At 41.2% G+C, this 72,089-nt stretch overlaps 13 non-coding genes across 13 annotated transcripts; all 13 read right to left on the reverse strand.

Annotated features, from left to right (window-relative positions):
• Positions 1-40,743: 40,743 nt before the first annotated feature.
• LOC149277893 (U4 spliceosomal RNA) lies at positions 40,744-40,881 on the reverse strand. The gene has a single exon (XR_016279018.1). It is a non-coding gene; the product is annotated as a U4 spliceosomal RNA (small nuclear RNA).
• A 175-nt stretch (positions 40,882-41,056) lies between these two features.
• Positions 41,057-41,198, reverse strand: LOC149277894 (U4 spliceosomal RNA). The gene has a single exon (XR_016279012.1). It is a non-coding gene; the product is annotated as a U4 spliceosomal RNA (small nuclear RNA).
• Positions 41,199-42,087: 889 nt separating this feature from the next.
• LOC149277895 (U4 spliceosomal RNA) lies at positions 42,088-42,229 on the reverse strand. The gene has a single exon (XR_016278977.1). It is a non-coding gene; the product is annotated as a U4 spliceosomal RNA (small nuclear RNA).
• An 897-nt stretch (positions 42,230-43,126) lies between these two features.
• On the reverse strand, positions 43,127-43,268 carry LOC149277896 (U4 spliceosomal RNA). Its single transcript, XR_016279013.1, has one exon. It is a non-coding gene; the product is annotated as a U4 spliceosomal RNA (small nuclear RNA).
• An 885-nt stretch (positions 43,269-44,153) lies between these two features.
• On the reverse strand, positions 44,154-44,295 carry LOC149277897 (U4 spliceosomal RNA). Its single transcript, XR_016279010.1, has one exon. It is a non-coding gene; the product is annotated as a U4 spliceosomal RNA (small nuclear RNA).
• Positions 44,296-45,193: 898 nt separating this feature from the next.
• Positions 45,194-45,334, reverse strand: LOC149277898 (U4 spliceosomal RNA). The gene has a single exon (XR_016279008.1). It is a non-coding gene; the product is annotated as a U4 spliceosomal RNA (small nuclear RNA).
• An 896-nt stretch (positions 45,335-46,230) lies between these two features.
• Positions 46,231-46,372, reverse strand: LOC149277899 (U4 spliceosomal RNA). Its single transcript, XR_016278993.1, has one exon. It is a non-coding gene; the product is annotated as a U4 spliceosomal RNA (small nuclear RNA).
• Positions 46,373-47,260: 888 nt separating this feature from the next.
• LOC149277900 (U4 spliceosomal RNA) lies at positions 47,261-47,402 on the reverse strand. The gene has a single exon (XR_016279014.1). It is a non-coding gene; the product is annotated as a U4 spliceosomal RNA (small nuclear RNA).
• An 885-nt stretch (positions 47,403-48,287) lies between these two features.
• Positions 48,288-48,429, reverse strand: LOC149277901 (U4 spliceosomal RNA). The gene has a single exon (XR_016279011.1). It is a non-coding gene; the product is annotated as a U4 spliceosomal RNA (small nuclear RNA).
• An 898-nt stretch (positions 48,430-49,327) lies between these two features.
• Positions 49,328-49,468, reverse strand: LOC149277902 (U4 spliceosomal RNA). Its single transcript, XR_016279009.1, has one exon. It is a non-coding gene; the product is annotated as a U4 spliceosomal RNA (small nuclear RNA).
• A 902-nt stretch (positions 49,469-50,370) lies between these two features.
• LOC149277903 (U4 spliceosomal RNA) lies at positions 50,371-50,512 on the reverse strand. The gene has a single exon (XR_016278994.1). It is a non-coding gene; the product is annotated as a U4 spliceosomal RNA (small nuclear RNA).
• Positions 50,513-51,256: 744 nt separating this feature from the next.
• LOC149277904 (U4 spliceosomal RNA) lies at positions 51,257-51,394 on the reverse strand. Its single transcript, XR_016279015.1, has one exon. It is a non-coding gene; the product is annotated as a U4 spliceosomal RNA (small nuclear RNA).
• A 489-nt stretch (positions 51,395-51,883) lies between these two features.
• LOC149277905 (U4 spliceosomal RNA) lies at positions 51,884-52,025 on the reverse strand. The gene has a single exon (XR_016278885.1). It is a non-coding gene; the product is annotated as a U4 spliceosomal RNA (small nuclear RNA).
• Between the last annotated feature and the right edge of the window lie 20,064 nt (positions 52,026-72,089).

Genomic DNA, 72,089 nt, shown 5'->3' on the forward strand with positions numbered 1-72,089 from the left:
GCATGGGATAGACATACGGCTCCTGAATCTAAGACGAGACCGACGACTGATTAAGGTTTGAGCAGAGTTGATGGGCCGAATGGGTCTGAACTGCCGGCAGATTTTATGTTTCTATATTCTATATAGATATTTTTGGGAGAACTAGCATCAAAATATTAATTTCTATTCCCTGATTTACCTAATAGCAGACTAACACGATATATGATTTTATTTGCAATCAGTTTAAAGACCAAAAGAACCCAAATGACTTTAGTAGGGGTTACATACACTGCCCCAAGCGTGTAACCACTGAATTCCGTCGGGCAATGGTCCACAAAGTAACCTCCAAATGTAGCTGGTGTCAGGGTCAGTCTATGACCCAGGGTCCCGGACTGCTACCAATAGAGCAAAAACTGCAAGACTCATCATAGGGTCAGGGCAGGCAACAGCAGAAACTTGGTCAATCAGGGGGGTTTTGATGCCAGTGCTTGTTTTCTAAAACTTCTTCCTAGCATCGGAACTTCTATAACAAGCTGTAGAAGTTCTACGGTAAAATGCCACCCAACTGAAAAATCCTTTTATTAGCTTCTAATCACAGCTGAGGTCCCGTCTTTGACGCTGCGCTTGACAGTTGTTCTATTTAAGAGCATCTAATAGTTAGATTTATATTTTTAGAATGAACTGAATCCCTTCCTAAAAGGAGATATAAATCAATACCAAGTTAAATCTCGCTTTGAGAAATCAGAGATGGGAAAAGATAGCAGCTCATCGCTCAAGATAAGCTATATTAACTCCAGATTTTTTACTTATTCTAAATGTTTTTTTAACATTCTACATTCAGATTCAAATTCTTCAGCCTTAAGTAAAAAAAATTGAGAAACGGGAGCAATGTTAAAGCAATTTTCAATTATCTCCTCCAGCATCACATCTTTATTGGGTCAGAATTCTTCTAGTTAGACTTTGCTATAAATCCAATACTTTTATAGACACTAAGAAAGTGTTTAGCCAAGGCGCGGGTATTATATTTATCTTAGCAACAAAGTAGCAACACCAATACTTTTGAAGGAATACTCCAGCGTACAAGGCATTGATAATAATGCGTGCTAAAGTACCTTCTTAGGGAAAAGCTGCAGCTCCAGAGCTGCAGTGGACATCCTCCTCGACGGTCCAATGATTCACACCACTGACCGGCTGCTTGAACTTATGTACAAAGAGCAATTCTAATTAGAATTAGAACAATCGGTACTTCAGAATCAATAAATGATGCCGAAAATTCAATAAATGCGGTGGTTTGTAACTAAACAGGCTCATGAAAATTGAAATCAAATCTATAGACACAAATAGGTTTAACTATTTGAGATAATTACTTTTATGACATCAGAAAAATAATCTTTTTTTTAGGGCCAATAGACATAGCTGCAATGTGTGGTTAATATATTGAGTGCACTTAAACGGATGGGCAAATGGCTTCTGAATCTAAGACGAGACCAAAGACCACTTGAGGTGTTAGCCTTTAAAGCAGATACAACCAGTAGGCAAGGTGGGCAGAAGGGTTCGTATAAATGATATTATATATACCAGATATGAACCACTGAGCCCATCTAGCTTGCCAGCTACTGTTGACTTAGCTCGAAAGGTTGGCTTGGAGGAAACTTGCTGGACTAAAGATGGTTTTCTACAGTTGGCTTCCTTGAGTAAGCTAGATGTGGTCCAGCAAGTTTCCTCTTGCCGAGTCCACAGTAGGGTGACCACATCAACCAGTTAGCAACAGGACAAATGTATGTGTTAGTTCTGTATGTCCAATATGGTCTACTATGAAGCCAACATGTCTCAGTAGCCAACGGGGCTACTCAAGGTTTCGGGTTTAGGTTTAGGATTGGTGATAAATAAAATGAGATCTAGTAAAACATATTTGTATTTATTGCCATTTTTTAAGCCAGTTGGAACCAACGCTATTCCCTTAGGAGATCACAACAAATTTGTTTGAAGGACGGGAATAGAAACCAGGAAGAATCCTGATTTCCTTGGCTCAGATCGAGTGTACAGAGTAATGGCTTTCAGATAAAACTATAAAAACCGTTTAATAACGTTCTAGCACAGCTGCAAAGTGCTACCATTAGACACACTCTTTCTGTATTTGAAAAGGGCATCTCTCCCTGTATATGATACACACAGCTGCAGCCGCCAAACCAATCCTTTTATTTTTTTTTTCTTTCAAGAAGTAATTTCCTTATTTTTTTTTTTAGAGAATATATTTTTAGATTTTGTTAGAACGCCACTTTCAGAAAACATTTACTTGCGAATTTTTATTTAAGGTACTGTATTTATAGAGCTCTTGCTGGATTGAGTACTCCTGCTGAAAGCATTATTTTTAAATTGGAGGGGTTAATAGACTCTTAGAATAGGCGCTAACTGGAAAAAAAAATAGAAAAAATAGAAATGTCATGTTAGCGAAGAGTTTGCGGAATAAAAAGATTGAGGAGAGGAGAAAAGCAAAAGAAGAGCGCATATGATTCAAACATTTAAATACAAGTAGGGTGTGAGCTTTGGGTTACATCAGGAAAAACAGGCAGACTAAAAGGGCCGAATGGTTTTTATCTGCCATTAAAGTACAGGGGGGGGGGCTATTTGGTTCAATGGAGGAGAAATGTAAGAAGAAGAGCTTACAGTCATAGTGAAGTAAATTGCTTTTATATTCAGTATTTCTTTTGGGGGCTTCTTGGGACAATGGAGAGTCCTCTTAACCGGCCTATCTCTTTATATTGTGACATCGGCAAATCATTTTGATGTTTTCAATTTATTTTCCCCATAGGAACATGGCAGCCCAGCTATCATTGAGTGAGTCCAGACATGGATCCAATGAGACTAATGAGGCACATGAAGGCTGGAATGGAGATTTGGGGTTGTTTGGACTGAATTGCCCCGGTCTTGACTTTGGTTCTTGACTGCCCTTGGGGGACAAGTCAACAGAGAAATTTTGATTGGCTAAAATTTAGACTCTCCCTAGTGAGGACTCATCGTAAATGTTGTTGATCCTTGGCTAAGCTAGTCTCAGCCTCAACCTGCCATGGCCAAAAAATGCCTTTTCGGCTCTCTAAAATTAAAAGAAGCGTCTCTTAAATAAATCCAAGGAACTCGTCAATAGAGCTTCTTGACACTGTTTGGCACCAAGGTGTTTACTCTTTAAAACTGGGTGGAAAAAATAGAATGTTTGAACTTTTGATCAAATGTCTTCAAGATTCCTTAAAATACGAAACCTTAGACATGGATGCCCTTTGTTATAAATTACTTATCGGATGCGGCCTTATCTGTCATTAGTTTCCTTGGAGCAAGAAGACAGTGGTGACATCTTATCGTTAAAAACGGAGTTACGCACCAAATTAGATAAAGGAGAAACGGCACCTGCGGTTCATTGTAAATTGTAATCACTGACAAAAATGGGCATCTGCTTAAAAGTATTTTTTAAATGAATCTTTATTGAGTTTTCAAATAAAAATAACGTTGTTACAAAGAATCGGTGCCATAACATAAAGCGAAAAAGAAAATAAGAGAAAACGAGAGCGAGAAAGACCAGAATCATCAGAATGCTATGGCTGAAAATAACCAATCGGGATGGTCACAATTTGGATAAACAGTTAACGCAATACAAAAGTAGTCAGTTGTGTGGTCCATGTATATCCCCCCTATTTAAAGTCATATAGAAGCCTGTAAAGAAACGGGTGTAAGTGTATACTGAACTTATCTCCATCCAGTTCACATAAGCACTTCTTAATGTGTTTTCAGCCATCTAGACCCCCAAAGACCACACTTTTTCACAAAGGTGCAAGGAATTTGATACCCTTATGAGTTATGTATCCAATACCAAGAATAAAGGAAATCATCCCAACGACCTTGAGGCTGGCAAAATACATCTAAATAACTTTACCAATGAGGAGGGATTTATTATTTTTATAACATGTTCCTTATGTCCTACTATACCTCCAGTATAAATTGAAAGTTCATTGAGTAATAAAACCCTGCTCTGAAAGTGCTGGAATCTCTTTCTTTTATACAGAACCTTCTAGAGCGATACACATTTATTTTCCCCTAAAATGCATAACTTTGCATTTGTCAACATGTCACTTGCTCCAGTTTGACCAAATCCTCCTCGCAGGGAAGTTACGTCTATTTTATTGTATTATCATACCTAACTATGTCATCTGCAAATACCGACAGACGGCTTTCAATACCCACTGCGAGATCATTAATAAATACATCAAGTCGGTTTTGGATCCTGGTGAAAAACATATTGTTAACATTCTTTGGTTTGGGTAATCTATGTATTGCGTCCAAAATTGTATCTGCTGCCTTGGTGTAATCCAAGCAAGTATTCCTGTAGGAAGGTTGGAGCAGACTTCCAAGTCAATTAACTTAGTCTTGACAACTGCCAACTCTCCTGACAACGTTGATATTGGCATATTTATCTGACAGGTCATAATGTGCACAAATGATGTCATCAAATTTATGTTCTATATTACCTCTATATCAGCTGTTATACTGTTGATGTCAGATCTTGTTTGATTGTGCTATGCATGTAATGATCTTTTCATTACTGTGACAGTTATAGATGCATTGGCGGTCACCTCTTTTATCTCCCTCAGCTGTGTCTGTTTCCCTGTCCCCAGAAGGCAGGAGTTCATCCTCCTCCATATCCATCTCCAGGATAACAGGTCGGTCTTTAACTCTGTGTTTTTTGGCTTCCTATTGGATCTCCTCTGATGTTGAGCCTCCCCATTCTACAGGGAAAAAAAAGCAGGTCCTCAACCTTCTTCTTCTGGGGCTGCACACTGGTGGACATGAAGACCCTTACTTCCCTCCCAGGTCAAAACCAAGAGAGGGACGGATTTTCTGAGCACCCCCAGAAGAAGTTTCCTACTTAAGTCTTCAAAAGGCACAGTCGCCCTCCCCCTCCAACCAAAAAAAGCAGACTCTTCAATGATCCAGTTTCACTGTGGCATTTTCATTTTTAACCTCATCAATGACTCAAAATAATTAAAACGAGCATAAAACATCTAAAAAACAGTGGTTGTGAACAGTGCGATTTAGTGCTGTATTCCGGCCCCAGTCCATGGTTGGTAATTTAGAATGTTGATGCTAATGGTCAGTTCATAGATATTTGTCCTTACTCGTAGCAGTGAGTTCTCACTAGACCTATCCATGAGGACCAAAAATGATTCATACAAAATTTCTCATTTTGTCTAACCATCTCGCAGGCCATCTCCGACCTCACTCTACTTTCCCCCATCTTTTTTCCAAAGACACTTGTGCATCCCTATACCATCGCATTTTTCACTGACTCAACCTACTTTCTGTCTCTCATCATGCTTTTTCTGCCTGTAACATCAACTTACAGGTTAGCAAATAAAATACTTGATTTTAACACATTCACAGCCAGACTTCTTTTTGTAACTTTCATTTTTCTTTATGTCGTAGGTTATCCTGGTTATTACAACACAAATTGTCAGACAGTCCTGGATGTGCATAACACTAGGTCAGCAAACACAATACAGCCGCAATGCAATAGGGACATCGCAATATTGTACAACTTGTACAGCTACAAGAAATTTGTCACAATAAAGTCAGTTAATTGACACAGTCAAGCGTGGTGTCACTGTCCATAATCCAGGATATTGCTTGCATTCGTGTGAACCACAATCAAATAGTTGACCCCATGGGGGGATGGGACAGTACATCTTGGAAAGATAACTAGTACTTTCATCTACCTGGGTTAGTGACAAACAGAAGAAAACCTAGGAAGTAAAACTGACAAAACAATAAACTCAGACTGATCCTCCTGACCCCTCCTGACCTTGTTTGTAGTGATGTCCCGCTAGTGAGAAAAGGTTGGAACCTGACTCATGGTGGAGTAATGGTGCAGTATCACCCACTGATACGGCCGGGGACTCTGGTCTCTGCATCTTCTCTAACCATGGACCCTAAACCTTTCCCCATATTGGAGACCATGTGGGATATTTTCTCCATTTCATATGTATGTATGACCTTGGAGGGTGAGGGAGATATCAAATGTTTCCAAGTGACATTTCGTGTTTAGCCACCATAAGTAAGTAACTCATAAGCCTTGAAGTCTTATTAAGGAATTACCTCTGGGAAAATGTGGAACAAGACTAGTTTAGGGTCCTTAAGAACTAGACTTGTGCATTCGTCTTCGGGCGAACATGAAAACGAACACGAAGAGTGCGTTTTCGTGTTCGTTCCGAAGACATGAAGAAGAGAAGACAGTGCAGGTAAAACGTAGGCGAAGACGAAGACTCACACACGAAGAATCTTCGCCTTCGTCTACTAATCTACCCGGTCCCTCCCCCATCTAATTTACCTTATCTTCACAGCATCGCGGGAGTTGACTGAAGTGGAAATCAGAAGGTTCGTCGTCAGGGGTTACAGGGCAGTGTGAGTGAGCCTATTGGTCACCTGCAGGGTCTTCCTCTGGCATCAAACAATTGGTTGATGCCAGAGGAAGACCCTGCAGGTGACCAATAGGCTCACTTGCACAGCCTTTTTAATTCCTGATTTCCGCTCCCGTTAACCCCTGCAATGCTGCGTTGGATAATGGGAGCAGAAATCTGTAGGGTAAAGGGCTGTGCAAGCGACCAATAGGCTCACTCGCACGGCCCCTTACCACTAGTTGCTAGGCAGAAAAAAAAGCAACCTGGGACCCTGCTGCACCAGTTAACTTAAAAGTCCGTGCCAGTGACCAACAAAGTCACTGGTACGGACATTTAACTGACACAGCAGGGACACCAGTGGTCTCCCCACTGTGTCAGTTAAATGTCAGTGCCAGCGACCAACAAAGTCGCCAGTACGGACATTTAACTTAGTATAAATAGCTTACTATAACTTCGGACAGAATGCTGCCCTCTGTTGGTTTTACATTAAGTAGCATATGCTTGAAATCCAAAGTTATTCTGCTACTCAACGTAAAACCAACAGAGGGCAGCATTCTGTCCGAAGATATATTAGCCATATGTGGCAATGTGTTCATTTTCATTTATTAATTATTTAAATAAAATATATTTCCATGATCCGCTGGTCTCCCCGCTGCAACAGTTAAATGTCCGCACTCGCGGACATTAATTTTGTCGAACTTCCAAACTCTTTTTTTCTATTTATTTTGGGGTTTTTTTGTATTAAACTGTTAGACGAAAGGATCATGGGAATAAATGCAAATGAGCACACGGCCCCATATGGCTTATATATCTTTGGACAGAATGCTGCCCTCTGTTGGTTTTACATTAAGTAGCATATGTTTGAAATCCAAAGTTATTCTGCTACTCGACGTAAAACCAACAGAGGGCAGCATTCTGTCCAAAGATATATTAGCCATAGTCTAACAGTTTAATACAAAAAAACCCCTAAATAAATAGAAAAAAAGAGTTTGGAAGTTCGACAAAATTAATGTCCGCGAGTGCGGACATTTAACTGTTGCAGCGGGGAGACCAGCGGATCATGGAAATATATTTTATTTAAATAATTAATAAATGAAAATGAACACATTGCCACATATGGCTAATATATCTTCGGACAGAATGCTGCCCTCTGTTGGTTTTACGTTGAGTAGCAGAATAACTTTGGATTTCAAACATATGCTACTTAATGTAAAACCAACAGAGGGCAGCATTCTGTCCAAAGATATATAAGCCATATGGGGCCGTGTGCTCATTTGCATTTATTCCCATGATCCTTTCGTCTAACAGTTTAATACAAAAAAACCCAAAATAAATAGAAAAAAAGAGTTTGTAAATTCGACAAAATTAATGTCCGTGAGTGCGGACATTTAACTGTTGCAGTGGGGAGACCAGCGGATCATGGAAATATATTTTATTTAAATAATTAATAAATGAAAATTAACACACTGCCACATATGGCTAATATATCATCGGACAGAATGCTGCCCTCTGTTGGTTTTACACTGAGTAGCAGAATATTCTGCCCGAGAATATATTAGCTATATATGGTACTGTGATCATTGGTCGACAGCAGGAGGCCCCCTGCTGGCGACCAATGGAGTTGCTGATACACACATTTAAAGTACTGGCGCCAGAGCTGCGTTAACCCCGTATTAACCCCTTAACCAGAAAAAACGAAGGAAAAACGAATATTCGCCCGAAGAGAAGACAGGAACGGGCGAATATTCGCGGAATACGAAGATTTTTTTTCCCCCGAAGACGAGCACGAAGACGAACACGAAGAGCCCCCTGGTGCCCAAGTCTATTAAGAACCCATATCTCCACTAGGTTGGACATTAGATGGAAGATAGCCTCCTAGAAATCCTGAGTCCCAGGACACGGCCTCCATATGTGAGACATTCTCCTCCGTTTCCATTTGTTTCGTTCAACACACAGCTATGTCTTCAGACAAATGCCCAAAATTGCCACAAATCGCTAAAATTACAATTCGTACGAATGCGAACGCAGAAGTCTAGCGTTTTATAACTATATGTTAGAGTCTTGCCTTAAAAGCAACCCTTACGACTTAACGTGCTTGTTCACGGAATAATTCATGGATACAGGATTATCCGGACAATTATTTTCCGTGTGCCAATCTACAGACCTATGGACAACATGTAGCCTTCTTTGCATATTTCTAAAAAGCTGAAAATAAAACTTGACGATACATGTTATTACAGCAGAATATATTTTAGATTAATTATATATTAAATGGAGGTTTCTAGCAGACCGATCCTGTGTTCATGGTGAAATGGGCACAGAGGACATTTGCCGTGAAGTGATTCATAGACATATGTGCCAATTAATCATTAAAGATGATTTTTGCTTTTCAAATCGTACGAAACATTTCTATAAACAGATTAAAATAAGTCATATATATATATATATACAATTGCACACCAACCTTAATTACTCTGCGCGGTGCCTGGTAACTGAAGCAGTAATGCATATAGATTCCAAAAATAGTTACCGGCACTCCAGACAAGCCCTGGATACTAAGAGGAAGGGCTGCATGACTGGGCCTATATTAACTATGAGCTTGCTGGCCAGTCTGGGGTCATCTAGGGGACATCCTATTGGGTCCCAAATTTTTATGGGTGGGGTTTTGTATGGCTATTTAGGGACCGTTTTCCTGCCACTTCTCAGGAAAACTTTTATCCTGAGAGATAAACCTGAGATTTTCCCGCCCTCCCTCCCTAAAAAAAAAAAAAAAAAAAAAAGTTTTGCCTGTTTATCTGTCTGTTATTTGTATGGCAGAATTCCTGAGATAGGTATGCTGAATTTTACAAATGGTTGTTATACCAACATTCATGTTTTATTTAACTTCTCCAGGGGTTCAGTCCCTGGGGGAATTTGAGGGGTAGGGTGTTCCGACCCAACTGTCTCCGTTTGGAATTTGGCGGGATATCCCTACAAAATGTTATTGGTTATTTACGTGTTATTGATGCATAACCTATCTCTTATTTTGAATGTATTTTCTTGCACTTGTCACAGCAATAAAGCGCTGTGGCCTTCACTTTTCCAACGACCTCATGTCTCCTGTGTTTTTATTTATGTTTTGCGGTATGTTAATATATAGCGCCCAAGTCATGGGACTTGGTTTCAATAAATCTCTCAAAGCTCTGTGTTACAAGTCAACGTTTCAGTCTTTTATTTTCAGACTTTCATCAGGACCTTACAGAGACATAGCGTGTCTAACATTTATACTATGTGTAATTAAAATCATTAGGAACAGAACTTACTGCACCTGAAGTGTTCACAATCACCAAGCTCGGCGTGTATCTCAACAATGTGCGCATGCGCGTGACACCATTTATACCTACCTGTTACTACCATGATTTGATATTATACAGGGTATATCTACCCCTATGAGAAGTAGCTACGTATTTCATTATATTCAATATTGTCAATTAATTTTATGTTTTGCCCCGAGGTTAAAACTTCACAGTACCTAAAATATATATATATGAGCCTAGTTTTTTGATAAGGCATCATATCACTAGACACTAATAATACACTCCCTATCGCCACAGATTTATATTAGACTAATTATGTAGTTAATCCTAGTAAACGTTGCCATGACGTCACGCGCATGCGCACATTGTTGAGATACACGCCAAGCTCGGTGATTGTGAACACTTCAGGTGCGGTAAATTCTGTTCCTAATGATTGTAATTACACATAGTATAAATGTTAGCCACGCTATGTCTCTGTTATGTCCTGATGAAAGTCTGAAAATGAAAGACTGAAACGTTGACTTGTAACACAAAGCTTTGAGAGATTTATTGAAACCAAGTCCCAGGAGTGCCGGTAACTATTTTTGGAATATATATATATATATATATATATATATATATATGAAACTTATGTTATGTGAATACCCCAGGAGCAGGAGGAGATGAAAATAAAGGCATGACTGTCCCTTTAAATCACTTTTAATAGAGACTTAAAACGGAACCATAAATTAATCCATTAATGAAGACTACCTACAGCTTGTCTGTTTGTTGGCTATTCATTACTGATTGTTTTAGAGATATTTGGTTAACCTTACCTTTTGTTTCTAGGAGTCCAAATTATTATGGATCGCTGCGGAATATGATGACGGAATAGATAAAATAATAAATAATAATAGTGTCTGAACGTGTCAAATTTACTAATTTCCTGTCCTGTTCTCACTCTCTTTTCTCCTTCCAGGAACCATTTTTGCTTGAAGCAGCCACTGAAACCAATGGGTCTCTGTTCATGTGCATTGGGGGAGACCTCGTTAGCCCCCCGTGGAACAAAACGCAATATGCAATCACCTTTATTGTAATGACAATAGTAAACAAAGCCAAATCGTGATCCAAAAGCATATAGCAAAAGACAAGCCGGGGTCAGGAACCAAGACGGGTACTCAGACAAGCCGGGGTCAGGAACCACGACGGGTACTCAGACAAGCCGGGGTCAGGAACTTGCAGCCAGAAACAACACAAGGGCCAGGAGGAAGTGAAGTTTAGCTGCTTAAATAGCCAAAAGGGGCTGGCTGTGGGCTGGACAATGGGCTGAGTCACAGGAGTGACAGGAGTGTAGCCATGGCAACCCAGCCAGGCTGTATTAGCCTCTAGCAATGCAGCAGAAAAGCAGCTAGACCATAACTGAAGATGTGTTCGGCCAAAGACCTAAGGGATGGGGAAAGACTCAAACCCCTACGGGGTGATCCTGAAGAACCCATCCATGGGCTCCATGGGTACTAAACAAAACTTAAAGGGACTACTCAACTCTCATACGTATCAAGGTGCAAATATGGAGTGTCCCTTCAAGCTGATCATCAACCTTAATATCATCTGGTCAACTTTTTTTGGCCTCCTAACTTTCCTCGTTTACAGGAACGCGCTCCCCCATCGCGGCGTACGAAGCATCTGATTATGATATAGTAGCATTAATCTCCCTACCCGCCAAACTGTAAAATTAATTAACATTTCGCTGGAAACGTAATTGTATTTCCTCTACTTTTTTTTCTCTCTCTCTATTCCTTGCTTATCTGCCCTTGTTTTTAATCTATTCAGAATTCAAATAACCGGGAGGGATTGATTTTTTTATATATATTTTATTTAGTATGTAGATGAAAATGTGTTTTCTGTTCCTGAAGGTCATGCAATTTGCTATCAGACATTTGGAATCACTTTCACATATTTCTGTTCAATTTCAGCTGTAATTATATTGGAAATTTTGCATAAAGATGTCAGACGTGATAGTTGTTACTTAGTTCGTTTACTTTGTTGACATTGAATATTAAAAGGTCTGAATAACTTTTTTGTAATTACGCGACGTTTACTTTCTTAGGATTGGTATAATTAGGTGCACATTCATTGTAGAAAGACGCATTTATCCGGCTCATCTACAATATATTTCTCAAGGTCAGCGACGGAGATACAAAGTATTTAAAAAGGACTGTCACGCCTCAATTTCGACTAAGTTTCGTTTAATAATGACTTTTTGTTTATGTTCCTGGCGGAGGTCCTACCGCGCAAGCATCTCAACACGGCGGTTCCGTATAACAGTGCTGTTCCAAAACGTTCATTGCACTCTCTGGCATGTTCAGCAAATAAACCCTCGGCAGATCTGTCATTCTAGTTTATTTGCAGAGGAGAGATGTTAGAACAAGAGGCCATAGTCTAAAGCTGGAAGGTCAGAGGTTGAGATGTAATGTAAGAACGCTTTATTTGACTGAGAGGGTGGTAGATAAGTGGGAGAGCCTCCCAGTAGAAGGGGTAGAGGGTAATACAGCGAGGGGATTTAAACACGCATGGGATAGACGAGACCAACGACTGATTAAGGTTTGCGTCTTTACAGCAGGAGAAACTAGAAGACTAGACGGGGGCCGACCTGCCACAAATTCTATGTTTCTTTGTAGCAGGCTGTAAACAAATACACTTATGAGAACCTCCTCTTTAGTAGTTATTAGACTTGTGCACATGGACCAAACTAAATTCAGACAAATTTTTTGTTTTGTTTTTGGTCCATTTTTTCCCGGACACTGATTTTCATTTCTTGCCCTTTTGGGTCGGAGGAAATCTGGAGGGCTTTTTCCATTCGGAAATGAAATTTGTTGCCACTTGTCCTCACTCAAGCTCTCTCGCGATCTCTCATGTTATCTCCTATTCTTTCATGTTCTCATTCTCTCACACTCTCTCTCTCGATGTCACCCTACGTTCTTCAGCTGACCTCTTCGATGTCCCTGTCTCCTTTTCTGCAGCTGAGGAATGGGGGAGAATCTGTCTCCGTGGCTCAGCCTTTTTTGTCGGAAGCGCTCAGAGAGGCCAGAATAATGAAGACAGATTTGCAGAGAAAGAGAGAAAAGAGCCAAGAGAAGAAGAAGCGGGAAAGGAGACAGGGACACGGAAGCAGTCAGCAGACAATGTAGAGAGAAATTGATAGAGAGTGAGAGAGTAAAAAAAAATCAAAATGCAAACCAAAATTTGGAGCTTTCTGCTTCATTTTCATTGGTTTTGGTGGGATCTATCCTCGTTTTGGGACGTTTGTATGAATTACCGAAATTGGCAAATTTTGTTAAAATTAAAATTTCTACTAACACAAATGCACAAGTGTAATAATTAGGCACTAAATTTAGATTGTCACAAATACAATAGGGATCCCACCCAAAACCAAAAACCAGCGGTCTGTTCAAATTTATTTCATAATAAATACTCAAAATGCTGAAGCACCCTCCATTTTTTTTTTTTATTAATGCGTGGTTGACTTCTTGTATGAGAAAATAATTTTAGCCTTTCATTTGGAAAAAAGTCATTAACTGGATGTGCATGCTTAGTTGAGTAAGTCATTACAGTCTCTTACTGAAGCAAAATGAGGTTGTTTGGGTAAGAAAAAAAATATTACATCGCAGCCTCATGGAACAGCTGCATTTTGTGATCAGGTTCTGAAAATAAATATGTTATTTTTGTAGATGGGACCTGTTTGTCGTTAAATTACAAAACAAAGGGTCACGTTGATTTAACCTATAAATAAATAATAAACAAGGAAAGGAAGATGTTGTGGAACGCCTATGGTGGCCAATACAGTTATCTCACTCTTTAGGTGTTAGGTTTAGTTTAACCTTTCCAAGTCCAAGATCTGAGGCGCAATTCCTGGGAACTCTACTTTCGAGGGGAACCAAGAAGAGCCAGCTCCCTAGCAGACCTTCTGGCTTGGGTAGGAAACTAATGGGTCGCATATCCCTCCGGGGAGCCTGTACTACAAAGATGAAGATTTGGTCAGAAGGTCCATTGTAGCCCTTACCTGAGACCTTTGGCACTGATCTTCTTCTTTACCTCATAGTAAAGCATTGCAGAGTAGAAATCAAATAATAAAAATAGATTTGCACATTTGATGAATATGCTGACATCAGTGAGATATGTTAAGAACAAATGGAGGATTACAATAAGTTAGGGGTGTCCAACATGCGGCCTCGAGGTGCGGCCCGCGTAAGATCGGCAGCCAGGGCAACCGATCTTACGCTGGCCGTATGTCAAGCCCTGCTACAACAAGAGCCCTGCTACTTACCAGTGGGAGGGTCTTTTGTACTGCAAAGAGGAAGCGGAACCCAGCAGAGTTCGCGTGACATCACATGACTCTGCTCCAGTCCTTCTTCCTCTGTGCAGTACCAGAGAACGCAGAGGGAGGCCGCGCCCCCTGCTGAAGTCTGTGAGCGGCATCGATGAGCTGCAGTGCAGGTAAGGGGGTGGGGAGGGTGTTTGAATGAGTATGCGTGATTGAGGGAATGAATCTGTGAATGAATGAGTATATGAATGAATGAATGAGTGTGTGTGATATCATGGATGTGTAAGTGCTGGAACCTAGGCATGATGGGACTGTGATTGCTGTTAGCAATCACACTCCTATCATGCCAAGTCAGCCAGTACATTCTGAAACCTAGCTAGCTGCCCCCCTTGTGTACTGATGCTGCCAGCAGTATGGGGTCTGCACATCACTTACAACCACCCTGTACCAGCATGTACTGGCTGACTTGGCATGATAGGACTATGATTGCTAACAGCAATCACAGCAAGCACAGTCCTATCATGCCTAGGTACCAGCATTTACTGGTTGACTGCCTGGGTATGATAGGCGTGTGATTGCTGTTATCAATCATATTGCAATTTTTTTTGTCCAATTGTGGTGTGTTACCTACTTTTATTAAAAATGTGAGTTTTTAGTATTATTTTTAAAGGTGGGGGTCATTTTCGGTTTTGGCTAAGTGAATGTTTTGGTCCAGAAGTTTCATTTTGGTGCATCCCTAGAATAAATAGAACTATTTCATTTTTAATTATCCTGAATTTGTAGTCACAACACTTTCTAGGCCCAGAAATCAGTGAGAGGAAAAGTAAAGGTTTTGTGTCATTTTACTTTATTTTAATCTGCATATTTTATTAAAGGCCATATTTTCTCACAGTGAAAAATGCGTGCGGCCCTCGCACGTATACAATTCTGATGAAGTGGCCCACTGCAGAAAAAACTTGGACACCTCTGCAATAAGTGTTAAGGACATACATATATAATTCAATTTCAAATCCTGCAAAGCAGCACCTCCTCACTTGTCACCAACGCCTTGGACACCTGTCTGTCTTCTGCTTTAATTTCTACCCGCCATGCTCCTAAGAGCTGCCCCATTATCCGTAATGCCCTCTCCCTGTCTCTAGTCCTTCAAAAAACTAAAGCCTGGTCCTCTGGCCTTAAGGCTGCATAGGCTCAATGAGACATTGGGTGTGATTTTAAAGCCCCCTGATATGGGGGGGCACCAGGTTTGCTCCATGTGTTTTTGTGGTGTGCAGGGCACACTCACTCAAATCACCAGTTTTTCTTACCTTTGGGGGGTCAGACATAGGACTCATTTCACTTTTGTTCATGTGTGATATTTGAAATGCCACAGCAGAGCCTGGTCCCTAAAGACTTTGCTTTTGGTGGCAGGGTGGTGGTTGAGCCTTTTGACCACTATTTCTCCTTTGAAGACTTCAGTGGGTCTCCTTTCTAGAAGATCCAGCCCTCCCTTGCCTTTGGTCTGGGAGAGGAGAAGGTGCTGCATATCCCCTTGGAGAAGTGAAGCCCCAAAAGAAGAAAATGGTAGACATAGTTTCCCTGTGACACTTCTTTAGTGTCTTCTTATATGGAAGCGTTCTAAAAGCCAGAGCTGGAGCTGACTGGTGGTAAGTATGTCACGTGATATGATGCACGTAGCTGGGTGGCAGGGAAAGGGGTAAATGCATATGGGGGGGATTCTGCAGAGGGACACATGACCCAGGAGCTATCATATGCATGAAGTGTCCATTTAATCTCCGTAACCTGATGCACAGCTCTTCAGGCTACCTGTGAGGAATAAATATTATAAATGTTGCTTTATTTGATTTTTTTTCCAGTTAATGTTTCATTATCAAAAAAAAAAATCCAATAAGATATTTTTAACTTGAAAATGTTTCTTTGCATATCTTTTTAGATAATTAATTCTGGTCATAGTCACTGGGAAGACTTATAATTAAGATTTCAACAATGGATAAAGATTTGAATTTAGTTTAAATCTGAGGTTGGTATTCAGTGTGCTCTTCTACTATTTCTATACCTCTTTTTCAAGATATTTTAACCAGAATCATATCTGATTTTTTTTTTTTTTTGTAAAATAAAAATTATTTTAAACATTGTATTTTTTTTCTATTTGGAATAGTTTCTTTTTTCTTCATTTAAAATAAAAAATCAAGATATTTTTAAAGAAGACGCTTGTCTACGCTGCAACCATTTTTCCATTAACCCTTTGGGTACTGGATTGATAAATGCCATAACAGCGTAATAGGTAGTTTGTGAAGGTGAAATTAAAAGTTTCTTACGGTGAAATGAAGGCGGAGTTTCCATTATCATGTCCGTCCCACACAAAATATTTGATACCCCTCCAAATTGTGTAGAGGGACTCCTTCTCCATGTATCTATTCTGGTTCAGTTATAAATGAATGTATCTCAAAATCTGTGAAATTTTCTTGCCTTGAAATTTACTTTCAGGAAAATGTCTTTCAAAAGGGGTGGGGCTATCTTCAGACACCCTTTAGTGGGTGGGGAGTAGGAGAGAAGTGGGTGGGGAGTGGGAGGGTAGTGGGAGGGTAGTGGGTGGGGAGTGGGAGGGTAGTGGGTGGGGATTAGGTAGGAAGAGAATGGTAGTCGATGTGACCAAATGCAACTTCGTCCTGCCAGGAGAATGAAGGAACTAACTCTGAGACCCGGGGAAGCAGAGCCTCAATTTGAGAGTTTCCAGGTATCCTCATGTACCATTATACTACGGAGCAAATAAAGACCAAGTGCCAATTCTACACAAACATAATAAAAAGATGGAGTCTTTCCTCAATACTATTTTATTGAGGCCAAGATAGAAAAATATATAACGTTGTATAAGCTTTCGAGACCACAGAGGTCTCTTCCTTAGATGTTTCCCTCAGAAAGATCATCGGCATAGAAGGCAAGTGATGGATTCTCTTCTAGTGTCAGAGTTTATGATGGAACCCTGCCAATATCTGCCCATCTGCCGTCAAACAAAAATAGAGAAATTCTCCACGCGGCCTGAGAAGGCTGAAGAATAATGATAACTTTAACATGAAGGAACAGTACTGTTTGTTCAAATTCAATCTTTTTCTGCCTTTTTTTTTTCGTTCGCCACGTTCATTGGTTAGTTAAATAAAGTTAATTCAATTCACCTTTGGAGAGAACTTAAACTTTTCATCGCACTTGAAAGTTCCGTTTCCATCGCTCTGCGTCAAGGTCAAACACCGAGCCTTCCGTCCTCAACAAACACCTTCAAATTGTCTCCTATTAATTCAAAACAGAAATGAGGACATCTTGACCAACTGATAAGTGATTTCAGATGATTGCTGTTGACACGTTGAGCTGCCGCTGATTAAAGTCAGCAAACGATGAACAATGGGAGAGATTAGAAACTCGTTGTCAAGTGGATCAAGCCCTTGTATTGATACGGTACGATCATTTGTAACGTGGCTAATGGATAATTCTTTGTATGAGAAGGCCGCGGAGCTGGAGGGAAGCCAGGACTCTCATTAGACTTCACATTACAGTCAATAAAATGAAACTCTGCTAGGACATTGCTTGGATTAACGGTTTTGGTAAGTGCCGTATTAAAATGAATGCAGCTGTTTGCGGCTTGCTGTCCTGAAGAAATGTTTACGCGGAGAACCCATTTGGCTTGGCCGGTCAGCTGTTAGTTTTTCAAATTCATTTTTAGCTGGAAGAAAGCCTAACGTGACAGCTTGTAGAAGTAGATTAGTTGAGATAATTGGAACCAATCCCGTAATCTTCAAAAGTAGAGGAGTAAAAAATGAGTTGGTAATGCGAAGATTTTCCCAGAAGACCTTATTACGCGTTAAGGCGATTAGAACTTTCACTTTCAAGGGGAAGACCCATCATACTTTTACACCCTTTCGTTCTTTTTCCTATGGTTGTTGAGAACATGTATGTGATATTTGTCGTAAAAAGCCACACAAGTACTCTATGGTACAAATGACCGGTGTACGCGCCGGTTACAGACAGGGTCCAAAACATATAAATTGAATGAATATTTTACAACGTGTGCAAGTACACACACTACATGAATATACTAGAAAGCTTTACAAAGCCCAGAAGCAGTAAGGGTTAATATCACCAATAATATAAATGTCAACGTCAAAGACGGCCGACGGTGTGTATAGCCGGCCATTTTCGATTAGGCTCCGCCCAGTGCAGGCAGTCAATGGACAGCACACATTGTGACCACATGGGGAGACTACACCGTACTCTTACATTCATCTTATTACGCTACCACCGGGTCACCATCTTTTTTTTTTTATTCTCATTATCACCTCTGTGGAAGCCCACGGGCGAAACGCGTCAGGTGTTTTGTTTCACAAGACCAGCCAAAGGCTTGATTTTATGTTGTTGCTTTCTAGTATAGTCATGTATTGTATGTTCTTGCACACATTGTAAAATATTCATTATACTTCATATGTTTTTTCTATCCTTGGGGGCAACAGGGAATGTGCCCACTGGAAGTGTCTGGCTTCACGGATGGTGCATCTGACTATGGCTCAGGCTACTTCTGCCCCTTTAGTGTCTGGAGTCCGGCTTGACTTTATTCAAAGACTAGACATCTACAACAATCAACGTTCCATCAACAATTATGGTAGGAGAGACATCTAGGATTGAGAGGATCAGATAAGAAGTGGTGTGGAGGTTAGTCCTTTTCTTGGAGACCACGATCTGCTCCCTACTCAGGATCAGGCGGTTCCTGGCAAACCACAAATCGTCCTTAACGCAACACAGTGCTCGAAGTCTGACGGGGAGAGGCGACACTTGATTTACTCCAGTGAAATCAATATGCCTAGTAGCTGTCAGGATTTGCCAAATTCTCAAGGATTTTATCCCAATCTCAGGGTCTACTCCATTTTAATTATGTCACAGCTGGAGTTCCTGCATGAATACAGGTGACATGATTCAGCAATATCATAACCTCTTGACAAGTCATGGATTCCATAACGACCGGTTTCACACATTAGTGAATGGCTACAATTGAATAGTTGTAATGGGTTTTAAAGAGCTAATATTTCAAGAAGATAGGCCAGTGACTTTAGGGAGTTCTCATGTATGTAAATTAATGAGTCATCCTAAATATCATCCTAAAGACATGACGGTGTTCCTTGCTCTCCACGATGGTGGGAATACATTCTATATTATTAGTCCTCTCATCCAACGCCAGGTTTCTTGAGAGTCCATGACACTCTCTCTTCTTCTCCTCTCTTCTCTCTCCTCTCTTCTCTCGCATAGCTTCTCTCTCCTTTCCTCTTTTCTCTATTTTCTCTCCTCTCTTCTCTCTCCTATCTTTTATCTCCCCTCTTTTCTCCTCTCTCTTTTCTCTCCTTTCCTCTCTTCTCTCTCCTTTCCTCTCTTCTCTCTTTTCTCTCCTCTCTTTTCTCTCCTATCTTCTCTCTCCTCTCTTCTCTCTCCTTTCCTCTCTTCTATCTCCTATCTTCTATCTCCCCTCTTCTCCCCTCTGTCTTCTCTCTCCTTTCCTCTCTTCTCTCTTTTCTCTTCTCTCTCCTATCTTCTCTCTCCTCTCTTCTATCTCCTCTCTTCTCTCTCCTCTCTCATCTCTCACTTTCACTTTTAAACTCAACTGCAACACAGCCAAGTTTCATGTAGGAAAATCCAAGATTTAGCCAATTTTACCCCCCAAAAAAATATAAAATATCTATATTTCTTAAGTCCATCTTATGAGTTTCTCCTGGATATTTACAAATGAAGAAGATACCTCTGTGGTCTTAAAAGTCTTAAATGTGACTCTCAACTTTATCCGCATTGAGATTTTGTATCAAATTATATATTTGTATAAAATGATTCTGCATTGAAGGATGAAACCTTTATTATAGGCGGTCTGTGTCTCGCTAACAGCTAAATAACTGCATTATACACGTATTATTGGCACATTATAGCGGGTAGCTGTATCATTAAATGCTTCAGACAAGAAATTAATTTTCAGAATGCTACATTTTAACATAAATATTGAATATAAGAGAATAAACGCAGATAAAGTTTGGTTTGCAAACCAATTACTGAAACAATGTAACAAAGGCAAATATCTTTTATATCGCCGTATGCAATACAGCGCTGCCTTGCGTATTGTCTTATAAGATAGTTAGCACTGATTAATGATACTCCAGTTTAATTCCACTCGCTAATGGATCAAACCATGATTTTCATTATTTTTAGTGAAGTCTTCAACCCATACAGCATGCATTCAATGCATTTTCTACCCATTTGGACGTAATGTAAGCAGGTTTTACTTTTCTGAGAAGATGATAGGTGGTACTGCCTCCCAGCAAAGGTGGGAGAAAATGCTCTTATTGATTTCATTATATTTAAATATAATATATATATATATATATATATAATATTTGTCATATCCTTATAAATATATATATATATATATATAAAATTATATATAAGTATATAATTATATATAAATACCGGTATATACATTATAACCCTGGCAAAAAAAATTACATTTATTTAGAATGAGTTATGTTAGCTGACTTTAACATTTTAATTAAATTTCATCACATTAAAAAATCTGATTGATTTGCACATGTATTCAGACACATTGAGATATATTTACGTGCACACAAAAAAAAACCAACAATATTTTTTTGCACAGAACTTAATTTTAGAACATTAATGACGTAATCACCATTTATCATTTCTTCAAACTGATAGAAGCGCTTTGGATGAGTAATTACTGGAATATGATGAAATTCTTGGAGGCTTTTTGTGAATATTCACCAAGAAACCTATGGGAATAATGCCACGATATGGAACAGAACTGCCGTGGTCATGTGAATTTAAAAGGGGAATTTGAAGGGGAATGGTTATTAATACTTATTTTAGTATCATTAGATATAATGATGTATATATACCATATTGGCTCGGATATAGGCCGCCCCCGTATATAGGCCGCACCCTAAAAGTTTGGTGCTTTTTTAAAGAAAAAGTTTTTTTCTTTAAAAAAGCACCAAAAAAACATGCTGCCACTCTGTCTCCCCCCCCGAGATATGCTGCCACTGTGCTCCCCCCCGAGATATGCTGCCACTGTCCTCCTCCCCCCTCGAGATATGCTGCCACTGTCCTCCCCCCCCCGAGATATGCTGCCACTCTGCCCCCCCCGACTTACCAGAGGAGACTCCCGGGTGTCTTGCGGGGCCGGCGGAGGACATCTACGCAATACGCGTATACAACTTCCGGTGCCGGCACTCAACCTCCGCAGCCGGTGACCATCCGCACGATGCGCTTAGACAACCTCCCGTGCCGGCACCCCCCCCCCCGTGGAAAGTGCTGGCAGGGGAGGCTGTCTAAGCGTATCGGGGAGTAGGATGCAGGTCCCCTGCACCGCTGCGGGGGATCTGTATCCTAACCCCGCTGCCTTCGGGCCCCGAATATAGGCCGCACCCCCACTTTAAAGTCTTAAAGTGAGGGGAAAAAGTGCGGCCTATATTCGAGCCAATACGGTAAATAAAATATAAATGATATCTATAAATATATAAGTATATATATTTAGTAAAAGCATGTGCTTTTGCTAAGCATGAGAGTGAACAAGAATGAGAGTGTGAATGAGAGCGAGCGAGAGTGTGAGTGAATGTGGGCCCACGTATTTCGGATTAAAATTCATGGGGAGGGGTCTCTTTTCGGGGCTTTGTGTGAATCGCCAAATTTGCCAGAATTCAGTAAATTTGCAATTTGTACAAAACCGAGTGCACAAGCCTACTATGTATTATCTAATAACCTACTGTCCTGGAGTTCTCTCTCTCTCTCTTCTCGTTTCCTCCAAACCTTACATCTCAGGCTTAGACTGCGGATCCAATGAGACAGAGCAGTTCCTTAGTACACCTGTTTAGCTTCTTATATTTAGGATGAATAGGGGTGGAAGAACATTAAGTGGTTCTGAATAAGAGTAACGAGCTTCTGCTCCATTACAAAATTACTTTTTTTTTTAATTTAATGGTAATTATGGGCCACAGGGTAGATGTTTACAACCAGGATAATTGTATAAAATGAGGCTGCCTTCACCATTTATTTTTATTGCATTTGCGATAATTTTATTAGCAATTGAACACGATCAAGAAAGAAGGGGATTGTGCAACATAGACTTCTGACATCAAATTACATAGGGAAATATTGCTTAAAAACAGAATAAAAATATCAGGAGATTGTCCGCTCCCCGATTGGACATCAATGCAAGCGCTGCCATATTGTTCTATGTTGAAATGAGGGCAAGTGCCTCCATTTTGGAGGACGTTCCCACCAGGTTATCTCCGCACAGATGCGGATGTAGATAGAAGATTGTAGAGAGAAGGGCGAAGATAAAAGATGGAGATGTGGAAGCGGAAGTGGTTGTCAGAAGTTGAAGTGGTCAGAAGAGAAGGTAGGCAAACATTTAGCACGAGAGAGAGAATGAACAAGAATGAGAGTGTGAATGAGCACTGGGCAACCAATTTTGTTCCCGAATCAAAAATTCCCCTGAATTTGTGGCCGAACCGAATGGGCATAATTCTTTGCCCGAAAACAAATAGGCCAAAAACGAACCAAAAAATGTGTACTGATCATTTTTGGGCCATTTGCACAAATCTAATAATTACCTGATGTTTTTATTTATTTATTATAAATGTGAAGTTGCTTTTCCGTGTTGTTCTTGTGTCACAAATTTTTTCGAGTGTGAGGTCTTGCTGTTAAATATTGCATTTCAGAGGGGGCACAGGCAAGCGGTAGTCGGAGCTCGAGTTAAACACTGGTTAGGTTTATTCCAATTAAGGAAAATCAATTACCTCTAGTAGTGAATCATTAAAATGCAATAAAGCCTGTCAGTGTCTGATGTGAGATATTCCATTAACAGAAAGACAAATGTGGTCTTTGTTTTATTCTCCTGAGAGCCACATTTATGCCAAAAAAATAAATCGGCATTAGTTAAGACCCTCATAACAGTATATTTTTCGTGGAGACTCTTACTTCTTAAAGGTATGATGTATTATTATTATTTAATTTAAGTGAGTTTGTTCCCTAAGAGAACTTCACATTATTCAGTGTAACATAAAGAAACTATATAATAATTCAGCATTTTTTAAGGTGAATCTGTCAATTTCCCAAATCCTACATTTTATTGTTGTATACGGTAAATAGACCCGTGGCATGGTGTTTACAGGTTAAAACAAGTAGTATATGTGCGTTAACCTCTTAATGATTATTGAAGTACTGTATACCGTATATACACTATATGCCAAAAAGTATGTGGACACCTGACCATGACATCTATACGAGATTGTTGGACCAACTTCCAAAACTATGGCCATTAATATGAATCTGCGACTCCCCTTTGCAGCTATAACAGCCTCTACTCTTCTGGGAAGGCTTCCACAAGATTTTGGAGAGTATCTGTGGGACGTTGTGCCCATTCAGCCAAAAGAACATCTGAAAGATCGAGTGCTGATGTTGGATGAGAAGGCCTGGCTCTTAATGTTTATTACAATTCATTCTAAAGCATGCATCCCACCACGACAAAGCCATCAACATGCTTCATGAGTAGGGATAAAGAGGGAAATCACAAGTCCCGGACTTTCCTCCTTATGCCCCTAGTTTCAAGGAGATGGGACTGAGCTGGGTCACATTAAGCTGCACTGTGTGACCCCACATGGAGTGGCGAGGCAACTCTAATGTGAGCTGCACTGAAGACAAGCTGAAGACAGGGTAAGTGTGTGTCTGGGTATGTGTGTGTTTGCCTTGGTTTATGTGTGTGGTTGTGTTGTTGTGTGTGTGTCTGGGTACGTTAGCATGTGTGTCTGGGTATAGGTGTCTGTCTGTCTGTGTAGGTTTGTGTCTGGTTATCATAGTGTGTCTGAGTATATGTGTGTGCCCGGATATGTTAGCCCATGTCTAACAAACACGTAAAAATACAATTTCTTCTTAAATTTGGGTTTCCATAGCCATTTGAGTCATGTTACAAAGCATATAATGTCATGAACTCAGCAAGCCTTGCAGTATGAGTGTCAGAGTACATTAGTGTGTGTGTCTGGGTTTGTGTGAATATATGTACATGTGTGTTAGCGTTGAGTGTCTAGTGTGTGTTTGTCTGGGTGTATAATAGTGTGTAACGGTCTGGTGAAGTAGGACCCCGGAGGGCAGAGCGTGCCAGGAGAGACAGGAACGGAGAAGCGGACAAGCCGAGTCAATAAGGAGATCAAGAAGAAGCCGAATCAGAACCAGAAGCGTGGTCAACAAGCCAGGTCGATGCCAGAAATCCAAAACCAAGAGCAGAATCAGCAAACAAGAGCAAGGTCAGCAAGCCGGAGTCAAAATGGGGGAAAAAGCACAAATCAGAGCACGAGCAAAACAGATGGGTTACACCAACCAAGAGTGACACAGAAGTTAATGTCCCGGGCTTAAATAGGGAGGGCCCTGCTCAAACGAGCTTACAATACGTCATACATCCTCAGAAGAAGGATTTTTAACTCCTATGAAAAAGGGAAGGAATGTACAGTAGAGGTCGACAGAAACTTTTGCCCATATCGTGAGCATTATATTCTTTTTGACATGGCTCAAATGGCTATGGAAACTCAATGGAATTGGAATTATCCATGACGGGGGTGAAAATATTAGACTTTTGCACAAGCTCCAGCAGATACTCATTCCCGTTCTTGTTAAATTCCAAGGGGAACAATTATCCTCTCGTGCCGTACCCATCACAGTTGCGATTTTAGGTGAACCCCTACAGTGTTAATTCCAGATATATGGGCTCCCTCGCTCGGTGTTGCTACACAGGGATAGTTTATCAAAAGCTTGTCACACTCTGTTAAATTCTGTCTCGTGAAGACTTGGATACAAACGATGTAGATGGCTCCGTAAATGCTTTTGTATAATTTAAAGCAGCTGGTGCTTGAATCGAGGAGAAGACATCATTTAACACCAATTAGAGTACCGTCCTGCCTCCGTCCGTTAAATATATAACTTCTCATTTCCTCGTTAACCAAATACCCCAAACACCCTGAAATATTTGAACGTTTTATAATCTTTTTTTTTGTTTGTGTAAAAAGACAAATACGATAACAAAAAACTCAAATTAAAAACGAAAATTGTGTTTTATGTGCAAAATAAAACCTTTTTAAAAAATGTCGAACATAGTTTACAAGAAGCCGTCAACTAAATTCATGTACTGAGTTTTTTTAATTCAAATATTACAACCGATGTTGATAATAAGCTTAATGTTCTTCCAAAGTAAGATAAAAGATATGTTGGTCGGCGAAGCGTGATAGACATAAAGATTCATTTTCGTTAAGATATCATTTGCATTTTTAGTATTACGGTATGTAAATTTATAGGGAGATTTACTTAGAAATGTATGATTAACATCTCACTCCAGATATGGATGATATATTTTGAAATGTGTCAGTGACTTACCAAGGATCAGTAAATTGAACAGACTGAGCATATGGTGGCTGTGTCATGGGGCTGAGTTAATAGTGTGAGTGTAAGCCTTTGGGGGTAGTAAGTTAGTAACCCTTTGGGTCCTAGAGGCATGACATGTGTATTGAAAAGTATTACGTAACCTCTCACAGAAAACAATTTGTTAATTTATTTTTTAAGGGGAACTAGCATTTTTTTTTTTTAAAATAACTTTATGTTTCAGGACAACATGAGATACACAGACCATCATCAGGATACAGGCATACGCTGTAGACTTGTGTATTTGGATTCAAACTAATTCTAATTTTTGATAAAATCTGTGATTTGTACGAATCCACGAAAACAAGGCCAAACCCCCCACAAATCAGAAGAAAATTAAGCAAAAAGCTCTGAATTTTCATTCGAAACATGTGGGACCAGATTCACTCATGCTGTCCCACACTCTAATGCTGTCTAAATGATTCCCTACCTTCTCTGCCGACCACTTCCACTTCTGCATCTTCTTCTGTCTTTTATCTTCTCCCTTCTCTTCTATATTCAAACAGCTGTCTTCAGTCTTCTATCTTTGTCCCCATGTCTGCAGACAGCAGAGGAACTTCTCCCAAAATTTCAGGGCTTCCAGTGACGTCCTCCCCTCGATCCTCCAATCCACTTCAGATCCTCCACTTCAACTTGATGGGCAAAATGACAGCGCTTTCGGGGCCGTCCTCTCCCCTGATTGGAGGATCAAGGAGAGGACATCACCAGAAGCACCACCATTTTGGCGGAAGTTCCCTCCAGGTTATGCCTGAGGAGATGCAGGCAAAGATGACACATTTAAGAGGTAAGAGAAGAAAGACGAGAAGGGAGAAGATAGAAGATGAAGAATAAGAAGAAGATGCAGAAGCGGAAGTGGTCGGCAGAAAAGATAGGGAAACATTTAGAGAGCGTGAGGGAAAGTGAATGAGAATGAGAGAGTGTATGTGGGCACCGGGCAAAAAAATGTAGTTCCTGAATTAAAAATGCCCCCGAATTGTCAGCCGAACCAAATGGCAAGGGAGTGTAATTTGTAAAAACGAACCGTAAAATGTGTCGGAATCGTTTTTGGCCTATTGGCACAGGTCTAGCATACAGCCATCCAGCTGGTGATGAGTTACATTTTCTGGATTCTACAGAAGGAAGACAATTATAGACATCCAAATGTGCAGTATAAGATTCCTTCAATAATTCGTCTTCCATTCACAAAGTATTTTGACAGTTTAAGATACACTCCATTTTCCCATGAAAATGATTCCCAAGAATATCAAAATATCAAAAGTTAAAAAGTTAATTAGGATAGTGCTATATGAATCAATAAATAATAGTACCGTTGAATTGCTAGGTTGGGCAGAACGCGGTAAAAATAGTTGCTAACTAGTTATCAGTCCCTGCCGTATTCTTCCGAAATTCATGGTGGATTTCTGTGATTAACAGATAGAGAATTATTTTACGTCTGTCTTTACGTCTTTGAAAATATCTCACTTGCTTAAAAAATGGACACATGGGGCGCCAGTGATAGGAAGTGGTGTCAAACATGGCGGTGGGACGTTAACTGTGCTTCTTCATTTATCAAATGAGACAGAATAATGTTTATTGAAGCCCTTATGATGAAGATAAATTCACGCAAACTGAAGCAGAAATGAAACTGAAAATGAGGGGAAGACGGCTAATGGTGGGGACCTGGTTAATCGTCTTTCTGACATGTTTGACCTTGAGAAAGATGCCTTTTTATCACAAATATTTATGGGACGTGTTGGGAAAGATTTACCAGTCTTTCCAAAAACCACGTTCCTCCATAAAGTCAGACGATCTTGAGTTATTGATGCATAACCCGGATACGATATTGTTTATAGAGGGAAATAAAATACAGACGCACAGAATGAGACTTGATGCATGGTTTTTGTGAACTTTTCTGGCATTATTGGCTTCCTAAAAAATACTATCTATATAGAGTCATGATATTCCGCAATAGAACGCAGAGAAAAAATATGGTCTTGTGGTCGGAAACCTGGTGATGATTTGATTTGGAGGATTTCACAGCTATGAACACGGCCCTAAATTGTATCTGCCTATAAAAACATTGAAGAAAAGTTTTTTCAATGCCGCCTGCTAATAAAGGAGGGGGGGATTAAGTTACTTAAAAAAAACCTTTCAAAAGGTGAGTTTATTACTTACCATTTAGGAACCATACAGTGGTGGTCCACAAAGCCATTGAGTCGAGTGAAAGGGCCACTGGAGCGTAAATCTATCAATCCACTAGACTTGGGCACCAGGGGGCTCTTCATGTTTGTCTTCGTGCTCGTCTTGGGGGGAAAAAAATCTTCGTATTCCGTGAATATTCGCCTGTTCCAGTCTTCTCTTCGGGCGAATATTCGTGGACATTCTTCGTGTTCGGTTTTTCTTCGTTTCCCCGGTTAAGGGGTTAATACGGGGATAACGCAGTTCTGGCGCCAGGAGTTTAAATGTCCGTATGAGCAACTCTATTGGTCGTCAGCAGGGGGCTCGTCTGCCATTGGTTGATGGCAGACGAGCCCCCTGCTGGCGACCAATAGGGTCGCTCATACAGACTGTTAACTCCTGGTGCCGTAACTTACCCGGCACATCCCACTGGCCTCCCTCCCTGTTCAACAATTAGTTAAATGTCCGTACGAGCGACTTTATTGGTCGCTCGTAAGGACATTTAACCCGGCACAGACTAACTAATTGAACAGGGAGGGAGACCAGTGGGATGTGCCGGGTAAGTTGCAGCATTGAGGTTTTAAAACCCCAATGCTGCAACTTACCCTGCAGATGCCACTGGTCTCCCTCCCTGTTCAATTAGTTAAATGTCCGTACGAGCGACCAATAAAGTCGCTCGTACGGACATTTAACTAATTGAACAGGGAGGGAGACCAGTTGGATGAGCCTATTGGTCACCTGCAGGGTCTTCCTCTGGCATCAACCAATTGGTTGATGCCAGAGGAGGTCCCTGTAGGCGACCAATAGGCTCATTCGCACTGCCCTATAACCCGTGACGGCGAACCTGCGGATTTCCGCGAAGACAAGGTAAGTTAGAAGGGGGGGGAGAATGGTAGACGAAGACGATCACGAAGATCTTCGTGGTGTGTGTCTTCGTCTTCGCCTACGTTTTACCGCCGCTGTCTTCTCTTCGGCATGTCTTCGGAACGAACACGAAAACGCACTCTTCGTGCTCGTTTTCATGTTCGCCCGAAGACGAATGCACAAGTCTACTATCCACTATATGGGCAAAAGTATTGCCCAATACACCAACAGGGACTTTGATGACATCGCATTTTAAATACATAGACATTGATATGAAGTTGGTCCCTCCTTTTCGGCTATACAAGTTTCTACTCTTCTGGGAAGGCTTTCCCCAAGATTTTCAAGTAAAATAACTGTTCCCACAAAGTTGGGAGCAGAACATTGTCCAAAATGCTGAGGTGGACATATCAAGACATTTTGGACAATGCTTCCAGTTTTGTGGGAATAGTTTGTGGAAGACCCTTTTCTATCCCAGCAAGCTCCATAAAGACAGGTTGGATGAGTTTGGGGCAGAAGAACTTGCCCGACCACACAGAGCCCCGACCTCAACCCCATCGAACACCTTCGGGATGAACTGGAACATCAGTGCCTGACCTTACATACGCTCTACTGCATGAATGCCCAAAAATTCCCACAGAAACTCCCCAAAATATATATATATATATATATATATATATATATACAGTGCATGATTTCCCATAAAAATCACATTGTTGATCCTTCCGCACTGATATGTAATATACCAGGATCCGGATAACGCATGGATCCGGCTCACTGTATGAGGGGAGTGTAATATGCAAAGATGGGGATCCATCACTATTTAAAACAAAGATGCATGGATTCATCTGTATTTATGTGAAATATGCACAAATCTGGAAGGATCCAGCTTTACATGTGTATGTGTTAAATATGCAAAGATATACTTATATATATATATATATATAATACATATACTTATGAGATAGAATCTTTGGATCTGGCAGATCGTTCTTTTATCCTTCTGCTTTTAATTATGTTTAATTTGTATGTATCCCATAGTGGCTCTTTTTAAATTATTATATTTTATGATTTTTATTGTGTTTTATTGTACCATCACATCTCGAACACCCTTCACCGGCATGATCTGACCTTCCTGCAGGCTTTGGATCGTGTTCTTCGGACTCTGGACTGCTTTGTGACATTTGATGAATCGCACCTTCGAGAAAGTAAGAGCGGTTATTACAGAACATAATCATTAGACCCAACACGAGTGTATAACGGGCACGGTGTGTTACAGGAAGCTGTCTTTTTCTTCCTGTAGGGACTATACCGTGCATTGAGGTCATAAGCCGGCAAAGCCGGCGACCAGCTGGCAGCGGATGATGGATGAAAACCAATGAACCATTTTACCGTGGAAAGGAATGAAAATGTTGGCTATTTATTGCGTTTCCTGTCCCTGCCAATATTATATGCTTAGGGATAAAGAGAGATAGCAATGATATCATATAAAACAGAGTGTTTTTCTTCGAAGGGGTTGACGGCAATAGTTTATAAATTTCAAATCGTTAAATGTATAGCAACCCATGCGTCATTGGTACCCCAACTGAGGGGTTATTTATCACCGGTAAGAGAAGAAACCATTGGGGTTAAATTTTTCTTAAGCCGTAGGAAGTTTTAATAAATAAATAAAGTAGTGCCAAAAGCTACAATGGCGACACAATGGCGACAGCTCCATTTTACTGGCTTCGGGTTGTGCGTAACTTATCAATATTTTACTTCATGGAAGGGGTTTAGGTTTTTAAATTGTCGCATGATATTGTAGTTACCCGTTGTTTGAGCCGGAATATGAAATAGTTACATTTTTGTATAGTGCGGAAAAAAAAAAAATCACGTAAAACCTAAATTTGTCATATTTCAATGACAACCAGGTTTTTTCTGACGTTATGCGCTCACTTAAGTTGTCCTCTTAGTGGTTTGAACGGTTAATTAGGTTTCCGAACTGGATGAGTTATTTCTGCTTTGTCACCAGGATGGAAGGAACAAAACAGACTTTTATTGTATAAATCAATGGCTACGCGTTTTAACGTGACTGAGGTAGAGCCTGGGTCGGCATCCCTTTTTCCCCACTCCAATAAGAGACCACACAATAAATCAAAGTTTAAACATTTATTAAAGTCAGCTATGGATACAATTGTCCACGGTGCTTTCACATCCCAGCTCCGCACCGTGACGCTCAACATATTCTTAAACAATGTTGTAAACACTTAACTTTGTTGTGCAAATGTATGCAAGTTTACATTAACATATCAACATATAATAAACCAGAACTGAGCAAACGCGTGTATTTACCAACCACTACCACTCATAACCCATTTAACTGGAACACCACCACAGGCTGGCATAGGCGTACCAATGATATCCCCGACGTGCTACAGGCGTCCCATGCACTGCAGCCCATATCCACCAAACAAAATCACCAGCCCCTGGAGTTTCATGCACTTAACCTGACACCATGCCAGCGACCAACCGCACCAACATGAACAGCACTATTAATAGGGAGGGAGGGTGGGACTCACCTTTTGGACACTACTCCCACCCCCCCTTGAATACTTCATTCAAGGAGGGCCCTGGTAGATCCGGCCCTCCTTAGGCTTTGACTTGGGAGGTAACAAATGGACCACATATCCCCCTTGGGGAGTGAGGCCCCAGGAAAGAAAGATCAGGGACCCAGTTTCCACTGTGTGGCCTTAATACTTCAAGGACCGATCACTTTTCTACCACTGGATGAACTGAGAAGTAGACTTCGTGTTCTTCTTAGTGTTCGTCTTCGCAGGGGAAAAAATCTTCATATTCCCATTTCTGTGTTCAGTTCGGGCAAATATTCCTGTGCATTCTTCGTGTTCGTTTTTTCTTCTTCTATTTTTCTCGTTTTTTTAGAAAGGTTAATACGGGGTTAACGCGGTAACTGTACCCAGGCCTAGTTTCAGCCTCAGAAGTTAAAGGTCCGTGTGATCGACTCAGCTGCCAGAGGAGCTCCCTGCCGGTGACCAATAGAGTCACTCATACGGACCTTTAAGTCCTGACGGCGAAACTTGGCCCGGGGAGGTTTCAGGAGTTAAAGGTCTGTGCGAGCAACTGTACTGGTCGCCTACAGGGGCCTCTTTTAGCATCAACCAATAAAGGGCAGCTGCCCTTCATTGGTTGATGCCAGAGGAGCTTCCTGCCGGCGGCCAATAGAGTCGCTCGCCCCAATCTTTAACTCCCGATGCCGAAACTTTCCCTGGGGAGGGAACAGACGTTAAAGGTCACCAGCAGGGGCCTCCTCTAGCATCAACCAATCAAGGGCAGCTGCCCTTTGTTGGTTAATGCTAGAGGAGGCTCCTGCCGCCGAACAATAGAGTCGCTCGCACAGACCTTTAACTCCTTGCTCAATGGTACGGATTCCCACTCCTGTTAACCCCTGCGATGCTGTGTAGACAAGGTAGGCTAGAGGGGAAGGGACCAGGGAGATTAGTTAGGAGATATTAACGAAGACAAACACGAAGATTCTTTGTGTTGTGCGTCTTCGTCTTCATGTACGTTTTGCCGCCGCCATGTTCGTTTCTTTGGTATTCGGGCTGAACAACAAAAATGCACCCTTCCTGTTCCTTTTTCATATTTCCCCGAATATGAATGCATAAGTCCACTGAGAACCATGAAAAAAAAAGATGTAAGCATTTGAATTAGGAGGTCTATGAGCAGGAATGGGGATGACGAGAAAGCACTTTAAGGCAGGTGGCCACCAGCAACCGACGGCTGGATACACTCACATTAGGCCACCACAGTAGCTACCCTGGGGTTGTGGGATAAATAAGCTCAGAGAAGCCCCTGTAAAGCAGGAAAGCACTTAATAGGTGGAGATTAGCAATATGGCTGATATAGTAACCCTATTCAAGGGAGCAAGTGACTTTTAAGCATTTTGTTAATGATTCGACATGCTGGAGCTATGAAGTGCTGTCCAGCTGTTACCCCTAAATGTTCTTCTGTGCAGTCATTGATACATTGATCATTAGAAATAAATGAAACTGATTTAATTTCAAATTGATTTTACATCCTCTTCTTAATTTGAAATGCAGCCAGGGTAAAAAAAAAACAACTTTATAATGAATTTGGCTTAAAAAAATAATCCAAATAACCACATTGTATTAAGAGGCGGGCGCTGATGAGCGTGTTAATTAAACAGTTTGCAAATTGCGAGCATATGGTTCGTTTAGATGTCTTATTACACATGCATATGCCGTCCACATTTCGTTAATGTTTTAAATGTTTAAAATGCAGTACGCTCAGAGAAAGCAAAATAATTATTTTATATTTAATTACATTTTTTTTTTTTGGTTGTACTTGAGATAAAGAAAATTCTTCATTGGTTAGGTTGGACCACAATGTTTGATTTTTCTGTTTGCAAAATTAGCCCTAAGGGGTAGCGTGAGTTCTGAAGAAAGAAAAAAATACATATGTGTGGTGTAATTCTACTTGTGGAGGCAAAAATTGGAGTAGGTCACAGAAAATCAATCATTTATTAGACATATGTAAAAAAACTATTCGGACTCTATCCGAATGTATTTTATTTTTAAAATGTAATATATGTAATAAAATGTAATCCACTGTTATGGACAATTCAAGTTTTGCTCAGCATTAACTAGGGTTTTTTTCCAGTGGGCCAGTCCTGAGTCTGCCCTCATACCTTTCTTATGATGTCATAACCCAGAGTCCTGACCAATTACAGGGGGCAGCAGGGGTGGATTTACTTTTCAGTTCCCGATAAACAGGACAACCTTAAACACATGGCCTTCTGGGTACGTGCTTGGTCTACCTATGGGTAATCCAGCCCTGAAGAGCAGCAGAAGTGATGACATCTCAACGGTGATGGCACCTTCTTGGAGGCCACGCAGTCCATGGATGACATTAGGTTAGGAGGAAAAGACATGCATATAACATGCTAGAAGTCAGTGTCTATTCCATATCTCCGCCACTGGAAAAAAGGATTGAAACATGTTGGTTAAAAATGTATTGCTAGAGATTTCTTTTGAAAGTGCCCAAGGGGATCTCCAAAGTATAGACCGTTTTTAATGTCCTTATGATTCATGTTAAATATTTCTAGCTGACAGGTTCCCTTTAAGAATAAACCCAAGAGTTCACGATTTTTTGTCATTGATGTATTATTTCAGTACTTGTGAAAGAAGGCTCGAACATTGCCGCGCGACCCTAACACTTGATGTATGTATTGCTCCTCGGTGCTGACACACAGCCTGGAACCATAGCTGTACAAATCAAAGATATATAATGGACGGATTCATACACCCACGGCTAGTTTTTGATAAAAGGCAGATTGTTAAGCGCAGGAACTAAATACACAACTAGTTCACAACTTGTCAAGTGGTAAATGAAGTCACCTGTATTCAAGCAGGGATTCCAGCTGTGATATACCACTAAGAAAAGTACCAAGCAGGCAGCTCAGATATCATTAAATCAGAGAAGAATATGAAGGAGTCGGCTCCAGACAGGGTGACCCTGAGAATCTGCCGCTTCACCCCAAGACCCTGAGATTGGGTTAAAAACGAAATCCTCCCTGATTTTTAATTCTGGCTTCTCAAAATGTACATGGGGAGGGAAAAATCCCAGAATTGGGCTATCAAAACTGCAAAGACATAGATGGCAACTGGGACTAAATCTCCCAAGCTTGAGAGACTACTGTTGGGGATTTATTCCGATATGCTGTTGATTGGTTTACTTTTTCCACCGCTTTTACAGATCCACACATAGATCAGTTGTTTCTTGTGGATTTGTCCCTTTCTTGTTACCAATTTCTTGGAACCATTCCCCACCATTGGGGTCTTTCTTGACAAACCAAAAAAAAAACACTCCTTTATACCAAACATGTAAAGAAAAGTCCAATGTTCCAATATATGCAAGACATCAAAGATTATGATGACCAGGACTGGCTTAACCTGCTTGATATAATAATAAAAAGGGCCCCTGATAAGGCACACTTCATAAAAACTCTATTTGTTCTATGTAGGAATCAAGTAGACATTGATCTACTGCTTAAGGGGATTGCTTCATTGTCTAGACACGTACAGGGCATCAAGCCCTGGACATTGCAAAAACCATTTCTTTTACCGGTGGGCACATATACGTATATGCACCTCAAATTGGGCCTTAATGCATTCTTTTCACCTCTCCAACAATTTCGAATAGATGTTAGAGAATCAGCAGACTGCCCAAAGTGTGGTGAACCTGATACAGATCTTTTTCACTGCATGTGGTCATGTCCTGAGGTTGGGAGGCTCTGGAAACTGGTGCAACAATTTGGAAGGCTCTGACAGGCCCAGTGGAAACTCTTCTCCCTAAGGCCATAGCCATGGACAGGGATATTTTCACGAGGCTGACAAAGTTGTCACACATTATATTGGCTGCGACATGAAAAATGGTGCTCTTCCAATGGATACATGGAGAGTCACCAACCCTTCCATTACTTCAAACCAAACTGAATAGATTTGCTGGAGGCCACTAGTGTGAAGGGAGAAAGGACAAAAAAATCTTTCAAATCTGGCAACTGTACATAAATACCCTAGGCTTACCACTCCGGCAACCAATTAGATCAACTTTTAAATTTACCTCGTGGTTCTACACCCAAGTTAGATAAGATATTTGGTTAGAGCTTATGTTTTCATCTAAAGTTAGAGGATTCCCAGGGACTCTGTGTTCGTTCAAGCTTCATATCGGCTGATGATCAGGAAAAGAAACAAGAAAAAGGAGTGACAACCACGCGCATCTTAAACAGGCAGAACATTTTATTGATGAAAGGGGAATTCTTGAATGTATGTATGTTTTTACTAAATGTGCATACATGTTCATCAATACACAACATATTTAAAACTTTTTTTCTTTATAAAAAAAATGGAAAAAACACAACTTAAAATTATGTTTTTTTAGACGATTTAGAGCAGGATTCTTCTACTTTTCTTAGTCAAAAATATGATAATGAAAAAATACAGTCATTTGGAACATAATTTCTGCGTTTCTTTTTTTCCTTTACTTATTTTACAGAGCCTCTTGAGAACAAAAATGTCAGTTGACATTACTAATAAATTATTATTTTTTTCCCCCCGTTTTGTGTTTTCCCTATTTGCCGCAGGATTTAATGAGTTACCTGTCAGAAAAAGTGCTAGCATTTTGCCATGGCTTGTCAGCTCATAGATATCTGTGTTAATTATAAGACATAGACAGGGAAGAAGTGTCATAGCAGACGCCTGCCTGCAAAGACATTGAAATGCACAGTGGTGAGTCTTTTCCCCTTTCCTGCACTTTCTAACCTTTTTCGGATTTTAATTTACTTGAGGAACATCTGCTCATCATATTCTTCCTTGAGTCTGACTGTTAAGGTCAAATTGCTCATGGAGCGTCAAGTACAGGATTATAGTGTCAGTTTGATTATCAATGCAATGTGTAAAAGCAGCACCAATCCATACAAGTGCCAAGCGGCTCTCTACAATTTAAGAGTTATTTCCACATCATTCTTTTGCTGTTCTTATCACCGCTGTTAAAGGAGCATGCTCACCGTTTTCATTATTACTCGCAAGGGTGGCTGGCATACCTCATCACATGTCACCTCTATTAATGCAAGGTCATGTAATGTCAGATTACATCACCTCACCGAGCTCCTGCCTCTTCAGCTGGGCCTGACCGAGCCAGATCATCACAGTTTAAAGAATTTTCCACCAGCCCATGGGGGCAATTGTCTCCTGCTTCCCCAAGCCAGCCCACCAACAATTACTAGTATGTGATAGAAATATATTGTGCGGTTTTCTTTTTACTAATGTACTTGATAAACATCTGGACTTTTATCATACTGTGTTGTGGTAACCGTTCTTAACCCCTTCACAATAGAAGACTTCTTAAATATCTTCTTAAAATCTGTAACAGTAATAAAACTCCAAGGGCACAGTATCACAATGGTATCTCAGTAAAAATATAACAATGAATAATGCGTTCATTAGCATAGATAAAGTCCCACTTATCGTCAATGGAACCAATGTAGGTCAACCTATCTGATGTGGAGTCTTGCCTCAGGTAGTCAACCAGACAACACTTGCCTGTCCAGAAGCCGTATTGATTCCGAATTTTGGACTGTTCTTGGAGGATTTGGCAAAACCTTCCGTGGAAAGTCAGCACGTCATTTCTGGAAATGTGAGGGCTCCTCATTGAGACCGTCACTTATCTCTCCTCTGTATGGAGGGTGCAGTTTCCTTGCAGGCCATCATCGAGATGGATGTCATTCTAGTACACTCCTCACATCACGGACTGGATGCTCAGAGTCTCTGCCGTGGAAGTCTCCTTCCTCCTGTTCTATCTTGCTGAATGTATTGATGTCAAGGTCTGGGGTGCAGCCTTCCACCAGTTCTATACATATTATTGTGGCTTGAAGGGCTGTAGAACATTGATACCCTCGTACCCAGCAAACATTCTGAGCTCCAAGAAAGGGGGGCATCAAGAAGGAAGAAAGTGACAGATGAATTTGGGTCCCAAATGGGGACCAGTCAAGATTTGAGGGGTTTTATACCCTCCATCCAAGAGATGCATCCTCGTTGTTCACAACCTTGAGCTTAACTCTTTACCCGGTGCCATAACATTTTTTAATACATTAAAGGACAGTAAATATATATTCCTACTCTGGCCATTTGTTTTATATATGTGTTGATATTTGTGAGTCTGTGACAAGCCTCATTTTAAGTTTCAAAGAGCTGCCAAGCTAAAAGCAACACTTTATTCATAGTTCAAATATGTACATGCCCTTCAGCGAAAAGCACATTCCTTTCAAAAAGTTATTGATCAATAAAACGTCAAGTAGGGCTAATTCAAAAATGGCTGGACAGGATAAATGGTTTTGGAACGACTTCATTTTTTTCCTGTCCACTAGGAATGAATGTGACCTTCTTTGTTGACTTTGTGAACAATCAGACAGACTGGCAAACTAAGACGATGGAAAATAAATTATCGTCCGTCCACCTAGATCACACATCTTTTGTCTTTTTATGTAAATTAAATCAGAACACTACATTAAGCGTGTCTGCTCTTGTTTATTTTTATTTATGGTCTCTTGAAGCAGTCCGTACTGAAACAGAACACTATTTATTCTGTAATAGTTCATTTTAAAAATATTAGTGAGCTGAATTAATTCACAAAAATACATTTCTAGGCAACTAGAAATGTAAATTGAGGAAATAATGCTCTTGACTAAAAGATTTTACACTTTGTAGCCATAGCTTTGAAGGTTCTATAGCTGGGAAATGCTGACCCCTTTTGTGGTCCACCACAAGCCAGATGATTCTAATAATGGTCCTTATGGAAACCATGACTTGTCAGGAGGTAAAGATATTCTGAATGAGGTCACCTATGGTATAACAGGGAGAAATGCACCAGTTGGGATGCTCGGGTATCATTAAATTAGTTGAATATGAAGAAGTCAATTCTAGACTGTGTGACCTGAAGAATCTGCACATTCACCCCTGAGTTTGGGGGAAAAACAGAGACTTGGAGGGCAAACCCTGACACTGTCCAGACAATTGCAATTTCAATCTTAGGGTAAAATTGGACAGAAGTGTACAGTATTTTATTTAAATCCCAGAGGACATTTGCAGTGTTCTTCTACATTCTTGTCGACGTGGAGAAAATAGACATGGATTTCCTTAACTGGGTACTAAGGGGGTAGAGCTACACATTATTCCACATTAAAAATGTGAATGTGAGAACATTTGTGTATGGCCAATAATAGACGCAATACAACTGAAACAATCAATCGTGCAAAATGTAAGGAAGCAACAGTAATCATGACATATAGTAGAAACATTAAACAGTTGCAAATGTTCAAAATAAGTGGTATTGTAGGATGAGAGAAGGGTTAGATGGAAAGAAATATGATAAATGTCCAAGGGCTGATGGGACCTGGAGAGTATGGACTGAGGATTTAGCGTCCTATTTAAGACTGTCAAAGATGGAGCAGTCTCTGAGCAAGCTGAGGATCAGCCTGTGACGGTCTCAGACAGTCTCAGGGAACCTACTGAGAGTCACCATCCTTAAAAACCACAGGCGCCATACTTCTTCTATGGTATCTTCTGTGTGAGTTCCTGGAAAAAGCTTATACAAAACTGAATGGTAGGAGAGGAACTTAGTTTTGAGTTTTTTTCCAGGGATATAAACAAAGCCTGGACAGGAAAGTAGTGAAAGCCAAAGTGTATAATTGCACAGCCCCTGGCATGCAAAACAGTGCTTAGAGGGAGGCCTCTCTTAAAAGCCATTCCTGCAATGTCCTTGGGTTAGCTGGTCAGCTAGCTTGATGCCCCCTTAGTCCACTCTGGGACCTCAGAGTCTGGAAGAGTTTCAGACGTTTGCTTTCCCATACACAGAAATAACCTACACTGGCTTACCTACCCAGGAACTACCTATGATCAGAAATTGGCTCCAGATTATCTCCCAGACAGAATCAACTGTGAAATTGTGCCCGTAGATCAGAATGTCAACTTCTACAGCCCTACAGCTGTTACTCCCAGATCAAAAAGATGCAAGCACTCCCTGCTAAGCCAACAATATGACTGAGAAAAGGGTATAGAACACTCCTGCAACATATATAGATCAGCTGACTAAGATGCACGAAAAGATGTTAGCCATAACAAAGTACAAAAGGTAAGGACCCACTGGGCAGAAGCTTCAGCTTCATCTGTGTCATGTGTGTGAAGTTCTTCTGCTCCTCCTCCACATCCTTCATCCAGGATTTTAAAGGATTGAGGTTGCCCTACTGTCGTCCATCTGGTTGACTCCACCATCTTTCCCTCCACCACGGCCAAAAGGCCTGCAGAAGGGCTGGATTCTCTTAGTTTCCCTCCCATTACCAGGAGAGAAACCACTGTAGCCATAAAGAATAGATGAGGTGCCATAAAAACTCAGCTCTGAGGTCAGTGACTTTGCTGTGAAAAAATGAAAAAGTGCCGACTGCCAAAGTGCCGTAAGGCCACAGTGAACACCAGGTCCCCTTCTTCATTTTCTTTGAGGGTCGCACTCCCAAAGCATATGCGGCCCCTTCCCTCCCTGGCCATAAGGCCTGCAGGAGGGCCGGATCTTCTTGATCCCTCCCCACAAGGGTTGAAATACGGAAATACTTCAGGGGGGGGCGCTCAGAAGAGCTACCTATACCTAACTCTCCTCCTCAACAGAAAAGCTGGACCTTTGTAGGGGACCCGGCTCTACCATGGCTTTCCAGTGTTCAAATAAATCGTGTACTGTGTCTGTTTTCAGTTGTATTAATAAACTTATATATCAGAAAAATGAAAAAAACACATGTGCTCTGTGCAAAAAACAGTGCAATCGTGTGAAACAAAAACTATATATAAAGTGCTCCCCAAGGAAGCCCCAGCCCTTAGGCTGGTGTGATAAAAAACGTATCCAAAAACCTGAGACTAGCACGTACAAAAATAAATGGTACATGGAGGGGTCAAAGAGGTGCGAAAAGAGCTTACCAGCATGTGACGCAAAAACGTGAAGTGCACTTAAACTCACACTTTCTCCATGTGCACAGCACCCAGTGCAAGATCAGAGACTAAATACTTACTCTGAGCTCGGGACTTCATTCTCTCCCAGGCCTAAATGCAGTGAAAGAAGCTTTCAATCTCTCACAGATACTCACTTTATCTCAGAAAATAAACCTAGACGCAAGAAGCCGTAAAAAAATAAATTACACACACAAAAGCAACATCATACCAAGTATAAATGTTTCAGTTTTTCGAATAGAGAGCATGTCCACCAAGACCTCATTAACGTTTTGGCTAGGTAAAAGGTTTCTCTGGAAAAAGCCTTGAAGCTCAGATCTTTCAGGCAAAATGCAAACGAGGGCCCACCTTCACGTTCCGAGACAAAATGCACTTGTTTACCTCATGGGGCTCAAAGGCTTTCCCTACTGTCAACGGTTTGAAGAATCAAGATCTCTTTGACGAGATTACTAGAGCTGACCCCATATGCCTGTTAAGACGATAAGAGTCACACTCTTGGATTAGGATATAACACGGAGAGATGAAAGATGGGTTTGGACTAGGACAACTTGATGTGCTGCAACAGGTATGTCCGCAATATGGAATGAGTTGTGTGTGCCATGCTTTAAACCATAACGTCAATTATTAAACAGACATACCAGTCTCACAAGAAACCGTCAAAAATTGCCAGAGCTGACTATTTTTCAAGTCATCACGGCGGGGAATTGGGAAAAGTTTTCAATTAGCAATAATCACGCCTCGGTTAACACCTCATGCTTGATATTGCTTGTAGGAGAGCTCTGGTATGAAAAAAACCCGTGCAGAACTTTCCGAACCCGTCACAAAAACACAAGTCAGGTGAAGAAAGTAACGCGTGGTAGATGTGCAGAGTTCTTTGCCACTCTTTAATGGCCCACAGCAGCAAAGCTTTCAAAGACTTAAGGGGATTCATCTGTTTTTAACCAGGCATGCCAGTCTCACAAGAGACTATCAAAAATTGCCATTGCTGACTATTTTTCAAGTCATCATGGCAGGGTATTGCGAATAGTTTTCAGTTAGCAAGACTCACTCCTCGGTTAACACCTCATGGGCTATGATACTGCCACTGCGCAAAGCTAACCTTCTGGCTGCTTTGGTAGATAATGCATGCCCAATGAGCGCTCATTAAGGTTTTGGCTAGGCATAGGTGGACATTGAGCCAGAGCAGAGGATTGTGGGAACTGTTATGCTAATTAAACTGGCATTTGACAAAGGTGTCTCTAGAAAAGGCCCAGAAGGAAACATTTTCCCAGAGAAAAGCCCCAGATCTTTAAGGCAAAATGCAAACGAGGTCTCACCTCTACTTTCTGGGACAAAATGCACACTTTCACCTCATGGTGCTGAAAGGCACTCCCAACTGTCAAGGATCATAAAAAATCCACACCTCTCTGATGAAATTGGCATAGCTGGTCCTTTGTGACGACGACGACGACTCGCACACTCGGCTCGGGATACAACATGGAGATATGACAGATGGATATGAGGTAGGTCAACACGACGGGCTGCAACGCGAAGGTCCACAGCAGGGCACATCATCCAATGGCTTCTTACAAGGGGAAGATAGATTCTGGTGGATGACGTGCTGCTGCATACATGGGAACTTCTTCCTGTACTTTCTTTAAACCAAAAAAGGGAAAGCTTCAGTGAAAAGTCATAAAGGCCTTTCAGTCACCATTTCCCTTCAAGGGGAGGGACGTGTTCTTCCAGGGTTGGCAGCAAGACGATTCTCCAAAGAATGAGCACTACTTCCTGCTCTTTTGCTCTTACGAGGATATTGCTTGTAGGAGAGCTCTGGTATGAAAAAAACCCCGTGCAGAACTTTCCAAACCCGTCACAAAAACACAAGCCAGGTGCAGAAAGTAACGCGTGGTAGATGTGCAGAGTTCTTTGCCACTCTTTAATGGCCCACAGCAGCCAAGCTTTCAAAGACTTAAGGGGATTCATCTGCTTTTAACCAGGCATGCCAGTCTCACAAGAGACTATCAAAAATTGCCATTGCTGACTATTTTTCAAGTCATCATGGCGGGGTATTGGGAATAGTTTTCAATTAGCAATAACCACACCTCGGTTAACACCTCATGGGCTATGATACTACCACTGCGCAAAGCTAACCTTCTGGCTGCTTTGGTAGATAATGCATGCCCAATGAGCGCTCATTAAGGTTTTGGCTAGGCATAGGTGGACATTGAGCCAGAGCAGAGCATTGTGGGAACTGTTATGCTAATTAAACTGGCATTTGACAAAGGTGTCTCTAGAAAAGGCCCAGAAGGAAACATTTTCCCAGAGAAAAGCCCCAGATCTTTAAGGCAAAATGCAAACGAGGTCTCACCTCTACTTTCTGGGACAAAATGCACACTTTCACCTCATGGTGCTGAAAGGCACTCCCAACTGTCAAGGATCATAAAAAATCCACACCTCTCTGATGAAATTGGCATAGCTGGTCCTTTGTGACGACGACGACGACGACGACGACTCGCACACTCGGCTCGGGATACAACATGGAGATATGACAGATGGATATGAGGTAGGTCAACACGACGGGCTGCAACGCGAAGGTCCACAGCAGGGCACGTCATCCAATGGCTTCTTACAAGGGGAAGATAGATTCTGGTGGATGATGTGCTGCTGCATACATGGGAGCTTCTTCCTGTACTTTCTTTAAACCAAAAAAGGGAAAGCTTCAGTGAAAAGTCATTAAGGCCTTTCAGTCACCATTTCCCTTCAAGGGGAGGGACGTGTTCTTCCAGGGTTGGCAGCAAGACGATTCTCCAAAGAATGAGCACTACTTCCTGCTCTTTTGCTCTTACGAGGATATTGCTTGTAGGAGAGCTCTGGTATGAAAAAAACCCGTGCAGAACTTTCCGAACCCGTCACAAAAACACAAGTCAGGTGAAGAAAGTAACGCGTGGTAGATGTGCAGAGTTCTTTGCCACTCTTTAATGGCCCACAGCAGCAAAGCTTTCAAAGACTTAAGGGGATTCATCTGTTTTTAACCAGGCATGCCAGTCTCACAAGAGACTATCAAAAATTGCCATTGCTGACTATTTTTCAAGTCATCATGGCAGGGTATTGCGAATAGTTTTCAGTTAGCAAGACTCACTCCTCGGTTAACACCTCATGGGCTATGATACTGCCACTGCGCAAAGCTAACCTTCTGGCTGCTTTGGTAGATAATGCATGCCCAATGAGCGCTCATTAAGGTTTTGGCTAGGCATAGGTGGACATTGAGCCAGAGCAGAGGATTGTGGGAACTGTTATGCTAATTAAACTGGCATTTGACAAAGGTGTCTCTAGAAAAGGCCCAGAAGGAAACATTTTCCCAGAGAAAAGCCCCAGATCTTTAAGGCAAAATGCAAACGAGGTCTCACCTCTACTTTCTGGGACAAAATGCACACTTTCACCTCATGGTGCTGAAAGGCACTCCCAACTGTCAAGGATCATAAAAAATCCACACCTCTCTGATGAAATTGGCATAGCTGGTCCTTTGTGACGACGACGACTCGCACACTCGGCTCGGGATACAACATGGAGATATGACAGATGGATATGAGGTAGGTCAACACGACGGGCTGCAACGCGAAGGTCCACCGCAGGGCACGTCATCCAATGGCTTCTTACAAGGGGAAGATAGATTCTGGTGGATGATGTGCTGCTGCATACATGGGAGCTTCTTCCTGTACTTTCTTTAAACCAAAAAAGGGAAAGCTTCAGTGAAAAGTCATTAAGGCCTTTCAGTCACCATTTCCCTTCAAGGGGAGGGACGTGTTCTTCCAGGGTTGGCAGCAAGACGATTCTCCAAAGAATGAGCACTACTTCCTGCTCTTTTGCTCTTACGAGGATATTGCTTATAGGAGAGCTCTGGTATGAAAAAAACCCGTGCAGAACTTTCCGAACCCGTCACAAAAACACAAGTCAGGTGAAGAAAGTAACGCGTGGTAGATGTGCAGAGTTCTTTGCCACTCTTTAATGGCCCACAGCAGCAAAGCTTTCAAAGACTTAAGGGGATTCATCTGTTTTTAACCAGGCATGCCAGTCTCACAAGAGACTACCAAAAATTGCCATTGCTGACTATTTTTCAAGTCATCATGACAGGGTATTGCGAATAGTTTTCAGTTAGCAAGACTCACGCCTCGGTTAACACCTCATGGGCTATGATACTGCCACTGCGCAAAGCTAACCTTCTGGCTGCTTTGGTAGATAATGCATGCCCAATGAGCGCTCATTAAGGTTTTGGCTAGGCATAGGTGGACATTGAGCCAGAGCAGAGGATTGTGGGAACTGTTATGCTAATTAAACTGGCATTTGACAAAGGTGTCTCTAGAAAAGGCCCAGAAGGAAACATTTTCCCAGAGAAAAGCCCCAGATCTTTAAGGCAAAATGCAAACGAGGTCTCACCTCTACTTTCTGGGACAAAATGCACACTTTCACCTCATGGTGCTGAAAGGCACTCCCAACTGTCAAGGATCATAAAAAATCCACACCTCTCTGATGAAATTGGCATAGCTGGTCCTTTGTGACGACGACGACGACGACGACAACTCGCACACTCGGCTCGGGATACAACATGGAGATATGACAGATGGATATGAGGTAGGTCAACACGACGGGCTGCAACGCGAAGGTCCACAGCAGGGCACATCATCCAATGGCTTCTTACAAGGGGAAGATAGATTCTGGTGGATGACGTGCTGCTGCATACATGGGAACTTCTTCCTGTACTTTCTTTAAACCAAAAAAGGGAAAGCTTCAGTGAAAAGTCATAAAGGCCTTTCAGTCACCATTTCCCTTCAAGGGGAGGGACGTGTTCTTCCAGGGTTGGCAGCAAGACGATTCTCCAAAGAATGAGCACTACTTCCTGCTCTTTTGCTCTTACGAGGATATTGCTTGTAGGAGAGCTCTGGTATGAAAAAAAACCCGTGCAGAACTTTCCAAACCCGTCACAAAAACACAAGCCAGGGGCAGAAAGTAACGCGTGGTAGATGTGCAGAGTTCTTTGCCACTCTTTAATGGCCCACAGCAGCCAAGCTTTCAAAGACTTAAGGGGATTCATCTGTTTTTAACCAGGCATGCCAGTCTCACAAGAGACTATCAAAAATTGCCATTGCTGACTATTTTTCAAGTCATCATGGCGGGGTATTGGGAATAGTTTTCAATTAGCAATAATCACGCCTCGGTTAACACCTCATGGGCTATGCACTACCACTGCGCAAAGCTAACCTTCTGGCTGCTTTGGTAGATAATGCATGCCCAATGAGCGCTCATTAAGGTTTTGGCTAGGCATAGGTGGACATTGAGCCAGAGCAGAGCATTGTGGGAACTGTTATGCTAATTAAACTGGCATTTGACAAAGGTGTCTCTAGAAAAGGCCCAGAAGGAAACATTTTCCCAGAGAAAAGCCCCAGATCTTTAAGGCAAAATGCAAACGAGGTCTCACCTCTACTTTCTGGGACAAAATGCACACTTTCACCTCATGGTGCTGAAAGGCACTCCCAACTGTCAAGGATCATAAAAAATCCACACCTCTCTGATGAAATTGGCATAGCTGGTCCTTTGTGACGACGACGACGACGACGACTCGCACACTCGGCTCGGGATACAACATGGAGATATGACAGATGGATATGAGGTAGGTCAACACGACGGGCTGCAACGCGAAGGTCCACAGCAGGGCACGTCATCCAATGGCTTCTTACAAGGGGAAGATAGATTCTGGTGGATGATGTGCTGCTGCATACATGGGAGCTTCTTCCTGTACTTTCTTTAAACCAAAAAAGGGAAAGCTTCAGTGAAAAGTCATTAAGGCCTTTCAGTCACCATTTCCCTTCAAGGGGAGGGACGTGTTCTTCCAGGGTTGGCAGCAAGACGATTCTCCAAAGAATGAGCACTACTTCCTGCTCTTTTGCTCTTACGAGGATATTGCTTGTAGGAGAGAGCTCTGGTATGCAAAAAACCCGTGCAGAACTTTCCGAACCCGTCACAAAAACACAAGACAGGTGAAGAAAGTAACGCGTGGTAGATGTGCAGAGTTCTTTGCCACTCTTTAATGGCCCACAGCAGCCAAGCTTTCAAAGACTTAAAGGGATTCATCTGTTTTCAACCAGGCATGCCAGTCTCACAAGAGACTATCAAAGATTGCCATTGCTGCCTATTTTTCAAGTCATCATGGCGGGGTATTGGGAATAGTTTTCAATTAGCAATAATCACGCCTCGGTTAACACCTCATGGGCTATGATACTGCCACTGCGCAAAGCTAACCTACTGGCTGCTTTGGTAGATAATGCATGCCCACTGAGTGCTCATTAAAGTTTTGGCTAGGCATAGGTGGACATTGAGCCAGAGCAGAGCATTGTGGGAACTGTTATGCTAATTAAACTGGCATTTGACAAAGGTGTCTCTAGAAAAGGCCCAGAAGGAAACATTTTCCCAGAGAAAAGCCCCAGATCTTTAAGGCAAAATGCAAACGAGGTCTCACCTCTACTTTCTGGGACAAAATGCACACTTTCACCTCATGGTGCTGAAAGGCACTCCCAACTGTCAAGGATCATAAAAAATCCACACCTCTCTGATGAAATTGGCATAGCTGGTCCTTTGTGACGACGACGAGGACTCGCACACTCGGCTCGGGATACAACATGGAGATATGACAGATGGATATGAGGTAGGTCAACACGACGGGCTGCAACGCGAAGGTCCACAGCAGGGCACGTCATCCAATGGCTTCTTACAAGGGGAAGATAGATTCTGGTGGATGACGTGCTGCTGCATACATGGGAGCTTCTTCCTGTACTTTCTTTAAACCAAAAAAGGGAAAGCTTCAGTGAAAAGTCATTAAGGCCTTTCAGTCACCATTTCCCTTCAAGGGGAGGGACGTGTTCTTCCAGGGTTGGCAGCAAGACGATTCTCCAAAGAATGAGCACTACTTCCTGCTCTTTTGCTCTTACGAGGATATTGCTTGTAGGAGAGCTCTGGTATGAAAAAAACCCGTGCAGAACTTTCCGAACCCGTCACAAAAACACAAGTCAGGTGAAGAAAGTAACGCGTGGTAGATGTGCAGAGTTCTTTGCCACTCTTTAATGGCCCACAGCAGCAAAGCTTTCAAAGACTTAAGGGGATTCATCTGTTTTTAACCAGGCATGCCAGTCTCACAAGAGACTATCAAAAATTGCCATTGCTGACTATTTTTCAAGTCATCATGGCAGGGTATTGCGAATAGTTTTCAGTTAGCAAGACTCACTCCTCGGTTAACACCTCATGGGCTATGATACTGCCACTGCGCAAAGCTAACCTTCTGGTTGCTTTGGTAGATAATGCATGCCCAATGAGCGCTCATTAAGGTTTTGGCTAGGCATAGGTGGACATTGAGCCAGAGCAGAGGATTGTGGGAACTGTTATGCTAATTAAACTGGCATTTGACAAAGGTGTCTCTAGAAAAGGCCCAGAAGGAAACATTTTCCCAGAGAAAAGCCCCAGATCTTTAAGGCAAAATGCAAACGAGGTCTCACCTCTACTTTCTGGGACAAAATGCACACTTTCACCTCATGGTGCTGAAAGGCACTCCCAACTGTCAAGGATCATAAAAAATCCACACCTCTCTGATGAAATTGGCATAGCTGGTCCTTTGTGACGACGACGACTCGCACACTCGGCTCGGGATACAACATGGAGATATGACAGATGGATATGAGGTAGGTCAACACGACGGGCTGCAACGCGAAGGTCCACCGCAGGGCACGTCATCCAATGGCTTCTTACAAGGGGAAGATAGATTCTGGTGGATGATGTGCTGCTGCATACATGGGAGCTTCTTCCTGTACTTTCTTTAAACCAAAAAAGGGAAAGCTTCAGTGAAAAGTCATTAAGGCCTTTCAGTCACCATTTCCCTTCAAGGGGAGGGACGTGTTCTTCCAGGGTTGGCAGCAAGACGATTCTCCAAAGAATGAGCACTACTTCCTGCTCTTTTGCTCTTACGAGGATATTGCTTATAGGAGAGCTCTGGTATGAAAAAAACCCGTGCAGAACTTTCCGAACCCGTCACAAAAACACAAGTCAGGTGAAGAAAGTAACGCGTGGTAGATGTGCAGAGTTCTTTGCCACTCTTTAATGGCCCACAGCAGCAAAGCTTTCAAAGACTTAAGGGGATTCATCTGTTTTTAACCAGGCATGCCAGTCTCACAAGAGACTACCAAAAATTGCCATTGCTGACTATTTTTCAAGTCATCATGACAGGGTATTGCGAATAGTTTTCAGTTAGCAAGACTCACGCCTCGGTTAACACCTCATGGGCTATGATACTGCCACTGCGCAAAGCTAACCTTATGGCTGCTTTGGTAGATAATGCATGCCCAATGAGCGCTCATTAAGGTTTTGGCTAGGCATAGGTGGACATTGAGCCAGAGCAGAGGATTGTGGGAACTGTTATGCTAATTAAACTGGCATTTGACAAAGGTGTCTCTAGAAAAGGCCCAGAAGGAAACATTTTCCCAGAGAAAAGCCCCAGATCTTTAAGGCAAAATGCAAACGAGGTCTCACCTCTACTTTCTGGGACAAAATGCACACTTTCACCTCATGGTGCTGAAAGGCACTCCCAACTGTCAAGGATCATAAAAAATCCACACCTCTCTGATGAAATTGGCATAGCTGGTCCTTTGTGACGACGACGACGACGACGACAACTCGCACACTCGGCTCGGGATACAACATGGAGATATGACAGATGGATATGAGGTAGGTCAACACGACGGGCTGCAACGCGAAGGTCCACAGCAGGGCACATCATCCAATGGCTTCTTACAAGGGGAAGATAGATTCTGGTGGATGACGTGCTGCTGCATACATGGGAACTTCTTCCTGTACTTTCTTTAAACCAAAAAAGGGAAAGCTTCAGTGAAAAGTCATAAAGGCCTTTCAGTCACCATTTCCCTTCAAGGGGAGGGACGTGTTCTTCCAGGGTTGGCAGCAAGACGATTCTCCAAAGAATGAGCACTACTTCCTGCTCTTTTGCTCTTACGAGGATATTGCTTGTAGGAGAGCTCTGGTATGAAAAAAAACCCGTGCAGAACTTTCCAAACCCGTCACAAAAACACAAGCCAGGGGCAGAAAGTAACGCGTGGTAGATGTGCAGAGTTCTTTGCCACTCTTTAATGGCCCACAGCAGCCAAGCTTTCAAAGACTTAAGGGGATTCATCTGTTTTTAACCAGGCATGCCAGTCTCACAAGAGACTATCAAAAATTGCCATTGCTGACTATTTTTCAAGTCATCATGGCGGGGTATTGGGAATAGTTTTCAATTAGCAATAATCACGCCTCGGTTAACACCTCATGGGCTATGCACTACCACTGCGCAAAGCTAACCTTCTGGCTGCTTTGGTAGATAATGCATGCCCAATGAGCGCTCATTAAGGTTTTGGCTAGGCATAGGTGGACATTGAGCCAGAGCAGAGCATTGTGGGAACTGTTATGCTAATTAAACTGGCATTTGACAAAGGTGTCTCTAGAAAAGGCCCAGAAGGAAACATTTTCCCAGAAAAAAGCCCCAGATCTTTAAGGCAAAATGCAAACGAGGTCTCACCTCTACTTTCTGGGACAAAATGCACACTTTCACCTCATGGTGCTGAAAGGCACTCCCAACTGTCAAGGATCATAAAAAATCCACACCTCTCTGATGAAATTGGCATAGCTGGTCCTTTGTGACGACGACGACGACGACGACGACGACTCGCACACTCGGCTCGGGATACAACATGGAGATATGACAGATGGATATGAGGTAGGTCAACACGACGGGCTGCAACGCGAAGGTCCACAGCAGGGCACGTCATCCAATGGCTTCTTACAAGGGGAAGATAGATTCTGGTGGATGATGTGCTGCTGCATACATGGGAGCTTCTTCCTGTACTTTCTTTAAACCAAAAAAGGGAAAGCTTCAGTGAAAAGTCATTAAGGCCTTTCAGTCACCATTTCCCTTCAAGGGGAGGGACGTGTTCTTCCAGGGTTGGCAGCAAGACGATTCTCCAAAGAATGAGCACTACTTCCTGCTCTTTTGCTCTTACGAGGATATTGCTTGTAGGAGAGAGCTCTGGTATGCAAAAAACCCGTGCAGAACTTTCCGAACCCGTCACAAAAACACAAGACAGGTGAAGAAAGTAACGCGTGGTAGATGTGCAGAGTTCTTTGCCACTCTTTAATGGCCCACAGCAGCCAAGCTTTCAAAGACTTAAAGGGATTCATCTGTTTTCAACCAGGCATGCCAGTCTCACAAGAGACTATCAAAGATTGCCATTGCTGCCTATTTTTCAAGTCATCATGGCGGGGTATTGGGAATAGTTTTCAATTAGCAATAATCACGCCTCGGTTAACACCTCATGGGCTATGATACTGCCACTGCGCAAAGCTAACCTACTGGCTGCTTTGGTAGATAATGCATGCCCACTGAGTGCTCATTAAAGTTTTGGCTAGGCATAGGTGGACATTGAGCCAGAGCAGAGCATTGTGGGAACTGTTATGCTAATTAAACTGGCATTTGACAAAGGTGTCTCTAGAAAAGGCCCAGAAGGAAACATTTTCCCAGAGAAAAGCCCCAGATCTTTAAGGCAAAATGCAAACGAGGTCTCACCTCTACTTTCTGGGACAAAATGCACACTTTCACCTCATGGTGCTGAAAGGCACTCCCAACTGTCAAGGATCATAAAAAATCCACACCTCTCTGATGAAATTGGCATAGCTGGTCCTTTGTGACGACGACGAGGACTCGCACACTCGGCTCGGGATACAACATGGAGATATGACAGATGGATATGAGGTAGGTCAACACGACGGGCTGCAACGCGAAGGTCCACAGCAGGGCACGTCATCCAATGGCTTCTTACAAGGGGAAGATAGATTCTGGTGGATGATGTGCTGCTGCATACATGGGAGCTTCTTCCTGTACTTTCTTTAAACCAAAAAAGGGAAAGCTTCAGTGAAAAGTCATTAAGGCCTTTCAGTCACCATTTCCCTTCAAGGGGAGGGACGTGTTCTTCCAGGGTTGGCAGCAAGACGATTCTCCAAAGAATGAGCACTACTTCCTGCTCTTTTGCTCTTACGAGGATATTGCTTGTAGGAGAGCTCTGGTATGAAAAAAACCCGTGGAGAACTTTCCGAACCCGTCATCAAAAATTGCCATTGCTGACTATTTTTCAAGTCATCATGGTGGGGTATTGGGAATAGTTTTCAATCAGCAATAATCACGCCTCAGTTAAAACCTCATGGGCTACGGTACTGCCACTGCGCAAAGCTAGGAGCCAGGCAGCTTTGGTATATAAAGGACGTCCACCAAGATCTCGTTAACGTTTTGGCTAGGTATGGGCGGTCATTAGGCCAGAGCAGAGTATTGTGGGAGCGGTCATGCAAATTTCACTGGCGAGTGACCAATGGTTTCTCCGGAAAAGGCCTGGAAGCTCGGATCTTTCAGGCAAAATGCAAACGGGGGCCCACCTTCACGTTCCGAGACAAAATGCCCTTGTTTACCTCATGGGGCTCAAAGGCTTTCCCTACTGTCAAGGGTTTGAAGAATCAAGATCTCTTTGATGAGATTACTAGAGCTGACCCCATATGCCTGTTAAGACGATAAGAGTCACTCTTGGGTTAGGATATAACACGGAGATATGAAAGATGGGTTTGGACTAGGAAAACTTGACGTGCTGCAACAGGTAGGTCCGCAGTATGGAATGAGTTGTGGGTGCCATGTTTTAAACCATATCTTCTCTTATTAAACAGACATACCAGTCTCACAAGAGACCGTCAAAAATTGCCAGTGCTGACTATTTTTCAAGTCATCACGGCGGGGTATTGGGAAAAGTTTTCAATTAGCAATAATCACGCCTCGGTTAAAACCTCATGGGCTACGATACGGCCACTGCGCAAAGCTGGAGAAGTGGCAGCTTTGGTATATAAAGGATGTCCACCAAGATCTCGTTAACGTTTTGACTAGGTATGGCGGTCATTAGGCCAGGGCAGAGCATTGTGGGAGCAGTCATGCACATTTCACTGGCGAGTGACCAATGGTTTCTCATGAAACACTTGATCCTCTGGCCCGAGGCGAAATTCTGTGTCACCTTCACAACCTTGTACCTATTGTTGTGAAGTGTGAGAGCACAAGAAATACGGAAGGTCATCGCTATAGAGGAAGCACTCTTCACTCCAAAACCCTTATGAGCATGTGTGTGGACAATTTATTCTATTTCGGCCTTACGGAAATGGCTGGACACTTATTTATTTTCACGATTTGCACTTTCCATTGGTCCACTTGTGCCTATGAATTAGGATGGATCACGGTTTTCTTTTGATCATGGCCTGATATACGTTTTTCTTTTGGACACTTTTCGGTTTGACGTTTTGAAGCACTGCACCGCAGTGAGAACTGGCTTCCAGTCCTTTGTTGGGAGAGGTGGGGGAAGTCTTATGGCTGCCCACCTTTTCCCTTACACTGGTTTTCCTCTTCGGAGGGAACCATGAAGATCCGACCCTCCTGCAGGCCTTAACAAAGTACAAGAGAGAAGTTTATGTCAAAGGAGAATAAATGTTAGAACAAGAGGCCATAATCAGAGTAATGTAATGCTATGTAAAAAAAAAATTCTTTACCGAGAGGGGTAGCTCAGTAGAATATCACCCCGCCAAAAGTGGTAAAGACTAGTACAGTTAAGGAATTGAAACCTGCATAGGATAAGCATAACATGATGCTGCCTCTAAAATAAGATCAAGGACTGAGTCTTACATCTGGAAAAACAAGCAGACATTCTTCTGAATGTTTCTTCTCTGTTCTCAAATTTCATTTTTCTATTAAAAATAATCAAAATAAAGAGGGGTGTCTTTCCTGCCACTAATTGGCTGCTTTATGGAAACGGTTGTACACTGTGGCTCTGGAGCTACAGCTTCCCCTAAAGGTAGGTGACTTTTTTTTGTTGTTCTTTCTTTCAGTTGACTTGACGCATTTCTGACTTTTAAACTAGATTATTTTTTTAATCGCTGGTTTGTTATAAAGGAAAAACATGAGATTAGAACTATACTTTATAGACACCGGTGACATTTATTTGTTTCATAAGCTACGAATACTGAAAACAAAATAAATTATACAGGACGCAACCAAGCTTCAAGTTACTTAAACAAAAGGGCATCCATCGAATGGAGAAATGCAAATATGCTCAGAAGATGCAGGGCTCGTGGGAGACTTGACAAGAGAAAAAAAAAGGAAAAAGGATATTGTAGAGAAGTGGCCTTTTTTAAGAACAAACAACCTTAAACATAGAAAAATAGCTTTTTGGGTTTTTTTTAAGGTTAATTATTGGATTTTGAGCTTGATTCAGATCACTTGATGTAACCTCTCTTCTTTAGCCTGCATGACAAGCTATCTTTAATCCTTACATGTTCCACTCACTCAAGTATAAAGCCCATTTGTAATAAAAGAAATACTTTGTAATCTGAGTTAAAAGACAAAAAAACAACTTTTCAGACCAAAAAATGATTTATTTACAAGCATTGTAAAATAAATATTAATTATGATAATAAAATCCTAATTTGGATAGAACACTCTGTTTTGGCCTTTCTCCCTTAGGCTTAATGCCTCGATGACTATGGAGGCAAGAACGTGCGCAGAACCCCATATTTGTTATATGCCAGCCGTCGGAGAGAACCAGCTGAATGGGTTCTAAGTATGCTTGCGAACACTCCAGGTTTCACTCGGAGTCTCCTGGTGAAGAGCTTCTTCCTTGGGTCTTCAGGTCACTCTACTCTTTCTCCCAGGAGTGGGAGTGATTTTTAGCCACACCCACTTTCATTCAGTTCTAAGATATCTGTGGCTAACCCAGCTACTATTGGCCGCTTGGCTAGCCTCGCCCCTCACTAAGCCACTTCCCATTAAAAAGGAGGGCTCCGGGTAAACTGATACGGGACGTTCCCCGGTATGGTTGTTGAGTTTAGGTGAATGAAGAAAATTTTTCTGGGGAAAATAATGGGCATTACTGTCCGTTTAAGTGTCCCCCCCCCCATTGAGTGTAAGGAGTTAAACACAAAGTATAAAATAAAGTCAACACCTTTGAATTTCAGAACATTTAAAACTTTATTTGCTTAAGACGTTCGTAGGATAATGTGCTCCCCGTATTTTTATTTTTTTATTTTTTTTTTGCTTGCCAGGTGTTCTACGCAGATTAGTTGGATTAACATATTAAACCCTCTAGCAGTAAAGTGACTTACTTTGCAATCCTGTTATCTGAAAACTGCAAGCCACTAAAATGTTATTCTCTGTAATACTGGGAACGGTATTCAGATATGTCTCCCCTCTGCGAATTTTTTTTTTTTTTTTTTTAAATGATTGCGTGCCACCATTTTGTTTTTCACTCAAGCATCTCGGCAATATTCACATCACAATTTCCAAGTTAAAAAAATGTATTTTAAGCCCTTTTATTGTACTTGTGATGTTAACCACGGATGGAGAGGTGGTTGAGGGCCTAGAGCAGCCCCAAAATGTAAACACATCACTGGCAAGCTTCCTGGGCCGGTCAGAGGAGATGAGAGGATTTCCCCTACTGGTCGTTATTCCCAGCGGCCCAAAAATCAAGACTGTCCCATAAAAACTGAGACTGTTGGATGGTATGGTTATTTGAAATCCCGAAGCACCAAGGATGAATTATCTGCTCTGATGCCCCTTAAATACTCATCTGTTTTCCCTAACAACAACCTCATCCGGGCACTTCTTGCCAACCTGCGGAGGCACAGAATGGCACACTTGTGTGTGTGGATTATTTTTATTCTACAATAATATAAAAATATATTATAATATATAATATAAACACAAACATAAAAGTCTTATCAGAAAGAAAACTGCTTTGACTGACATATAGCTTAAGTTATGTTCAAAACATTTATTTAAAGCAAATAAATGAAGTCAATTACTTTGACGCTTAAGAAGTTTTAGAGGACAAGGAGAACAAATCTGAATCAGCGGGATCATTGTGTTAATAACACTAATAATAATAATTATTATTATTAGCATTTATTGATTTTATTATTATTTATTGTTTTATATAGCGCCATCCGATTCTGCAGCGATGTACAAAGGACATAACAATTAGTATATACCATAACAAAATGACATAGAGAAACAACAGGTGAGGAGGACCTTGCTCACAGGAGCTTACGATCTATAGCTCCATCCTATTCCGCAGTGCTGTACAATTGGTAAACAGGACATAACAAGTAGTGCATCACATAACAATGTGAATTTACAGAAACTAAGGGCAAGGAGAATCCTCCTTAAACGAGCTTCCGGTTGTTAAGATTAGAAATAAAAAATCCTTTCATGCTGTTTGTGTATTATCCGGATAACGAAACACAAAAGAATCAAAAATAACACCACGGACTCTGTACAGAGCCACTGAAATAATATGCCTAATATAACTTTACACGCATGTACTGGTGCATCTGACAACATCATTTATTCCATAGCCCAGCCATACACTAGACCGGAGATAAACACAGGGCCGGTTATTCTCTTTCATTTTCAAGAAGACAGTAGCAAAGTAGCAACATTTTTGCATTGCCGCTAGTAGTTTACATCTGCCGCTAGTAGTTTACATCTGCCGCTAGTAGTTTACATCTGCCGCTAGTAGTTTACATCTGTCGCTAGTAGTTTACATCTGCCGCTAGTAGTTTACATCTGCCGCTAGTAGTTTACATCTGTCGCTAGTAGTTTACATCTGCCGCTAGTAGTTTACATCTGCCGCTAGTAGTTTACATCTACCGCTAGTAGTTTACATCTGTCACTAGAAGTTTACATCTGTCGCTAGTAGTTTACATCTGCCGCTAGAAGTTTACATCTACTGCTAGTAGTTTACATCTGTCACTAGTAGTTTACATCTGTCGCTAGTAGTTTACATCTGTATTTCTTGCTTATAGGACGCAGGCCACAACCGACAAGTTATAGGTCACTGACTATACAATAGGTCACGTACATTTACTCTCTGTCTTTCTACGACAAAAGGCTGGAATTGACAGCCAGGGGGGTCATACGGTGTAAATCAAAAGCGATCTCCGGGCACAGAAGGATCATTAGATTTGCATTGTGCACAGCTGTCTGCAAAGAGCAGAATACATACATAAATTAAGGTTTATGTTTTAACGCTAAATAAAGCAGACTCCGTTCTTGGATTCTTTCCCCTTAAGCATGCAACAAAATATATGTTTTAAAAGTCTTAAAGCATTGCTTGAAATAATCTTTTGTAGAAAACTGAGGTTGAGATGGTATCCTACCACCCTACTGTCCCTCTTCAGGCAGGTCATTCCCTATATCCCTCTTCCCCGGCAATGACATTAACCTCCCTTAATACTGCTAACAAGGCCATTGCAAACTATATATGGTATTTGCTCTAATATAAAACAAGGTTTTTTTTCAAGAGCAAATAGAGGTTGGACTATAACACTAATATCGAGATCATAGAAACATAGAAACATAGAAAGTGACGGCAGATAAGAATCAGTAGGCCTATCCAGTCTGCCCAACCTCCAAATACTTTCCTTTAGTACTTGCCCTTATGCCTATCCCATGCTTGCTTAAATGACTTTACTGTATTAACATCTACCACTTCTGCTGGAAGCCTATTCCATGCGTCCACTACCCTTTCCGTAAAGTAATATTTTCTGATGTTACCATTAAACCTTTGCCCCTCTAGTTTATGGTTGTGTCCTCTTGTTGTAGTAGTATTTCTCCTTTTAAATAAACTCTCTTCCTTTACCTTGTTGATTCCCTTTAAGTATTTAAATGTTTCTATCGTATCCCCCCTGTCACGTCTTTTTTCCAGGCTATATAGGTTAAGATCCTTTAACCTGTCCTGGTAAGGTTTATCCTGTAATCCATGAAGCATTTTAGTCGCCCTTCTCTGCACTTTCTCCAACATTTCTATATCCTTCTGGAGATCCGGTCTCCAGTGCTGTACACAATACTGCAAGTGAGGTCTCAGCGGTCCTCTGTACAACGGCACAGGCTCTTCCCTCTCTCTACTGCTAACACCTCTCGCTATACAACCAAGCATTCTGCTCGCATCTCCTGCTGCTCTACTGCATTGTCTGCCTACCTTTAAATCCTCAGAAATAATTACCCCTAAACCCCTTTCCTCGCACGTTGAGGTTGGGACCGTATCAGATATTCTATACTCTGCCCTTGGGTTTTTATGCCCCAGGTGCATTACTTTGCATTTATCCGCATTAAACGCCAATTGCCACAGCTCTGACCATTTTTCCAGTTTTCCTAGATCGTTTGCCATTTGGCTTCTTCCTCCAGGAACATCAACCCTGTTGCAAATTTTTGTATCGTCAGCAAATAAACATCCCTTTCCATCAAGTCCATCTGCAATATCACTAATAAACATATTAAAGAGAATGGGTCCAAGTAGAGACCGCCGAGGTATCCCACTGGTAACAACACCTCGCTCTGAATATACGCCGTTCACTACAACCCTCTGTTGTCTGTCACTCAGCCGCTCGTTAATCCATTCAACAACATTGGGATCTAAACCCAGAGATTGCAGTTTATTTAGAAGTCTTCTATGTGGGACGGAGTCAAAGGCCTTACTGAAATCCAGATCTGCCACGTCCCCCGCACCACCGCCATCAATGACTTTACTCACCCAATCAAAACGATCAATAAGATTCGTCTGGCAGATCTTCCTGAGGAAAACCCATGTTGTTTTTGATCTTGAAACCCATGTGATCTCAGATGTTCCACAATCCTTTCCTTTAGCATCGTTTCCATTAATTTCCCCACTACAGATGTAAGACTCACCGGCCTGTAGTTGCCCGACTCTTCCCTACTGCCTTTTTTTGTGAATGGGCACAACATTCGCTACTTTCCAATCCCCAGGGACAACTCCCGTTACCAATGATTCGTTAAATATATCAGTTAACGGTTTTGCTAGTACACCCCGAAGCTCTTTTAATAACTTGGGGTGTATGCCATCAGGCCCCATCGACTTATTTGTCTTTACCTTAGACAGCTGAAGTAGAACCTCCGCCTCGATAAACTCACATATTTAAAATGATTCCGTCTTTTTTCCCAGCTGAGGTCCCATTCCCTCATTTTCCTCTGTAAAAACTGAACAGAAATATTCATTGAGGCCGTCAGCTAAACCTTTATCCTCTTCTACATCCATTCCTTTTGTTTTTAGTCTCACTAATCCTTGTTTAACTTTCCTTTTCTCATTTATATATCTAAAAAATGTTTTATCTCCATTTTTTACTGAGAGGGGAATTCACCCTTCTGCATGTGATTTGGCAGATCTTATAACTTTCTTTGCCTCTTTCTGCCTAATTTTATAGATCTGTCTATCTTCCTCACTTTGGGTATTTTTGTATCTACTAAAGGCTAACTTCTTGTCTTTTACGATTTTGGCCCCCGCAGTGCTGCAGGAAGTGCCGGGCAGCAGCCCCCACTAGACACCAGGGAGTCTGGAACAATGGGGTGGCAACTCTGGGGATACATTTGTAAGTCTGGGGGGAAAGAGTGGCATATCAGGGATAGAGTGGCATATAGGGGGTATAAGCAGAGGCGTATCTACTGAAAATAGCGCCTATGGCAAGCACTGAAATTGTGCCCCTGTCCAAATATCTAAAACCCATTTACTAGCCCCTGCTGCCCATATATATATAAATATTAGTCCCTGCTGCCGATAGCGGGTATAGATCAACACACAAACCCAGATCAACTGAAATTCACTTGTGATCTCAGCACTGAAGGTATATATCAAATAAACAGAATCAGACATACAAGTCCTGTATTTGCAGGTATACAATAAATATATGAAACGTAGCATCGCAGGTATAGATCAACTGAATAAGACATATTAACCCTGTATTTGCAGGTACACATAAATAATGTATGGAAACATAGCATAGCAGATATGGATCTACAGAATAACACAAAAACCCAGCTTTTCAGGTAAAAATCAATTGGAATTCACATAAAAACACGTCATTAAAGGTATATTTAAAAGCCCCTAAATTACAGGCATAGATCACAGGTTGCACCGCAAAGCCAGCCCTGGCGTCCACACTGCCGACATAGAACCTGGCCAGCACCCAGATTACACACATAAGATTTGCAATCTTTGTCCCCAAATTGCCCAGCACAAGTCAACTTTGTCCCCAAACAGTCCGGCCAGTGCAATCTTTGTGCCATATACACCCTGCCTGTGCCATCTTGGTCCCCAAGGCTCAAACCTCCTGCTAGTGCCATCTTTGCCCTTCCACAATTATACATCTATGATACACAAACACTTTTACAGTCACTCACTAATTCACACTTTAATTCAGACAACTCATCCACACATTAACTCATGCTCTCCCTCATTCACTCAATGCATCCACACATTAACTCATGCTCTCCCTCATTCAGACAATTCATCCACACATTAACTCATGCTCTCCCTCATATAGACAATTCATCCACACATTAACTCATGCTCTCCCTCATTCAGACAATACATTCACATATTAACTCATGCTCTCTCTCATTCACTCAATGCATCCACACATTAATGCACACTCTTTACTTATATCTACCCCCTCTTCCTCCCCTATCACTTTCTACCCCCCCATCTCCCTCCCTTATCACTTTCTACCCCCCTCTCCCTCCCTTATCACTTTCTACCCCCCTCTCCCTCCCTTATCACTTTTTAACCCCCTCTCCCTCCCTTATCACTTTCTAAGCCCCCCCCCCCCTTGAAGTCCAGCGACGGGAGCACGATGCTGCTGTCTTCCTGCACCGCTCGCTGGTGCCCGCTGCTTCACTGCTGAGCGCCGTAATATGACGTCATATTTCTGCGCCCAGCAGTGAAGCAGCGGGCACCAGCGAGCGGCTTTTAAACGCTGTCTTCTTTTTTTTGATGCGGGGGAGAACGAGGGGCGCCGAGCGGTTGCTAGGCGCCCCTCTCTCTCCCCCGCATCAGTGTTTAAAAGCCGCTCGCTGGTGCCGGCATTTCATGCTGAGCGCCGCAATATGCCGGCATATTGCGGCGCTCTGCATGAAATGCCGGGACGGGGGTAGAGGGCTCGTGGAGGAGAATAAAAAAAAACACGGCATTTAAAAGCCGCTCACCGGCGCCCCCCTTGAGATGGCGCCCATGGCACGTGCCATGGCTGCCATACCCTATATACGCCTCTGGGTATAAGGCATGTCTGGGGGCAGAGTGGTAAGCCTGAGGGCAGATGTGCATAACTGGGGGGCATGATGGCAAATAACAACAAGAAATATATTTTTCTTAATCATAGTATTTATGAATAAATATGAAAAAATAGTTTACATGAATTAATATTTACTAGTAAAACTTTTTTTCTTATAGGGTCGTCTTATATTAAGGCTTTTTCTTTTTTTCCTAAATTAATATTCAAATTCTGGGGGGGTCGTCTTATTATCAGGGTCTTCTTATAATCGAGAAAATACGGTATGACCCCCAACTCTCATTATGTATAGCATATAGGAGATGAGAGAGAAAGAGGGGATATGATAGAAACATTTAAATACATAAAAACATTTAAATACAAGGTACAGGTAAGTTTATTTACAAAGGAGAAGAAATGTTAGAACAAGAGATTTACTTTACATAGAGGGTAGAAGATAATTGCAACAGCCTCTCAGCAGAGGCGGTAGAGGAAAATACAGTAAGGGAATTTAAACATGCATGTGATAGTCTTATTATTGATTAAGGTCTTTCCAGCAGGAAAAACTAGTTAGATTAACTATATGACTTATATTTACTTTTATATGTATAGTTGTTTGCAACTCTTTGTCATTAAAATCGTCCTTTTTTTGACCCAAAGAGAAGTAATTTCCCAAAAGGTAACATTTATTGGTTTTGACCAAATTTTCGCGACCTTACGTTACCAGAACAGCATATTATTATTTATTTTTTTATGTGCCGTTCAGTCTGAATACACTGTGGTTAAAAACAAAGCTTCCAGCAATTTTTTTTTGTTATATTTTGAATAATAGTCGGCATAATATCAATGCTCTCAGAACTAAAGAGAAAAATAAATTCAGTCTGCTCAAAATGTCAGATTTTATATTTGGATGTGGATCTCATAACCTTAAATAACCAGGTAACAAAAGATGCAATTTTTATTACTTAACAAAATTATATCATTAATTTTATCGCATAAATAAAAAAAAGTGTTGTTTGCAATAATATTCTATATAAAAAAAAAAATCAGTTTTCTGTAAAGCTCATCAACACATTCCTTTTATTAAAAAATGCAGGTTTTCTTTTGCGTTTCTGTACTTGGTCATATTCCATTGAGTATACGGTAATTTTCAGACTGAATTTGTTAAGTATTAAAAATGCTTCCAGCGTCTGAAATATAATATTATCCTTAATAGTAAAGTTATTGCTTCTCTGTCTTTGCCACCTGTTGGAAGAAATCACTATAAGCTAATGTGCTGTTTACCTATTAAAAGAATTATGTGTTCGCCTTTTGCACACAGGTTTATTGACAAAAAAATATCACATGAATTATGACAAACAACTAATAAGAAGCATACAATAATATGAATTAATTCAAAGTTTATTGTAAGAAAATAAATAAAAAGCCAGATTTCTGAAAAAAACTCTAAACTGTTATCTATGGTAATTAGTGATTTTTGAGAAAAAGTAGGGAGCCCCCTAGAGGTGGGAGTTCTGCACTGATATTTTAATTTTTTTAGAAGGGGTTTCACTAGGGCAGATGCCGCAAGGTGAGGCTGGTGCTTGAGCTGCCTGGTGGCAATGCCCCCCCCGTCGGCTGGCAACTCAATAAACAATTCTAAACCTCCGACCCTCTACTCTTAGACTATGGCCTCTTGTCCTTATATATCATCCCTCTCCCCATCTTTCCTCCAAGCTTCACACGTTTCTCTGATAATTCTATCAGCAGTGGTTCATGGACCTTCTGATTGATGGACCAAACTCTGATTGATGGACCATAATTAGGTGACCTCTGGTACCTTTTGTTTTATATAACCAGGCCTATGGGTGCCAAGGAACTTTATTGTAAAGAAATCACAGGTATGATATCATCTGAAACCACTAACGGAGAGGATAAGAAGTGACAACATAAAGGTTACAAAATTAACCCAATAAGGTCTACCTTTCCAAAGAACATCATAAAGGGTTTATCTTTGCCTTTAATTAGAACTAAATTATAATATGTAATGGACTAATTCACATACAACATATCGTGTCCAAGGGGAAGTCCTCTGATTCAGGCTTCTGTCCTTTTGTCACTTTTTTTTGTTTCCAGAATTGCCCCCTTAAAACCAAAATCTGAATTCTATTCCAAAAACAATGATTTTTAAAACGCCATGGAATTCTTTCACCATTATTAATGGCATTCTGAAAATCTCCATCAGCTAATTCATTTTATCGAATACTACCCTTAAAAAGAAAACACATCAGCCATGTGAAATTGGATAACATTTGCATAAATACAATTTGATCGCCGCCAAAACAACTTTATTTCTGGTTTTGCTTCTTTTATTATTTATACATCTATATTATACAAATACTGTGTATATTTCAGGGAAATAAAGCATTATAATTATATTTCCTGATTTTTTTTTCTGTTTTGATGGGCCCCTGGAAAGCCCCTACTATTAAGTCTGCATCGGTGTGCTCCTGGGAAAATCAGGACCCAAACTTCTTCATCCTATACTATTTTTTTTTTTTAATTACTGCTAAACTTAGTTTAAAAAGCCCTCTTTTGTCTATTTTGCTCTTTCATGTTCTTTCAATACCTTCCTTCTGTACCCCGATCATCACAAGCTGTATTCTAGATCTAAGCGTCAACTTAAAGTTACGATGTTCCTTTATATTCCCCGTTCTTGTATAGTTGTATCTGTAGCATATATTTTAGACAAAATGTATTTATAACAAATATCTGTCGTATTCAGTATATGAATATATATTTTGAGAGTAGGGTCCGTAAAGCTTGGGCTCCAATGCATGTAAACGAATGCAATAATTTTTTTGGTTAGAACGTGAGATTTTAGCTTGTTTTCCTCCTCGTCCTCAACGTCTATACTGAAAACTGAGAGCTTTACTTAAGTGTCCTTCCTTCACGTGCACTCCAGCGCCCCTGTTCAACCTAACGGGAGCTCCCATTAAAGTCAATAGGAGCAGAGACAGCCAATCCCAGTGCTCGGCTAGCATGCATGCCATTGGCTGCCGCTACTGCTACATTTGATCTGTTGTTGCTCCGCTCACATCGGCTTTAATTGGATCGCTAAAGTGCATGTACAGGAAGTGTACTCGAGTTCACTTCCTGCCTTGAGTAGAGGTAGGCCGAAGAATTTGAGTGGAACCGTCTTGAAAGTCCGTAAACCTATCAAAATCCATCAATAGTCCAAATATTTCGTAAAATTTGTAGTCAATATTTTATATTCTTGAAGCCTATGTGGTAAATTATTAATCCTGCCGTCTCGCTTGTTACTTCATCAGCGTTAATTACAATGTTACAAAAAGTTAGGCGGTAAATTACATTTCGTTTTTAATCACTATTCTTTTTAAAACTAAACCCATTTTTAGAGTGCACGTTATATTTCTCTTTAGAGCTGTCAAACGGGCTCCAGAGACTACATTTTAAAGAGAAATAAAAAGAAGGATTAGTCTTTACAACACTTCTGAGCCTTTCATTAATGTTGTATTAATTCGCTGCGTAACCTTTGCAAAGGTCACTATCCGCTGTCTCTAGAGTGAGTCTAGAACAAGCGGCGTTTCACGCTAATTAATGAAAAAGCGATGATTATCACCAGGCAAACAGTTATGCCAAGACTGGCTAATGATCTCAAGCTCGTTGGCGTTTTTTGTGGCATTTGGATAAAACCGTCATAGTTTAATAGAAATAAGCATTTAGTGCCAGGTGTAATCGCCGACTGCTTTAGACAATGAAAAGAAAGGGAAATGGTCATTTTTACAACTCTAAACATTATTCAATTCATTTATTACCGGCACTGGCTCCCTAGCCATGTGGCACTGCGGGCCGTATGATGTCACAAGAGATATCAGAATGATATAGCGGCGGAATGGAATGCCCCAAATCTTATATATATTTATACTATTTGGCAAAATTATATGTATGGACCTTATTAGTATATCTTCTGTACTGATATGAAAGATTATATAATTATTATTATTATTATTTTATTAGAAACCAACTAGACTTTTCTTGTTTTAAATGATGAACAATCTAGTCAGAAGAACTAACAATCTACTAGAAAAATGCTAACCTTAGTTTATTGAAAGGGCGTATTATTGTGCGTTGTGTTAAATCACCCTTCTGTAAAAACATTAAATTCCTGGCATTGATATATAACGGTGTTCTGTTGCAGTGGATGGCTACCGATAACATTATCTTTCTTAGTTGTCATTTTCGGAGGGTGTGAGGAAGATGAAAAAAAACTTTAAAACTTTCCAGAAGAATATTTAAAAGTGAAACTTTTGTGCTTTGGAAGATAATCGTAAGGATAATGCAAAAATCCCTTGTAATGGGCACATAGATTACTCCGTACCTCCATGCATTAACTGGAAAAATACAATGTATTCTTCTAACTTATCAGGGGTATTAAACGTCATTAAATAACAACAATGTCACTTAAGTGGAACTAATACTAAACTGCATTAGCATTAAGCACATTATTCTATGTGTCCTTAACGTCTCCAGATTTAAAAAAACCAACAAGACACATTTTGTTTTCCTAGAAGAAATCACAATCCATTAAAAATTCATCGCCGTCTCACACGTTGGCAATATAGTCCTTTGTTTCCGGATTGAACAAATTCATATAGTCAGGGTCAGTACCGCAGACCACTCAATAATGACCTGTTCATCGACAGGAAGGTACAAAGAGCAGGAGGTCATCTGTTCGGACTTGAAGATCTGAATTTTTACTTAAAGTGGAGAAAAGTTTTTTTTTTTTTGGAGTAAGAGCAGTAAAGATGCAGAATCCACGACCCACAAAGGCTTAAAATATGCTAGGAGAAGGAGATACAGGGATATATTGGTTATAAGCAGGGCCAGATAGGGTATGACAAGATGGCCCTGGCTCTTTAAGGCTGGCGGCCGCCTAATGACGTAAGTGTGGCCCACATCTAGGAATGCCAGGACGTACATAGTCGGTGGCTGCACACCTAAGTACCCGATGTCTCACTAGAGCAGCAGATATGCACGCATTTGGCATTTGGCATTTGGCTAGCGTGCGAGAATGCCAGTCTGGGCCTGGTTATAAGTACATGGCTAGGTATAGCTTATTGATCTAGTTAGAAATCAAAGACCATTTTGGAGTCAAGAAGACCTGTTTCCATTTTTTAAAGCATATTGAGATATCACCTCAATGTGGCTTTTGACTTGTGCTGGTTTGGTGTGTGATATTCACTATGGAATCTACTGGTCCTACATAAATAAATGTAATGTAATCCATATAGATCAATATAAAATAGGACAAAAGGAACCAGAACTAAGTTTTTTGGAGCCAAGGCCACCTCACTCCTTGGAGTTGTCCGATTAGGACATTGGGTACATGTGAATGTTGGAAAATGTATGGACGTGGTGGTAAGACTGGCTTGCATTTTCAGGTATCTGGATTCTCTTGTAAAAGATCATGTGAAATAAAAGCTGAATTATGGAATCATTTATTTATTTAAGTCAGAAGTTAAATTTGGCTTAAAATTGATACTTTATCAGCAGAGTTGGGTACTTCAGTGCCAGCCTTGCTTCTGCTATAATTTTTGCGAAAGAAAGCTAAAATGGGTAAAAAAGCCTCTATACGTACAAGTTGGCAAGAATCTAACATAACTTTAACATGACTGATGAAGAAATGGCCAGCTCTGAAAATGAGCTTGGTCTTTATTGCAGCAGGATTACTTTTATTTGCCCCGCTGTAGTTATGAGCAGTACTGCATAAGAAAAAGTTGATAAGAAAACAATGGAGTGAATGTTGTGGCAAAGTTAAAGAGGCTTTCTATGTCAGTAGCCAATTGGAGTGCATGAAAGGGTTAATAGATGGAAGTCAGCCTTTTCAGGTGAATCCATCTTCTGCAATCTGCTACTGACCTAGAAAGCCTCTCTCTCACAGAGTAAATGGCAGCAATCACAGTAAGGTCCTCCAGCCAGTTGTCTTCACACTTCCAGCCTATGTTACGATTGGCTTGATTCCGAATTCTAACGGAGATCTCAAGGCATGAGCCATGACTAAGGCTCTTGGTGTCTGGGGTAGGGGTAAAATTATGTCCCTGTGTCGATGTGCCGATTTCTGGAAGCTGAAGGCAGTTTGGGGCCATTGCCACTAGGTGGCTCAAGTGTGCCACTCACATTGTGGCCACTCCAGTGTTCCTTGGGAGCCCCCCTTCACATGTGAGGCAAATGAGAGGGAAAATTAACCCCTTAAGGACAATGGGCAGTCCCTAAACCCATTGAAAACAATGCATTTTGAACCTGTACATGTACAGGCTTTGTCATTAAGGGGTTAAAAAAAAAAGTGTACTTCCTGTCCGCTCTGTGGTCTGACCATTCTTGCTATTGGCGGCCTGAAGAACTTTCCGCACACGCTCACTGGTGTCTCGTTATACTCCTGGAGCTGACTGGCAATAAGTTTATCACATGCAAGTAGATGTGTTCAACTAGGGATCCATCCATGGATATGCAGGGGGGTCACCCCATAATTTGAAAGGAACTTCACAGCGATCATATACGTTAAATTGCTTATGATGGCTGGAGTGTCCCTTTAAGTGTTTCATAATACCTCTAAAAAAACAGAACGTCCTAAGATTCCGCACCTCTATTTTGGCTCTTTCTTTCCCGTAGCTCTTAGTTTTGTTTCCGGAGATGTCAACGAACTATTGACCAAATCTTCTCATCTTATGCCACAGGAGCGATAATATGAGAAGAGTGACATTTGCAAGAAGGATAATTCTTATCAATTTTGAAACACCTGTAACAATTTTGAAAGGAGAACAGCAGAGCCAAATTCCGTCTCCGTCGGAGATTTTTTTTTTTTTTTTTTCCTATTTCAGAGTTTGTTCTGAAACGTGGAATTTAATTCTACATGCTTGTTATACATTAGGTAATGCTTTGTCATAATGAATGTTAATGCTCAAAGCCGGAGCAGGCAGCGTGTAAATATTTATAACTCTGCAAGAATAAGAAAAATGAAAAAGAAGTGTTTTGTTAGCGTCTGCTTAGCGGGGTGCGACAAGCTTTAATTTCATTCTCTCCTTTCTTTACCTGTCTGATTTTATATATTCTCATCATCCATCCAACTCTCCCATTCTTCACCTCACTTAGTTGCCTGAACTTTTAATATTATTTATTAATTAGATTTTTTTTAAAGGTCTTGTGGAGAATGATCCTTCTTACAAATTGTGATTTTAGTTGAGGAGCACATAACAGTTTTATACTGCTTTAAAGACAAATGTTAATTGTTAATGTTAATGCTCTGCTATTTTCTCAAAATCTCATTTTAAGTTACCGGTATTTGGAGTCAAGTTATTAAAAAGACATCGATCTATCTGTAATAGAATAAATAAAAAACAGAAAAAATATAAAAAACTAGATTAGATTATTTTTTTCCTGGCTTCTTTCGTTATTTGTTGACATCGGAATGCTGGTCGATCTATGAGATGGGCTGCTGCTTATTTTTTTTTCATGATTCTTGAGTTGGTTCTTCTGGCTTTTATGGTTCATTCAGTGGACATGATGCTAGAAGGACATATCTGTTCTGATGTGGAGTTTGCAGACGAAGCATGCAAGGGCATTCAATGAGACAAATTCACAGAGTTTGAACAGTATTTAAAGATTCCCATGAAGGCTCTCCTCCAAGAGAAGAGTTAGAACACTTATGTTCTACTTGTTACCTACAACAACTTCATAGACCCACTCAAGGAGGTATTTAAGGACTTACAACCAGTACGCTCTCAGGACCAGACACTTAGAGAATATTTTTCTTCATTATATCAATATCTCCAACTCGAGGAGAGACGTCTTAAACCAAGATTGTGGTTTTGTGACATGCTATGAACTTTTGTAGCCGCATTCTATTGGCATTGATCCCAAATTCACAGACACTATGCCCTCTATTCCATGGGTCTGCATTTACCACCTTATGTTTAAACTCTGACTCTTTTTCTTTGCGTTGTATGTATTTAAGATTCCCTTTATTTGCTGACTACCTCTTTTTGTACTTTGGTCAAATAAAGGTGTCACCTTCGATGAAAGACCCCATCTTCTCTTAGACCACTGCACCTATATCCATTTTCCTTTGTGCCGTTTCAAATTCTGATAACATTTCGCACATGCGTGCTCCAAATATTCTCCGATATGTGTCCGACTCAATGAAAAGCTATTCTTTGATGGTCATATTTCCTCAGCAATTATTTTCTCTTGGCCCGTTGCATAGCTTCACAGTGTATTTTGATGTTATGTGAGTTTCCATTTTGATGTCTTTATCTGTACACTTAGAACACAGAACTCAAATGCGTCAGACTTGATTTTTTTTTTTTTTTTTTATTTCTTAAGCACATCTAAGTATTTTTATATTTTATCACGGGCTGCTTCTGGAAGCATTCACTACTCGGTGTTCATGACAGCAGAGTATTTCTAATTTTCCTTATTTTCTCAGTATTTTAGAGTAAACCACTCCTAAATTAAATTCGTATTTATTGAAGACCAGCAGATGGTTTAGAGGAACAACGAAAATTACCAAAAACATTGATAATATACAATTTGACAATAAGATTTACGTATGTTGAGACACACTCATACAGAAGGAGAAGAAGACCTTGCTCTTGCAAGGTTACAATCGATTAGATGATGTAGTCTTTATGGAATACCCCTCAACATTTAAGGTGTCCAATTTGGGACACCTACCCTATGTTGGGGAGTGTGACGAGAGATGGTTGGGGGTATGGCCACCAGCTAGCCTTAGAGAAAGAGCCACCTTGTGGAACTCCGCTTCAGATCATTGAGAGGTGGCAAGACCTGTATTGATTTTGGTCAGAGGAGATCAAAGGATTTTTGAAACCAGACAATTATCTCCACTGGCTTCAAAAGCTGGCATTGGGGCAACTACCTGGTCTAGAAGGACAGTGCCTGAAAATCGTGATTGTCCTATGAAAACCAAGACTGTTTAGGGAGTTATGTTATGGTTTCCTCAATAAGATATATTATATATGGACTCTTGCTTTGTGTCTGGGTGCTGCTGGAGAATTCCTTAATACTTTTTTCCCCGAAGTCGATTCTATTTTGAGGCTATGATGATTAATCTCCCATTCTTTTTTTTGTCTTGGCTGCTCTTCAAAGGGAGGCTCTCTGTCTTTTTTTTTTCATACATAGATGACAGAACCACGAAACCTGCCTACAGACAGCTGTTCCATCTTTCAGGTCTCCACGAGGGGCTGGTAAATGACTCAGATTATCGTGGGGAAGACATAAGGCAATTTTAAATATAAGAGAAAACAAGAAATGAAATATGTTGGAAAAAAAGATTGGTAGGTTGTCAACATGTTTCTACCTGCTTTCAAACCCAATTTCGACGATCGTTTGGAACACGACGCGGTATCACTTTGGAAACCATTCTTAGAATTCTTTGAAACACCCACATACGCATTAAACTGTTGGGATTCCCACTTTGAATTGTTTACTTGATCTTCTTCTACTTTTGTCTCTGTAATTGTTTTTGTAATTAAACAGCATTCATCACTTGCTAAGTACTGTATTTTAGATTACTCTTGAAATTATGGGGAAGACAACCAATGGGTTTAATTTAAGTGGAGAATGAAATGGTCCTTCCTACTAACCTTCTAGAAGACGACTACGATAGATAAAAACAGTCCTGGCCTCGTGGATTGTCCTAGCAATAGCATAATGATGATGAACATTTCCACCATGTCTGTTTACATGATTCCTGATTTTATTTTAAGAAGAAAGCCTTATTTTTTTTTTCCCAAGAGCTTTATACCTTTGGCTTTATCCATACAGTGACTGACTGTGTTATGATAATATCCCTAAGCCTGGACTGGAGTTAGATTTTAAACTCTAAACAAAGAAAGGAATGCCTTCAACTTCTAGAAAAATTAGAATGGTATTTTAGGCAGATCAGGGAGAAGGTCACAGTTTCTTCCTATAAGCATATTTAGGAATACTATGAGACTTTTCTCCTTTTTCCTGAAATTTCCCCTGGGAACACCGAGAACTTTAGATATCCTGATACCGTAACATATGCAATACTGTGATGGAAGCCTCCATCACTGGGACCACTGGAGAGGCCTGACTGCCAGCCTCCTCCCTATTGACGATGGGCCCTGGGTCTGTAAAGGCTTCTGTGGCTACCCCCAGCAGTATCATCTCATCACTGGCTGAGGGGATTATCTCCAGCAGACAGCCAGTATCTGCCACCAGGGAGAGGCCGCCATTGTTTCAGTTTAATGTTGTATAAATCAGCCCCCCCCTATTGTATTGTTAATCTCGTTACTGCCCCTGTTGTCTCTGGGAGGCAGATTAAGGGGGCGGTTTGTGTCCCAATATCTTGTTTTATAATAATGTGTGTTTTGCTGGATATATATATATGTGTGTGTGTGTGTGTGAATGTATGTATGTATATATATATATAATGTGTGTTTTGCTGGATATATCCAGCCCTGTGTGTCCAAAATAAATCAGTCTTCGTTTGGTTTTACCCTACACTGAGTCTCGGCGAGTGACTGGGGAACCGGGGAAAGTGTGTTGTCCCAGGCTATGAGAGCACAGCGGAGGTAGTCGGTCGGACTAGCCAGATCCGTGACAAATACCTCTTCATATTCTTGAAATTAAAGCATCATGTCTATACGGACATCCCAGGCTGCCCGGAGCTCTCCCTCTTCTGGTTGAGTGAGAAGGAACCAGGGTGAGACTTGCCTGATGTGGAGGCAGGGCTATCCATGAGTGGGCATGTGCTAAATGCAAAAAAGGGGCGGATAATGGGAGGAGAGTGGGCGGGAATGAGCGTGCCCAAACGCTGCTTCCCTAACCAGAGAAAGTGGAAATTTAGGTGTTTCCAGTTATAACCACATAACCTAGGCATGGCTGCAAACAAAACCCACTAATTTAGGAGGAATTTTTGCTTACCGCTAAGTAGGCAGGACATGCACAGAAAACGGGAGGACCATTAGCACAGAGGGAAAGTAATACAACAGTTGGGTAAGGCTTAATAATGACCAGGTAGGGCTTATGTGGAAGTGGGTGGAGTCAATATGAAACCCCTCCCCCTTGTCACATATGGCATACTTAATTATGCATAAACATAAATTCCTGACCTTGACTCCAGTACGAGAGAAGAGCAACGATGTTCTTTAATGCGGTCCCCTAAGACAGTTTTCTTATATCTTTCTAGTAATTTATAATGTGCCGGCTTCACTAGATCACGATAAAGCTTCATTTTTAATAAAAGGAATGTACTTTACAAGATGTAAAAAACCCGAATAATCTATTTATATATCTGTACCGAACACCGACAAGATCTTTAAAGCCGAACTTTGTTTAAGTGACGTTCATTTCTATCTTTTCATTATAGGCTTTGGTAATCAAGAATGAATATTTCATCATTGCCTACATGGCCTGCGAAATACGTCGTCGGCAGTAATTGTCTTGGAGACAGTGATTAATGCGTTACCGAGATTGGATAATGTGCATGAGCGTTATCCTCACTCTTTTATTTCCAAAAAACATAAGCTTTTTTTTTTTGTTCTTCTTCTTCTTCTGTAACCCCAGGAGTGTACATACACCGGAATAACTGCCGAAAACGCACTGCCTTGTGGGAAGAAATTAACCGAACACATACACATCATTAATGTGTTCATACAGTTTTGACATCATTTGTCATATTTGACATATTGCTTAGATGATAATATTTTGTCTACAAGGCACTTATTTTGGGCCGAAAGATGGG

This window comes from Sceloporus occidentalis, unplaced genomic scaffold, assembly GCF_023333645.1.
Source record: "Sceloporus occidentalis isolate IW3139 unplaced genomic scaffold, rSceOcc1.0.p SCAF_206, whole genome shotgun sequence".
Taxonomy (NCBI): domain Eukaryota; kingdom Metazoa; phylum Chordata; class Lepidosauria; order Squamata; family Phrynosomatidae; genus Sceloporus; species Sceloporus occidentalis.